This window comes from Culex pipiens, chromosome 3 (assembly GCF_016801865.2).
Source record: "Culex pipiens pallens isolate TS chromosome 3, TS_CPP_V2, whole genome shotgun sequence".
NCBI lineage: Eukaryota > Metazoa > Arthropoda > Insecta > Diptera > Culicidae > Culex > Culex pipiens.
Genome location: NC_068939.1, coordinates 48058923 through 48130550, shown reverse-complemented (window position 1 = coordinate 48130550; position 71628 = coordinate 48058923). Strand labels below are relative to the sequence as shown.

The following is a 71628-nucleotide window of genomic DNA, read 5'->3' as shown; positions in this document are numbered from 1 at the left end:
TCGGTTCTGGATTCTTCGGAGTGGACTGCTTCTGTAAGCGGAGGCACGTCGTCCGTGCCGGTGTCGTCGTTGCTGGGATTCACGAACGCTCGCAGGTCCGTCTGGTCGTTCGGTTCGGGTATTGCCGGGATCGGTTCTCGGCTCTTGTTTGTAGTGTTTGGTTCGATGGTTGAGAAGAGGTCACGCATGACCACTTCGGATTCCAAGACATCGCTCGCGGATGTAGGCTTGGATCGGCGACATGGGCCGTTCGTTGGCGGGAAGAGGTCACGCATGACCACTTCGGATTCCAAGACATCGCTCGTGGATGTAGGCTTGGATCGGCGACGTGGGCCGTTCGTTGGCAGGATGCGACTTCGCAAAGCCGTATCCGCTTCCAGGTTTTGGGGCCTGGACCGGTTGTCGGTTCGCCCGGAGAGCTCCTTTCGGACGGACTCCCAGGACGCCATCGGAGTTGACCAGCTGCTGATCCTGTAAACCGTCGGCACTGAACTTTTCCAAGGGTGCTTTTCCGGCTGGTGCTCAATGTTGTCTGCTGTGCTTGGTTCCGCTGCTGTGTTGCTCCTCAGAGCAATCAGCTTCTCCTCCAACGGCACGCCAGCTTCGTTGAAGAGTTGGTCGAACGATTCGCACTCAGTGTACTGTTCAGCGAGCGCCTCTTCCGGAACGCTTCCGATGATGAAACCGTGAAATTTGTTGTACTCACCGTACAGCTTCCAGAGGCTCGCCTTGAGCGATGTCAGCCGCTGCAGTGTCGGTTGTTGGAGGTTGAGCACCGTGTCTCGGAGCAGGCAAACCTTCTGTTTGGTGTTCTCACGCAATCGGGAGGCTTCCTCCAGCTCGCTCGTGGTGATCGGTTCCATTTTGAGCGGAAGTTCCGTTACAGGCTTGGCTGCAACGAAACTCTGCTGTTCGGTCCCAGCAGTCGGTCGGGTTGTTTTCGGTGCTTCCTTGGGCGGAAGATGTTCACCGTCACTTTTTTCTAGCACTGTTCTGCCGCAGCAGGGATCTTCTTCTCTTCCGGGGTCATGTTTGCACTTTCGGAACTTGTTTCCGGTTCACTTTTTTCACTGGGGTTCGGTATTGGCACTTTCTCTGTAGGGACACCGGTGCTCCGGTTCCCTCTCCGGATTTTGGTAATCCAAAGTCACTTGTTCCGCGGTCGGAACTGGGTTGTCACTTTTTAGCGCTCGTGACGCACAAACACACACGCGTCGATTGTCGCACTTTTCGCACGCGGTGCACCGAAATCGAACGTGTTTCCACACGTTTACGCGAGCAGCAGCAAGAAGAACACACACACTTTGATCCGGTTCGGTTGGACCATGTTCGGGGTGTGGGGAGGATTTGGCCGCGGCTGGCCAATCCTATTTAACGGACTGTATTGGGGAGGGAAATTTCCACAGAAAGAAGAACACCGGCGGAGTTAAACTAAAACTAAACTGTATTTAACTTCTACACCTTTTCTCTCTTCTGTTTCTTCTTGTGTTTCTTCTCTGCTGCTGCTGGGATCGCACACGACCGTCTCGTTTGGTGGTCGAGAAACTTCTTGCTGGTGCTGGCCGCGTCGCTCGTCGAACGCGTTGTTTTCCTTCCTTTTCTGCTGTCAAACGGTTGCGCCGTTGTTGAGCAAGGGCGGCGTGATCTTTGGTTGCGCGGGAGGGGCAATTCTTCGTCGTAAGACCGAACACAAATACTATAACGATTTATTTAATACTAATTAACAAAGAAACCCAAGGGTTGTAGAAAATTTACATGTATATCATGTGAAGTTTTAATGGCACCTGTCAACTCAATTTGAAAAAAATATGGTAATGGTACCCTCTCACCCAGTCGGCCTGGGTTTGATCCCAGAAGGTCCCGGTGGCAAATTTTGAGACGAGATTTGTCTGATCACGCTTTCCGTCGGACAGGGAAGTAAATGTTGGCCCCGGTCTAACCTAGAGGATAGGTCGTTAGCTCAGTCCAGGTGTAGGAGTCGTCTCCCTGGGTCCTGCCTCGGTGGAGTCGCTGGTAGGCAGTTGGACTCTCAATCCAAAGGTCGTCAGTTCGAATCCCGGGGTGGATGGAAGCTTAGGTGTAAAAAGAGGTTTGCAATTGCCTCAACAATCAAGCCTTCGGACACCTAGTTTCGAGTAGGAATCTCGCAATCGAGAACGCCAAGGCAATGCTGTAGAGCGAATAATTTGATTTTTTGATTTTTTGATGGTAATGGTACATCTTGGAATGGTAACTCTTTTATATAAGAAAAATGTGTAATTTTACCTCTAAATTTTGTAAATTTACATTTACTTTTTAAAATGTGCGTTTTGAACATTATCCATTCACTTCATTTCACAAAATTTACAAAAAACTAAAAACAAAAAAACTATCTACATTACACGGTAGAAAAGTATAATTTTGGAATATTTCAAAAATTGATGGTTGAAATTACGACTTTTTCGATGTAAATTTGTTGCAATTAACGTGGAATGTGTGAAATTTCAATATTTTAAGAGGTTATTATTACACTTTTTTCAGACACATTCCTGGCGACATTCCCGGATATTTTTTATACTGATATTTTTACTATGTAATACAGTAATACTACTGTATTTTCTATGTAAAATATCAATGAATTCATTAAAATAAGCACAAAAAATCTGTGTTTTCGTAATTTAAATGAAAATATATATTTTTAGCAATTAAAACCATCCATAAGATATACCCCAGGCCGTTTCAAATTACCTTGTCCAACATGGAAGAACCTCCTCAAAAAAAGAGGAAGGAAGGTCACTTGTTGCATCCACAATTTTGCAATATCTTGTATGGCCCGTTACCGCCCTCTACAACGAGAAAACGGTCGCAATCACTGCTACTGCTATTACTAGTCTTACCGCCAGCACTGAGGACGGAGGTGATGATGTCGGTATTTCACCAGCACACCTCCGCGCGATAAAGTGCTGCCCCAGACATCGGATATTGGTGCCAAGCCCTTCCGGAGTTGGCAACCAGACAAAGCCGGTGTGGGTTGTGGATCCTAGAACTATATGGCTGCAAGTCACTGCACTATGTGGCTAGGTGGACGTTGAGAGTTTCTAGTCTAGAGTGATCGTTGAAGCACAGCTGAAATGTTTGGTTTTACATGTAATTTTACGTAGATATTTTTCACAGTAATTTCACGTTGAATTGCATGTGACTGTCGTACATCACAATTTTCGTCCGAATCACAGTCATCTCTCTGTCTTGACAGGATCAGGCTGACAACTATACGGTGAGGACACACACACACATGATAAAAGACTTCACAAAGGGCGTGTCTCGATGGTGCTGTTTTGCTCCTTCCAAAGATGTTGGATCGAAAGAAGGACTCACACGTGTGATTTATTGCTGTCGGTAGGATGTGCTGTGGAAATTTCTCAACTTCGTACAATTTTAGACAAGGGCTGTAGGTGAAGTTTGCATTTTATAAAATCATAAATAGCAGACACAACATTGAATATGATTGACTGTAAAATTACATATTCCTTTCTTAAAAAAGTTACATACATTTCGTGTAAAATTTTGAAGTGCCTTTACATCGATACAAAAAGGTTAAGCATTACAAATTCTCCGCAATCCATAGCAATTTATAGCGAAACCGTTCTCCAACAACCACGCCCTCAAGTGGCAGCTGAACATAAACAAACCCGCATCAAGTATCGTTGCCCCCGTTAAGTTGTCGAAGTTACTGGTATCAGTTTCCGCGTAATTCGCACGCGCCCCCTCTCCGCTCTTCCTCCGAACTTGATCAAATATCGCGCCACGCAAAAGTTGAGTGCCACGTGCCGCACATGATTGAGTGAACCATGATGGTAACTCGAGGCACGGAGCAAACTTTTGGACGGCGATTTACTTAACTGCTTTTGGGGAAGTTTTCAGTTTGGAGCAAGAATAAAAGTTTAACGAAAATCGATTCACAAGAGCTCCAAATTTAGCAGGGTACGACTTCTGGTTGCATCAAATGTCCCAGAAAAACCATCGCATAAAAAGGTATGTAAATTTGCAGATCATTTTAAATTCAATATATCTAGATTTATACAATCTATCAATCTCTAACTTTATAAATTTGCCGAAATTGGTCTCATTCTTCACTATTTGCATACATTTTCGACTCAGCTTTCTTAAATCTAGCCCTTTTCAACTTCCACATAAAGAAAACCAAAAAAACGTCGTACCCTTATCCCAGATAGCAAAGGGATGATTCAGGAGCTTTCCTCACCTTGGTAAATTATGCTAATGCACCAGCAGCAGCAGCACCAGATTATAAAAAGCACTGAACTGGGTACTCGCTCTCTCTTTCTGTACTCTGCCCTCGCTGGATCAACCTAGTAAATATTTGATTCGCAGCCTTGAAGCAGCATCAGCAGGTTTGAATGAAGATATCCCGGTGAAAAATACCAGAAACCTTCTCCGTAAAAGCGCGTTTGATGATGAGAAGGCGCTTTTCATTTTGTAGGTCAGTAGTGCGGGATAAAAAGGATCACATCTGATATGTTTTTTATCTGGAGCAATCAGTACATTCAACTTATGAAAATATTCAATCGTATTGATGTGCACAAATATCAGAAAATAAACACAACAAACATTTGCATACTGGTGGACTGTTCAGTTTCTTGTAATTTTGTCAATTTTCTGTTGAAAACCTGGAATTACACCAAAAAACTGGTAAATTTACACATGATTTAAGATGCAATTCTTCTGCACAGTAGAATGTGTCGGTCCATAAAGTAGAAAAAAAGATTGGTAAATTTTTGTGTGATGCATGTAATTTTACATGAATTAACGTGTAAAATGTAATAACGCCAAAAATAAGATAAATTCACATTTTTTTGTGTTCTGTAATAGAAAAAATAAAATACATGAATGATGAATAATAAATTAATAATTTGTGTTATGTACGTAATTTTACATTCAATAACGTGTCAAAATGTAATTACACGTGAAGTAAAGTGAATTTAGACTGTTTTGAGCAAAAAATAACTCATATCTGAGCGAGTTTCACGTAGAAATTTTCAAACGACGATTTTTTCTACTGTGTGGATTGACATGAACTAAAATTAGTAAGTCACACTGGATGTCAGATGGCCTTAGTTTGGGTGTACGTATGTGGTGAAATTGCATGTTTTGCTCTAAAAGCTGTAAATTAACCATTTTTTATTTTTTATTTTTTTGTAGAAATTAAACATTTGGCATAAGTTGAGGTAAAAATGTATAAAACAAATGTTTCAATACCATTATTTTACCTAAATGAACTATATATTTACTAAAATTAGCCAATCCGTTATCTAACATCTCACAGAAGTGTCCCACATTGGCCAAACTGAGTTCCAATCTGCCCATTCGGAGCAATTAGCTTAGCGTACAGCTACGACAATTATCCATCACTGTCAACCGCGGAGATACCATATTTTGATACAGAGTCATCATTTCCGCCGCTGGGGAACATTATCACAAGTGAAGGCCCCGGAGCGTTTGGTTTAAATCAATGACCGACCGATTGACGGTCGAATGACGTCTGTTTTTGCATGCTAAGGGGGATTTGGCACAATTTCGGAATGATTAATTGCTTGTTCTGGGTAGAGGTTGAAACTTCAAATTCAGTTTAATTTGCTGAACATTCTGAAATTCTGCTCCCCTGAATAATTGATAACTCAAACCAGCAAGATGTCAGATCCATACCTCGTCGGTTATTTGAAAGTCATTCCTTTGTGCAAGAATTGTGAATGAATGATAAGACTAAAATAATCATGTAATGAAGACCAGTAGAGCACAGTAAAACAAACCGATGTAATTTTACATGCAATTCCATGTAACTTTGTAATTTTAAGCTTCCGTAGAATTTAATCAGTTCCCACAGCGCGCAAATATCAATTTTTCATCACCCACAAACAACAGCCGGAATATTTTCCTCGAATCAAGAACCATATTCTCTTCGTCAGGGTAAAGTTCACTTCCCACAAAGTGAAGCTTTTCTGGCATCCCTCCTTCAAAGGCAAACATTGCTGCTGGTTTGTGCGTGCTGGCATGGTTGGTGGAATGTTTACGTTGGAAATGTTCATAAAGGAAAAGTGCGTGCAATTGATGAAAACAGTACTCCCACTCTCACAAAGCTGGTGGCTAACGAAAGGAAAAACATATTTTTGAAAAAGGGTTCTTTGAGTTTGAGTGAGAATTTGCGGAAATTAATCGCATTCAGAAACATTTTTTTCTCAGATGCAATAACATTAACTTGATTACTAACGCCGAACTGGGGAGGCAGGGAAATCATAGAAATCGGATTTTCTAATGCATTTGCTGCATGAACCCTTTCGTCATGCATTTGTTTAACTTTCTACACGATAAAAAACAAAGTTTTCCTCTTTTTGATGTAATTTTGCATGAATTTACACAAAAAAGAATTCCCTGATGTAATTTGTAATTTTACATCAGAAAATAGCAGAATGACGAGAATTTTCTTCTACACAGAAAAAAAGTGTAAATTTGGAAGGGTTATGATGTAATTTTACCTCAATTTAGATTGAAAAAGCGACATTACACCAAAAAAGTGGTAAAATTACACATTTTCATAGGTAAAATTACACATTTTTTCTGACATAAAAAAACTTGTAAATTTAAGAACTTGCAAATTAAATTCAATTTTAATTTTTTGAACTTTCGATCACCTTTGCTACAACAAAAAAAAAGTTGACAAACGAAACACGAACAGACAAATTCCACAGAAGAAAAAACACTTTGATTTGTGTGATTGAATTTCAAAATCGACGAGCCTTTGAGTGCTGCTTTCCAGGGCGTTCCGAAGCGATTCCCAGATCAAAGTACTCGAATCAACGTAGAACGAGGATGATGGATTACCGTGCTACCGGCGGAGAGGTGAGTGCTTCTCCAGGTTGAGGCACTTCTGCCGAAAATGGATCGCTCTCTCGTTGTTGGTTGTTGTTGTTGATAAATTGGATCCACTGTCCGTTAAATGGCTTTCTAAACGTTGAGCTTGATCCAGTTTCGCTCTTGCGGGTTCGGATTAGAGTCGTGCACGGAGGAAAATTTTGGATTTTTAAAGAGAAAATCAAATTTTAATCATTTTTAACTAAATTTAAAAAAGCAAGATTTTTTAGTGCTTCCAAAAAGTTGTGCACCAGGTGAAAATCCATTTTGCGGTTCACGGGGGCGCCAATCCCCGGGAAAAACCCGCCCGATGACCGTCATCAAGTTGGGCCGAGTCTGGTGCGTGTGAAAAGGTCCCATAAAATGGAACGAGGCCAGGGGACGAGAAGGGTGGTGTTGTTGATAAGTCGCTGCTTAGGGAGCCCGTTGTGGGATGACGCGTAGCCTGACTAATTGAATGGCCGATAAGCCTCTCTTCCTGGGCCAGGCGGGGGTGATAATCCGAGGTGTGTGCTTCCGGTGTGACGGGATTAGCGAGACGGCCTCGGAGTAGAATATTAGAAATTTAATGGTTGGCACTGAAAATATCCTTTTTTGTTCAGGATTTTGTGAACTTAATTGAATTCGATGATCCATTTAAAAAAAAAAAACAAGAAATTGGTGAAAATTATGACATATTTTGTGTCAAACAAGTGTGTGATTTAACATCAAAATAGGTGAAATTATCATGACTTTATGACTTAATTTCCATTTATTTCCAGCCTTGTACATTTCTGTAAAGAGCAGTGCTCTACGAAATCGACCTTTTTTTAATTTTAATTTTTGTATTTTTTAATCCGGTTGAAACTTTTATGGTACTTTCGATATGCCCAAAGATGCCATTTTGCATCATTAGTTTGCCCATATAATTTTCCAAACAAATTTGGCAGCTGTCCATACAAAAATGATATGTGACAATTAAAAAATCTGTATCTTTTGAACGAATTTTTTGATCGATTTGGTGTCTTCGGCAAAGTTGTACGTATAGATATGGACTACACTGAAAAAAATGATACACGGTAAAAAAATGGTGATTTTTAATTTCAGTGTTTGTCACTAAACCTGATTTTCAAAAAAAAACACTATTTTTATTTTTTTTTATTTTCTGATATGTTTTAGAGGACATAAAATGCCAACTTTTCAGAAATTTCCAGGTTGTGCAAAAAAATCATTGACCAAGTTAAGAATTTTTTAATCAATACTAATTATTTCCAAAAATCGAAATATTTGTCGCAAAATTTTTCAACTTCATTTTTCGATGTAAAATCAAATTTGCAATCAAAAAGTACTCTAGTGAAATTCTGATAAAGTGTACCGTTTTCAAGTTAAATCCATTTTCAGGTGACTTTATTGAAAATAGTCGCAAATTTTTAATTTTTAAAATTAGTGCACATGTTTGCCCACTTTAAAAAAAAATATTTTTGAAAAGCTGAGAAAATTCTCTATATTTTGCTTTTTTGAACATTGTTGATACGACCCTTAGTTGCTGAGATAATGCCATGCAAAGGTTTAAAAACAGGAAAATGGATGTTTTCTAAGTCTCACCAAACAACCCATCATTTTCTAACGTCGATATCTCAGCAACTAATGGTCCGATTTGCAATGTTAAAATGTGAAACATTCGTGAAATTTTCCGATTTTTTCGAAAACAATATTTTCAAAATTTTGAAATCAAGACTAACATTTTAAAAGGGCGTAATATTGATTTTTTTTTTACTTTTTGATTGCAAATTTGATTTTACATCGTAAAATGAAGTTAAAAAAATTTGGCGACGATATTACGATTTTTTGAAAAAATCAGTATTGATTCAAAAATTCATAACTCGTTGCACAACCTGCATATTTTTGAAAAGTTGGCATTTGATGTCCCCTAAAACATATAAAAAATAAAAATAAATAAAAATAGCGTTTTTTTGCAAATCAAGTATTATTTTTTTCAGTGTAGTCCTTATCCATATCTACAACTTTGCCGAAGACACCAAATCGATCAAAAAATACCTTCAAAAGATACAGATTTTTGAATTTTCATACATCGTTTTTGTATGGACAGCTGCCAAATTTGTATGGAAAATTATATGGACAAACTAATGATGCAAAATGGCATCTTTGGGCATACCGAAAGTACCATAAAAGTTTCAACCGGATTACTACAAGTAATGGTCCGATTTACAATATTAAAATATGAAACATTCGTGAAATTTTCCGATCTCTTTAATAATTATTTTTTCAAGTTTTTAAATCAAGACTAACATTTTAAGAGGGCCAAACATTCAATATTACGCCCTTTAAAATGTTAGTCTTGGTTTAATAATTTTGAAAATATTTTTTTCGAAAAGATCGGAAAATTTCACATATGTTTCACATTTTAACATTGAAATTCGGATCAATAGTTGCTGAGATATTGACATTAGAAAATTGTGGGTTGTTAGGGTGAGACTTGGAAAACATTAATTTTCATGTTTTTAAACCTTTGCATGGCAATATCTCAGCAAGTAAGGGTCTTATCAACAAAGTTCAAAAAAGTAAAATATAGATAATTTCCTCAGCTCTTCAAAAATATTTTTTCCAAAGTGGTGCACTAGTTTAAAAAAATTAAAAACTGCGTCTATTTTCAAAAAAGTCACCTGAAAATGGATTTAACTTGAAAACGATGCACTATATCGAAATTTCACTAAGGTACTTTTTGATTGCAAATTTGATTTTATATCGCAAAATGAAGTTGAAATTTTTTTTCGACCAATAATTCGATTTTTTGAAAAAATCAGTATTGATTCAAAAATGTATATATAATTTTCTGAAAAGTTGGCATTGGATGTCTCCTAAAACAAATCAGAAAATGAAAAAAATAATAAAAAATAGTGTTTTTTTGCAAATCAAGTTTTAGTGACAAAAAGTTAAATAAAAAATAAAAAAAAATTACCGTGTATCATTTTTTTTTCAGTGTAGTCCGTATCCATACCTACAACTTTGCCGAAGAAACCAAAACGATCAAAAAATTCCTTCAAAAGATACAAATTTTTGAATTTTCACGTATCATTTTTGTATGGACAGCTGCCAAATTTGTATGGAAAATTATGTAGACAAACTAATAATGCAACATGGCTTCTTTGGGCAAACCGAAGGCATTAAAAAAGTTTCAGCCTGATAAAAAAAAATAAAAAAATCGAATGACCGAAATCTGAGAGAATTGCTCAAAAGTACTCATAACACAAGGAAGGGTTGCCAGATCTTCGAAATGTTTGATGTTTTCCCCAAAGTTGTATCCACTAGTCCCAAAACGTGCGAAATACAGGTTCTCCACTTCATCTCTTTCGAATCCCTCAAAAACCCCCACGACGCAGCATTCGTTTCAAGAAGAGCCACAAGGTTACGGAAAAGCTCAGCCGCAGACCAGCAGGCCTGATTGCTGATGATGAGATGCTTCCGACACACGAACTCAGACTCCGAGATGAGCCGCCCCTCGCTCGGTTGGAAAGACAAAGCCTCGTTGAGATGGCTCTTTTGTGATTCTGCTGCAGCAAAACAATCACACACACACAGAGTTGAAAAGAAGAGGAGACGAGCCCCAAAAATGTCAGCTTTTGTACCATCAACAGCAGCAGTGGAACCAGAGAGCAGAGGAATGAGGAAGGTCAATGTGAGAATGTATTTGTGGTGGGGTACGTGTACGCACATTTTGAATTTACGCATACGCACGCACGCACCAGGGGACCTCTGACTGGGGACATTCAGTGGACACTGGGCAGGGTTGGTCCGGACAGTGCCGAGTTTGACCTGGAATTGATTTTATCGATAAAGTTTGATCAACGACGTCCAGAATTTCATTTAAATGATCTCTCTTGATGCTTGCTGCGTCCAGATATTTAAGAATTCGTGTTGAGAAAGCACTCGAAACTTTTCATAAACAACGAGATTTGAACTCAGGCTACAAAGCTATCATATATTTTGATTATGAAATTAAAGGTAGCAGCCACCTCTGCAAGTGATAAGCTTATACAACTAGCTTATCTAATCAAAGGTCGTCACCGTATTAGTCACTACAAACGGCTACTTTTCCGAGGTGTTGACAACTACCCAACACACAACACAAAGTCCAATTTTATTCCACAGAGTCCACTTCCAACTGGAGCTATAAAAGGCTCGCGTCCATTAACGCGAGGTACCACTTTAATTGCCCCGACAGGAATGTCGTTTGTTTGCAAATGTGCTGGACGTTCTACCAGCAGCAGCAGCAATCACAAACCTAATTATTAGCTAATCAGAATCATATTTTGGACGCACCACCATCCGATTCATATTTAATAGCTGGCCCACATGCAATCAAAGCGCCGAATAAATTTCGCCAAAATAAGGCAGCAAACAGGTGTGACGTGACGACAATCATGACAAACAAACGGCGGCGGTCGTAATAATTTGTTGTTGTTGCTTGTAAACAGCGTTGAGTGCGGGTTTTGTTTTGGTTTGGGAGTTTTCCACCCACCCCCACTGGAACAAAGTCTACGAGGAAGACGGCAAATAGACGATGGTGAAGCTTATTGATATTTAATGTTTGATCGACCGATTGTGGAAACTCATTAAATATCCACGAGCAAGCGGAATCAGATTACTATTAAGTAAACCGGAAAACCGATTGTTAAAGCAGTTAAAGCAAAATTGTTCAAAATAGGCTGTTACTTAAGCGTGAAAATGACCAAACACTGAGGTGTATTTAAGCTGTTATTGGTGCTCGACTATTTACTTATCATAAATTTTCTTAAACATTTTCTTGAAAATTTCCAAGCATAACGATTTTCTTCACTGATTTTTTGTGGTAAAAAATAGTCCTTGCTTTAGCTCTTTAAAAAAATGATTTCAAAACATCAAAGAATTGGTCCTCCTACATTCCGTTAAAAAAACAGGGGGCAAAAAATAGATTGTAAACTATCACAAATATATGAAAAAGACAAAAGTATTCAATTTCGTTTGCATCAACCGAAGCTACCATGAAAATTTGAGCATATTTGGTTAAGGTTTAGTTGCTCCAGTTTGGATCTGTAGTTAGAATAGAATTTCAATAAATCAGCAATTCCCCACGAAAACAGCAAGATTCGAAAAAAAAGTTCTCCGATCGAGCTCAATTTTTTTCTGGGGGATTCTTGACCGAAATAATTAGACCCGTATTTTTTTGTTTGGCCATTAGGGTGACCTACGCCGTGTTAGGGTGGTTCAAAAAATGGCAATTTGCGTCGATTTTCGCAAAAACCACTTTTTTCAAAAAGTCATATCTCCGCGCCATTTCATCCGATTTTAGCTGTCCTAGACGCAAAAGAAAGGTGCTTAGTTTGGCTATTTGGGAAAAATAGTAAGAAGTTTCAAAAATCTAGCTTAACATTTGAAAAGGTCGTATGAAAACTTAATGAAAACTGGACGCGCCACGCGCAAAAATGGGAAAATGACAAAAACGGGGAAAAATCGACTTTTTTCACTAAAACTGCGATAACTTAAAAAAAATCAGCAATGACCTATAGATGTTATGTAATTTTAATTACAAAAATTTGGTACCCTAACATGTATAGGTCATCGCTGAAATTTTAAAGTTATCGCAGTTTTAGTGAAAAAAGTCGATTTTTCCCGTTTTCGTCATTTTCCCATTTTTGCGCGTGGCGCGTCGAAAAACCCAGTTTTTATTTTCAAAAAATCGTATCTCAGAGTATCGAAAACATAACTTCACCATTTTTTGATAGGGGTCGTGCATAAACCACGTGGCCTTTTTTTGGTGAATTTTTGACCCCCCCCCCTCCCCCCTCATGGTTTTTCGTGGTTTCACGCCAACCCCCCCCCCCCCCCCCCTATATGGCCACGTGGCTTTTTCCTCCCAGGTGAAAAATCTTAAAAAAAAAACAAAATAATTATCCACAAATGATGTACCGTCAGTGGTGGTGACTTTTGGTCAAAAAACGATATTACTGTTGTTATTTTAACACAATAAAAACATTTCAAATTATATCGAAATAAATATTGCTGGGGAATGCTCCTAAATTTACCAACATTTTCCCAGAATATGGCTAGTATAATCACACCGTTCATAAATGCCAATCGTTTTAAAATTAACTCAAACTCACCCTTTAGAGGGGGTGACATTGGGTCAAACAGAAAACATTTTAATTTGTGTAGGTGCTGTAACACCATTAAAACCAATTTAATAATATATATAAAAAAAACAGAAATTCACTTAAAAGTGTGAAAAAAGTATCATGTCACAAAGTTTAAGGTAAATAATAACAGTATAACAATTTTTTGAAATGGTACAGAAAGTAAAAAAATACTCTCAACAAAACAAGCAACTTAGTAAAACATATGTATTCAAAATTATGGAATTGCAGTGCAATTAATTGCATCCAGAATAAATATGCTTTAAGAATTAAAGCTATTTTGATATATAAACAGCATTCCTGATTTAATTTAAATGCGCTTTAAAATATTTTCTTAAAATCGAAATTAATTAAATAGAAAATTTTTGTTTCAGGAAAAAAATATTTTCATTTTATTTTAAGGAAAATATCTAGTTATGAAAGCTCCTAGTTAATATTTATTTTATTCCAAACATTCATAAAAATCCAAACTAAAGCAACTTTTCTTTTTAATTAAGCATGATTGATTCCAATGATTCAGTGTGTCCAAAAAAGTCGAGCTGTTTAATTTTTTTCTCCATACCAGAATCAGAGACAGGGACAAACATTCAATATTACGACCTTTTGAAATGTTAGTCTTATTTTTTTTTGAAAATATTGATTTCGAAAAGATTGGAAAATTTCACGAAAGTTTTATTTATAAACATTGAAAATCGCACCATTAGTTGCTGAGATATCGACATAAGAAAATTATCGGTTGTTTGGGTAGTAAAAATCCATTTTTCTGTTTTAAAATCTTTGCATGGCAATATCTTAGCAACAAAGCAACAAAGAATTTTCTCAGCATTTCAAAAATATTTTTTTTCAAAATTAGGCAAACATGGGCACTTATTTTTTAAATTAATAACTGCAACTAATTAAAAAAAAAAGTTACCTAAAAATAGCTTTAACTTGAAAACGGTGCACTTTGATTAGTGTGGTGCTTTTCGGGACGCGCAGTCCTGTTTTTTTCGTGTTATTTTCCGTCTCTTTTGTGTCGCTGTTCGAGTGAGTGCATAATTGGCAAAGGGAGCGCGTGGTCGTAAAAAAATATTCGGAGTGAAAAGTGATGTTTTGTGATTTTCAAAGCCCTTCCTATATCATCGTTGATCGGAAGGCACGGCGTCGGGTGGAATGTGTTTAAATTTTTCGAATAAGGTTTTATTTTTTGCGGTGAAAAAGCTATTTCTATATAATGATCGAAAGACGCACTGACAATTTGGATCGTCGAGTTAATAGTGGAGCAAAATAACTGTGTGATTTTGTGTGTTAACCAGAAAGACTTTCCCATAGCATCGTTGCTCGGAAGGCTCGCCGACGGGTCTGTTATGAAAGTCCTTCCCATAGCGTCGTAGCTCGGGAGGCATCGAAAAGCCAATACCTTATCCTACTAACCCAAAAAAAATAATCACGTGATGCTTGAAGGAGATGCTGTGGATTCAACGGTCTCAAGCGGTATCAACAAGTATATAGCGAAAAACTATGTGCTTGATGAGTCTGCAACTTCAACTATCGGACTAACATTCCTCCCTTTTGTTGAACTGCAGGCTTCTTGGGAGGGCGCCGGTATTGACTTATAAAGTAGGGATCTTCAGAGGTTAAACAGTGAACGGATGGTTGGCTCCCACTGATCATTTTTGATTCATTGCTTAACTTCAGCTGATCCGTCAATAAAGGAGTAGCAGCTCAATGGCAGCCAACCATGCTCATGCTCATGCTCATGCTCAACTTGAAAACGGTGCACTTTATGAAAATTTCACTAATGTACTTTTAGATTGCAAATTCGATTTTACATCGAAAAATAAAATTGAAATTAAGTTGCGGTCAATACTTCGATTTTTTTTTAATCAGTATTGATTCAAACATTCATAACTCAAACAACGATTTTTTGCCCATTCTGAAAATTTCTGAAAAATTGGCAAAATTTAAAAAAAATAAAAATAGTGTTTTTTTGCAAATCATTTTTAAGTGACAAAAAGTGAAATTAAAAATAAGCAAAGTAAATTACCATTTATCATTTTTTTCAGTGTAGTCCTTATCCATACCTACAACTTTGCCGAAGACACCAAATCGACCAAAAATTTCTTCAAAAGATACAGATTTTTTTAATTTTCATTGCTGCCAAATTTGTATGGAAAACTATATGGACAAACTAATGATGCAAAATGGCTTGGGCACCAAAAAAGGTTTCAGACGGATTAAAAAAATCAAAAAATAAATTTAAGAATAAAGACCGATTTTGTATAGAATTGCTCGAAAATCGATTTCGTATCTTTGGAAAAGTTGTAGACAACGCTTTTAGTCATGGACATCCAAATTGTTTACGTCTTACTCTTACTTTAAATTGATTTTGCTATCGACTACGTGTTTTGATAAATTTAAAAAAGATTAAGCTAAAATTTTGAATTTATTTTACATTTTTTTTCAGTTGTTTAAATAGGCAATTATCTACGATTTAAGATTTTTGATCCAACTTTTGGTTGGAGATATTACCTCAAAATAAAAACAAAAAAAAATTAAATAAGTTAATTTTTCAATCTTTTCAAAATCTTTGAAATTATTAACACTGGGACGCCCAACGCATGTCCCACGGATGCCAAAGCCTCCCTAAAACGTTGGAACGGTAACTTCAACTCACAGGTTTTCGGGCTTGTCTCCGCGGATTTTCGAGCGATTTTTTTTTTACTAGAGCAAACAAAAGTTGGAACGACGTTTTTGATCGCATAAATTACAGATTTGATCATATCGAGTTCTGCAAAGTTTAAGGATCATCTAGACATCCTTATAATTCACTCAAAAAAAAATGTCCCGGTTGGTTGAGTTATGCCCGAGAACCAGCGAGTTTAAAGTACCGTTCCATCTTTTTAATGAATTTTATTTATGTTGATCTTGACGGCATTGTATTGAAATTTATTTCACAAATTGATATCGGCATTTGAAAATTAAGTGACTCTTTCAAACTTAAATTATTTTAATGTGTCTATATATTTGAGTGGTTTTATCTCAAATATGAAGTTGAGGGTATAGTATATTTTCTCAGCTTAAAGAAAAACCAATATTTTCAGGAAAGGGCACCTTTGGTCCCTATTTATTTAATCTTCAAATTAATTGAGAAACAAAAACAATGTTTGCTTGAAGCTCTTTTTTTTCTCTAAAAATCTAAAATGTTTGCCCATGATTCTCTTTGGCTCAAGAGATGGTCCCTATTAACATAAAAAAATAACCTACAACTTTGACGATGGATAGTAAACGTGTATTTTATGAAATGTTATGTAATATAACAATCCGAATTGTGTAACCCATGAAATAAGGAATATATTTTAGATCAAAATATTCATCAAATTTTTTGGTAAATCTTAAAGTATGTATCGTTCGTTTTTTCGTTACTGGTTTCTTTTTAATGCAAGACGTTTCACTTGCAAATGAGGTAGTGAAACTGATATTTTGCGCAATAATCTTGAAATTGGGGTTTTTAGTTTCTTTGAACTTAAAAAAATATTGCATGAGATAGGAGATACAAGATATCTTGAGTTTGTTTTAAGTGTCAAAAGGAAATCTTTCGATTAAGATTCTTCGATCACTTATAGGACCAGCTACGGTAATTAGCTAAGATCTGAGATTTTGATTATTTTTTTTTGCAGAGAATCATTTTTAGACACTTAATTTATAATACATATTCAGTTTTTTGCCTTGTTACGAAAATCTTATAAAATTGTCAGCAATATTTATTTTTTAAGTTGTTCCAAAATAGAACTATCGAAGACTACATCTACTTTCAATGCAAATTTGCAAGCACATTTTTAGCTACTTGATACCATCAACAAAAAAATTAATTAGTGTTTGCATTTTGGTACGCATTTTTAGGGTATATTAACTTTGGATACTGTCACTTTATTTTTTAACAGCTTTTAAACTTTTGCAAAACGTAGTTACATGAGTACTAAAAAGTGTACATTCAATTACAGGCTCAAAGTATTGATATATATATAATTCAATATTGAATTTGAAAATATTATGACATTGAAATATAAGTAATAATTTTAAACACAATAATTGTATGGTTTTGAAGTGTAACAAAAAATGTATGCATATAAGTAAATTCAAAGCGCGTATTTTTTTGTTTTTTTTTTTTAAGAAAAGATTTTTTTAAAGGCCACGTGGTCAGCCGTCGACCCCCCCCTCCCCCCCATGGCTTTTCATGGTTTTTTTCGGTCGGATTTCGGACCCCCTCCCCCCCCCCCTAAGGAGACCACGTGGTTTATGCACGACCCCTTATGTGAAATTCTGAGGAATCCGATAAAAATATTTTCAGACGTAGGCTCTTTGGTCCCGAGACCTTCAAAACAGCATTTTGTTTTCATTCAACCTTTTCAATTGTTAAGCTAGATTTTTGAAACTTCTTACTATGTTTCCCAAATAGCCAAACTGATCACCTTTCTTTTGCGTCTAGGACAGCTAAAATCGGATGAAATGGCGCGGAGATATGACTTTTTGAAAAAAGTGGTTTTTGCGAAAATCGACGAAAATTGCCATTTTTCGAACCACCCTAACACGGCGTAGGTAACCCTAATAGCCAAACAAAAAAATACGGGTCTAATTATTTTGGCCAAGGATCCCCCAGAAAAATTTTGAGCCCGATCGGAGAACTTTTTTTCGAATCATGTTGCTTTCGTGGGGAATTGCTGAAATTTAATTGATTTATTTTTCACTTTTTTACTCTTCTTCTAGAAAGTTTTCCTCAACCCGATAAAATATTATCATCTAAGAAATTTCTTATAGGTTTTGATGCGGGGAACAACTTTGTACAACATCGCCAAGTGCTAGGAGTTGATCCCGACAAGGTACAGGTTAATTTTTGAGCATGTTTTGAATTTTTGCCAAAAACAAGTAAGCTCCAAAAAACATCCTGCATCTTTTCGGGATCAATTCCTAGCACTTTGCGATGTTCTACAAATTTGTTACCCGGATCAAACACTTTAAGAAACTTAAGAATAGGAAAATTTGAAAGGGTTTTGGGAAGTTTTCTATAGGAAGATGTAAAAAGTTACTATTCTCCATAGTAAATTGATTAATTTTCCATACTAACTTCAGAACAAAACTGGAGCAAATAAGTTCAAATTTTTAGGCTAGCTTCTGCACGGAGAAAAATGAGTTCCCAAAATCGTGAACAAGCGTTCATGAAAATGAGAACCACGAACAAAGTGTTCAAATTTCATGGTACGTTTTTCAAAATCGTATAAGCTAATTACATTGCTCATAACGTGAAACATAATATTTTTCATTGTAGTATAGTAACCTGGATAGTAAATAAGCTTATATCTGTAAGCCCACACAACCAATTGAAATGTGGTCAAAGACAAACTTATGGGAAATTGGATGAGCTTTTCGGTAAAAATATTTTCGAGACTGAAAAATCAAGTCGGTCATATAGAAATTGCCAAAAACCATCAAAAAACCTATTTTTTCAACATTTTTATTTTTAAAACCGCTGTAACTTCACAAGGATTGGACTTAGGACAATAGTCAATAAGGAGACTTTTATGTAAAATTGTCTGGAGAATCGACTCTCGAGTTCGGTTTTTGAAAATTTTGACGTTTAGAGCACTTGAAAAAAACAGTTTCAGTTAATGATTTTTATATTTTTTTAAATGAGTTGCTCCATCCTGCATTTTTCGTGAGTCTTTTTGTAACATCTTTGGCTATTTTTACAAAAATTTTGAACGAAAAAAAATCGTGGGCTCACCTTCAAATTTGACTTTTAAACTTAAAAATCAAAAAATCTTCTAAAAGTGGAGTGTATTTTTCTTTCAGTGTATTTTTTTCGGAAAGCCCGTCACATTTCCTACAAGTTTGTCTTTGATCACTTTTTAATACGATGCAACGGCTTCGAGATACAGCAATATTTAAATTACGAAACACAAAAATATTTAAAAAAAACTAACGCCCTTCTCAAATGTCATAATCGAGTGTAACTGGCTCCATATACACAAAAATGGCTTATATAGGCCTAGGATAACATGTCTACAAAGTTTCATTGAAATCGGAGAGGGTCGGGTACAACCGATTCCCTATTTGACATGGAATTGCTCTTAATAAGCAATCAACTATTCAAATTTGACTAAAATGGGGTCGAACGACGAACGAAAAAAAATGTTTTTGTTCGTGTTTCGATTATTCGAAGTCCCATACAAACCTTCGGATAATCGAACTTCGGAAAATCGAAACTTCGGATAAACGAGACTTCGGATAATCGAGTCAGGACTGTAACACGAATAATTAATTTTAAAAATTGAAATAATGATTTGGTAATAAAAAGGCAAATATTCAAATTAGGCAATTTTAGGTTTTTTTCAATATTTTGAATTTTGGACCAAATAAAAAAATATTTGCATGAATTCATTGAAACATACACAGCAAAAAATCCGATGATAAAATCGCATGCAAAAGCATGCACGTCACCTTCGTCAAAATAAACACTTAATATTACACACTGCATGTACAATTTTTGTAAACACAAAAAAAAGTTGCAACCGACGGGATTCAAACCCAGCACCAACAGTAAGGACTGGCGCCTTAGCCCACTCAGCCAACAGACTGATAAATAGCTCTAAGGATAAACGCAAATATGAGCTTGACATTTCGGTCAAGTAGGTTTCCCATACTGATGGGTTACATATTTCAGGGTGTAAAATTACATAAAATTGAGTAACATAATGCAATATTTATTTTACACCCAGGCCTTTTAAACGCAGCTGGATTACTACTTTTTTAGCTGTGTAGAAAATAACTGTTATAGTGTGTAAAGCACTTTGTGATACTTTTTGTTTTAAAATATCGAAAGATATTATGTTATTTTACCACTTTTGTAAATACTGCCCAGCATTCAAAAAACGGCTAATATCCACTTTAAGCAAAAACGAGTTATTAGCACCAGGTGGTAAAGGATGTTTTTTTTTTTTACTAAAATAGTGTTTAGATTTGGCTGCCGATGCGAACAACCAAACGGCGAATATTGCACTCTTATGGGAAATTGCCTTGACGGAGATTTGGTGGCAAACACTAAAACACGTTTTTCTCGGAATACCTGATTTGGCATAATAGCCAAATTTTCAATTATGGCAGAATAGTGCTAAATGTCTTTTTTTCACATGAAAAAAATCTTTTTTTTTTCTTTGAATATTACGAGAACTCTTTTATTTAACGTAGATGACACCTTCAAATACCCTAAAAAAAGCCACGCAAACATGACGCTAAACGTCTGCGTCGTAGGACTCTATCAAACAGAAATTATTCAAGCAGAGGGAAGCAAAACCTGTTCCCTCCAACAAAAACAACATGCTCCAAACGAGAATCAACACACAAAAAAAACGTAAACCGCGCTGATAAAACTGCTATCGCAGCATCCATCCCAAAACCAGAAAAAGAGGATAGGAGTACAAACACACGCACAAAAACAGCGAGAAGAATTCTGGGGATAAAAACGAAAACAAGAGGAAGTGAAAGAAACAACAAACAAAAACTATTTTTCGGGACAAAAACTTGTTTTTTGACATTCTTCTACACTTTTTTCGTCTCTTTTTTCTTGTATTCAATTTTCCATGTTTTATTTACGATAAGTCTTGACGCGTGCTTGTGTTGGTATGTTTGTACTCTTTGCTTGCCTCTTTCGCCGTGTTTACGAGTTCGAGTTCGTCAAGCTTTTGCGTGGAGTCTCTTGTACAAAGGTATAAAAGAAAATCATGGCACTTACACATGCTTAACCAGCTTGGCTCGGTCGTCGGTGTCGCGCCTTCCACTCCTTTGCCCTCCTCCTCTGCGTTCACTCTTTCTTCCTTCCAGAGTTGTGTATATTTATCGAACTCGCCTCTATAATCGCTCTCTTGCTTCACCTTCTTGCTTCTTCCCCACGAGCACTTGCACGACCTCTCACGCATACGCCAAATTGGCCTTCTCCACTCTTCACACACAGCTTCCTTTTCTTCTCATTTAAAGCACCCGATTCTTTCTCTCTCTCTTATTCTTCTTGCGAGATCGGGTGACCAAACCTTGGGTGCCTCTTTAACACGACTTTGCGCTTCTTGTACCACTTCCTCACCACACCAAAGCCCCAAGTGTGTCGTACACTCGCGCGCGTGCTGCTATCCACCGTATTCGTATTCTACGCTACTGCTTGTCTGCTTGTCATCCACACCTCAGCTTCCTCAGCCAGCATTCCTCAGCCTCTTTACCACTTCATCCCTCTCTCTTCCAGAGTATTCACTCACAACTTGCAAATGCAGCGCTTTTCTCTCCCTCTGCTTCTTCTCACACAATCAGAATTTTCCCTTCATCCAGACTGCTGCTGCAGTCGCTGCCTTTTACTCTCTTCCTCAACACTCCTTCGTTTCACTCTCTTCCTTTTCTTCTACTGCACCTGTACCGTGTCGTGCTCCATTTCTCGCCGTTTGTCGGCTTCCACCTTCTTCCGTATATTCTCACTCAACAACACAAGCTTCTATTGCTTCAGCAATCTTCACACACACTTTCTTCCTATCCCCGTCAACCTTCGGCGGAATTCGGCACCACCAATCCCGCTGGACATTGCCAAATTGCAACAGCCTCGCCACCAACCAGCTCCCCAGCCTTTGTGCTAGTAGTTGTACCAGCAGTCAGCAACACTGTTGTTGTTGCTGTTGTAGCAACCTCCTCCGTTCTCCAGCGCACGAGCTGTGCTGGATAAAGAGGAAAACGGCTCTCCAGCTGAAACGACGCACCGTTTCGCGACGGATTCAGACGCCGCCGCGGTCCCCTTTTTGGGACACAACCTGGAACGAAAGGACCTGCCCCCTTTCCCACAGGTTTTCTCTGGACACCCGGATTAAACGCACGGTTACCCGCTGGAAACACAACGGTGTACTGCGCACCGTACACCACGTACGAACGACGGCTGACGACTGACTCTCGCTACTACACACTACTCGAATTGTCTGACGATGGCACTACTACAGAGACCTAAAGCTGCTTGCTGTTTGCGTGAAGTCGCTCTTTTTGAATGATTTTCTCCGAGAATGAATCGAACTGTCCCAGTGCTAAGGGGATGGCGAGGTGGGTTTGTTTTTTTGACAATGACAGACGGTTGGACAATGGATCAATGGGAATTTTGAATGAATATTTTAAGAAATACTGAATGAAAATTATGCTTTATTTTTATGAAGCACTGGGCGAGTTCGGACACTCCTTTCTACAAATATAAATTATAAACAATCCTTAAACATATATTTTATTCTTATGTGGGTTGGTTCATTGGGAAACCCAGTGGAAAAGCATTTATAGTGATGGCGATGTAATGTATTAAATTTTTACAACCATTTCCAGATTTTTTCTGTTTTTTTTTTTTTGTTTTTTTTTTGTTTTTTTTTTGTTTTTTTTTTGAAAAGGTCCTATAAGCTATAAGGCTTTCTAGGCCCAGTGGAAAAAATATAATTCAACCCAAAAATGACGAACTCCTCGTCAAAGTGTCCTGATGCAAACAATGATCGAGCTGTAGCTGTCACAGCCCTGCGAAGTATGTTGGCTGACATATCGGGCAGTCAGTCAAAAAAAGCAGCTAGAAGTCGCCTGACAAAATTTTTTTGCTAGAAAGAGATAGGAAACCTGATGCAAACAAACGTCCAGCTGTCATGTAAACATACTTTGAATGTGTTGGTAAATTTCTGACTAGAAAGCCTTATTGTCTTTTATGTGTTTATAGGACCTTAACAAAAAAAGTCGAAGTTTAACATTCAATTACAGCATCCTAAAGGTTCAACAATTAAAGAAAATATGGTTCATCACTTTTCTTTAATTTTTGTTCCTGATCTTTGATAAGGCTATTGCAAACATTATCAAAAAAAATATCTGAAAAAACAATGTTTAAAAACAAAACTCCAAATTAATAATGAAATTAGAATTACCTCTAGACCAATCGCATACAGCACTTACTACCAATTTTGAATTTTAAAAAGCATTGAAATGCATATCTCTAAAAAAAATTAGAACATCTTTACCTGTTTCAATGTTTAAAAACAAGTATTTTCTGAGATCAACTTTGGCCATGTTTAAATAATATACAAGCACAGTCCAGACTCGACTCGCCCACAATACAAAATGATACAAAGGTAAAAAAAACTCATGATTCGATTATCCGAAGTGGATTTTTCCAAGGCCTTCGGATAATCGAGTCTGGAATGTAATACTGTTCAAGATTGTTTTGATTTTTGGCAAAGTAAACTTTGTTTTCTATTTATCAAAATGTTTTATCAGCAAAAAAAATCCGAAAATGTCTTACAATTTAGGCCGATGCAAATATTTAAAAAAGTTTTTGTCCCTCGGCCCTGGCCGAGGTCAAGGGGGGGGCAAAAAAATAAAAAAATATAAAAAATTAAATAACAAGCCATAATCTTCACATTTAAATAAAAAAAAGTGTTTTAAAATGCATTTTACACTAGTTCAGTTGTTTTGCAATCATTAGTTTTCAAAAAATCTAAGATCTGACAAAAACAAAAATTGTATCGAAAAAAAAGATTTTGCATCGAAAATTTTCAAAAAATCTTAAGATTTTTTAATAAACCCAAACATGCTAAAAATGATTTTAAAAGCAGAAGAATGTATTTTAATTTGATTTCAGCTGGTTGCACTTAAATTTTCATTGAAATTTTGAAGTTTATTGTAAAAATATTTTTTTTTGCCCCCTGATTTTTCGGGCCAATTTTGAAGGGGGGGTGACAAAAACTTTTAAAAATATTTGTACCAGCCTTATTCATAACAAAAAAAAGTTATGTATTGTAAAATTCTTATCAAAGTATAAAATAATGGCAATATTACATCTGGAAATGTTGAAAGATATTGTGTCAGAAAAAAATATAACTAAAAATGTGTAAAGTACATCTCTCGGATTAGGTTTCAAAAAGACGGTAAACAAAACCTTTTTTGCATCGGTTTTCGACCTAATTACGAAAAACCAATTTCAAAAATGCTTAAGATTGTTCATCTACACGTCTCCAACTAAAAATAAATGAAATGTTGTTACAATTTGGAGAAAAACGAATATTAGTGTTGGAGGTCACGATGGCTCTTACGGCTTTTTGAAAACTCACTCGAGATCTGTTTGTGTGATTTCACTTATTCCACACAAAATTAGGTAAAATTACATTTAAAAAGAGGTAATATTCAACCGTCATATTTTTCAATATTCCATTTTATTTTATTTATTTTTTACAGTGTACACAATACAAAATTAGGATTTACATCTTTTTTTTATTCGTAATTTCACATAAATTGAGGTAAAGTAGCACCGAAAAAGCGATGATATTCTAAAATGTCGTCTAAAATGCGTTTTCTATTATTTATTTATTTATTTTTTTCAATCTAAAACGTATCAAAAATGCTTAATACATTATTTCAGTTGAGCAATGCTCTACGAAATCGTTTTTTTTTAATTTTAATTTTTGTATTTTTTTATCCGGCTGAAACTTTTTTGGTGCCTTCGGTATGCCCAAAGAAGCCATTTTGCATCATTAGTTTGTCCATATAATTTTCCATACAAATTTGGCAGCTGTCCATACAAAAATGATACATGAAAATTAAAAAATCTGTATCTTTTGAAGGAATTTTTGATCGATTTGGTGTCTTGGGTAAAGTAATGGGTATGGATAAGGACTACACTGAAAAAAAAAGACACAGTAAAAAAATTGATGATTTTTTATTTTACTTTTTGTCATTAAAAGTTGATTTGCAAAAAACACTATTTTTATATTTGATCATTTTCTGATATGTTTTAGGGGATATCAAATGCCAGAATGGGCAAAAAATCTTTGACCGAGTTCAAATCAATACTGATTTTTTCAAAAAGAATAAATAGGGTAGAGGACCCAGAAATCGCCCACTTTCCCGAGCATGGGTAAATAACAAGGGAAATGCGTAATAATACCTTTCTCTGGTATCAATACCAAATTTTGGTATTCTTGGACCCTTTAAAATTTGTCTTAAGGATTATGCAAGAGCAAAATGTGGTATCATACCAATTTAAGGTATTGTTTTGATATTGCAAAATTGCAGAATTTGTCAATGATCGAACACCACATTTTGGTATTCTTTTGGTATTAAAGTGTTTTATCAAATTCCTCTGAAACTATGGGAAAATTTTGACCAATTTTGACAAAATAATTAATTTTGCGCTAAAATGATGTCTCAAAGCGAATGCTTTCATTCAAAACCGGAAATTTCAAACTTGATTTTAAACATTTTTGATATACCCCCTATAGAAATGACTTGAAATTGTGGAAAATTTTCTAAGTCAGGATGGCACATTTTGGTATTCTTTTGGTATTTGAGTGTTTTATCAAATTCCTCTGAAACAATGGGAAAATGTTGACCAATTTTGACAAAATAATTAATTTTGCGCTAAAATGATGTCTCAAAGCGAATGCTTTCATTCAAAACCGGAAATTTCAAACTTGATTTTAAACATTTTTGATATACCCCCTATAGAAATGACTTGAAATTGTGGAAAATTTTCTAAGTCAGGATGGCACATTTTGGTATTATTTTGGCATTTAAGTGTTTTATCAAATTCCTCTGAAACTATGGGAAAATTTTGACCAATTTTGACAAAATAATTAATTTTGCGCTAAAATAATGTCTCAAAGCGAATGCTTTCATTCAAAACCGGAAATTTCAAACTTGATTTTAAACATTTTTGATATACCCCCTATAGAAATGACTTGAAATTGTGGAAAATTTTCTAAGTCAGGATGGCACATTTTGGTATTCTTTTGGTATTTGAGTGTTTTATCAAATTCCTCTGAAACAATGGGAAAATGTTGACCAATTTTGACAAAATAATTAATTTTGCGCTAAAATGATGTCTCAAAGCGAATGCTTTCATTCAAAACCGGAAATTTCAAACTTGATTTTAAACATTTTTGATATACCCCCTATAGAAATGACTTGAAATTGTGGAAAATTTTCTAAGTCAGGATGGCACATTTTGGTATTATTTTGGTATTTAAGTGTTTTATCAAATTCCTCTGAAACTATGGGAAAATTTTGACCAATTTTGACAAAATAATTAATTTTGCGCTAAAATAATGTCTCAAAGCAAATGCTTCCATTCAAAACCGGAAATTTCAAACTTGATTTTAAACATTTTTGATATACCCCCTACAGAAATGACTTGAAATTGTGGAAAATTTTCTAAGTCAGGATGGCACATTTTGGTATTATTTGAATATTGAAAGGTTTCATAAATTTTCTCTGAAACTATGGGAAATCTGTTAAAAAAATTTTACGAGTTAATTAATTTTGCGCTAAAATGACTTGAAACCCAAAAATGTTAGAGAAGATTTTAAAAATTAGTGTGATATACCCACTAAGGCCGATGCAAATATTTAAAAAAGTTTTTGTCCCTCGGCCCTGGCCGAGGTCGAGGGGGGGGGGGGGGGGCAAAAAAATAAAAAAATATAAAAATTTAAATAACAAGCCATAGTCTACACATTTAAATGAAAAATGTGTTTTAAAATGCATTTTACACTTGTTCAGTTGTTTTGCAATCATTAGTTTTCAAAAAATCTAAGATCTGACAAAAACAAAAATTGTATCAAAAAAAAAGATTTTGCATCGAAAATTTTCAAAAGATCTTAAGATTTTTTAATAAACCCAAACATGCTAAAAATGATTTAAAACGCAGAAGAATGTATTTTAATTTGATTTCAGCTGGTTGCACTTGAATTTTCATTGAAATTTTGAAGTTTATTGTAAAAATATTTTTTTTGCCCCCTGATTTTTCGGGCCAATTTTGACAAAAACTTTTAAAAATATTTGTACCAGCCTAATATTTTTTTCAAAAACGTTGAAATATCTCTAAGTCGGGATAACCAAATACTTTGAAAAACGAGTCAATCGACAGATTAATGAATTTTGGTGAATTTCAATTCAGTTTCATTTTAATAATACTTATTTTTCAATCTTGTTATTTTTCAGAAGCTTCAAGAACTTCAAGCACAGGCCGTTCATCAATGACAAATGCATTCGGTGTGGTGAAGAATATCACTAATAACAACATGGAATCATCAGGTGAGTAGATTTGGCTGTTGCATATGAATAATTTCCGTTTTTTCACTAACTGCAACTGCTGCACTAAAAATGGTATGAAAATACCAAATTTTGGTATTACTTGTTCAAATACCAGCGACCATAATGTGCTCTTGGTTGCCCAGTAATAGATGGTAAAATACCATGAAATCATACCAAAATCATGTATGTGAAAGACCACAGAAATACCAAAATATGATTTTCCAAGGGCGCGGGAATACCTAAAAATAAAACCATGGCAATACCAAGTTTTGGTATTCAAGCAATGTTCAAAAATCCAGAAGACCTCAACTTGGTATTGAAATGGTTTTATTTTGAGGTATTATTTTACCCTTGGAATAACATGGTTTGGTATTGTTGTGCCCTTACACATACAAGATTTTGGTATGATTTCATGGTATTTTACCATCTATTACTGGGCAACCAAGGGCACATTTTGGTTATTTACCCCTGCTCGGGTTATAGTACACACTTTAATGACAATTTATTATTGATAAATTATTTGATTTTAAGTTTCCACAAGGTTTTTATCATTTACATGTTCATTTTTGATAAAATTTTGCGTTTTAATAAATTTTGCGTTTAACATGTACCCGAAGCTCAATTTCATTGATGTGCACATATTTTGTCGTACATATTATAAATTGAGGTTCAAAAAATCCTACACCCAAAACTGGCAGCGCTAGTCCGAGAGAATGATGGTCTCGAGTCGAGAGAATAGTGGTACCATTCACGGACGCAGAGAACACAGCTCGAGATGGGCGATAGAACTATTCTCTCGAGGTTCATTTGCAAAAAAGTTCATCCGTCAAACAAAAAACCAAAAGTGTCGACAACGGGAATCGAACCAGAGACCTTTGATAAACCAATCCAATGACTTAGCTGCCTCGGCCACCACAGCTTGGTGACCAAGGATAAGTCAGAAGTCGATGTATGACACTTGTTGGAGATTTATTGATTCAACTAACGAATGAACTCATTTGTTATGATGGTGTGAGTTGGTACCATTATTCTATCGATTTTGGCACTGAGCCCTCAATAAATTTTGAGAGAACGATTATCTCGACTCTAAATTTTGGGTGTAGGAGTTTTTTTTTCAGATATCCTACTTATTTTGAGATTGACATGACAGACATGTTGTTGTTGATTGTGTTAGGAGAGCTTTAACCCTATGGGTCATTCGGTCCCAAATTGACTCAATATAAAACTTCGAGTACCTCCATATAAAAATATTAAAGCACATGTATAAGCACATTATATAACTACTTCTCCATACTCTGCTTAATTTGTTCTCCTTTGTACCAGTAAACTTTTACAACATTTGAACTAGGTGTCCCATATCTTAGCATAGGTTAATTTTTAAACTGATGTTTATACCAAAATTCCTTATGAATGAAAGTAATTAAAATGATTATTTAACCTTTAAAAATAATCTACAATTTTCCAAATATATTGTCAAGTACATTTCGCTGCGATTAGATAAGATTTTATGGTAAACGAAAACTGGTTCTAGATAAAATCTTAAAACATAATACTAGATTTCGCCCTGAAAATTGGATCGCATGTTTTTTCATGACCCCAGAAATCGCCCACTTTATTTTATTGAAATAACCTTTGGTAAACGTTTAAAACAGGCAAATCACTAGATTTTTATGAAATTCAGACATACAGTGAACTAATGAATTATTCATTTACATTATTTTCGGACAAAATGAGTTGTTTTCCCTCATTAACATTATTACCCGCTGTAGTCTAAATTGACAAAAATATGGCGGCTGCAGTAAGGCTTTTTTTGAAAAGCTTATAAAAACTTAATAAACAATAGAAACTCATTAGGAAAGTTTCAATTAGTACTAGAAATGAATGAATATGTAAAGCTGCATAATAAATTCAACCAAAAAATTGTATAAGTTTGCTAAATACAGATTAAATCCCCTAAATCCAGTAAATGGGCGAAAACTGGGTCCTCTACCCTACTGGTCGCAAAAAAAAATGTCAACTTCATTTTTCGATGTAATATTGAATTTGCAATCAAAAAGTACTTTAGTGAAACGATGATAAAGTGCACAGTTTTCAAGTTACAGCCATTTTTAGGTAACTTTTTTGAAAATAGTTGCAGTTATTCATTTTTATAATTATTGCCCGTGTTTGCTCACTCTCGAAAAAAAATATTTTTGAAAAGCTGAGAATATTTTCTATTTTTTGCTTTTTTGATCTTTGTTTACACGACCCTTAGTTCCTGAGATATTGCCATGCAAAGATTTAAAAACAGGAAAATTGATGTTTTCTAAGTCTCACCCAACCAATGGCAATGTCGATATATCAGCAACGAATGTTCCGATTTTCAATGTTAAAATTTGAAACATTCGTGAAATTTTCTGATCTTTTCGAACAACTATACGAGTTTACGATCCGAGTTTTGGTTTTTGGCAACTATTCGTTGGGAGCACGGGACCTTCAGAGAAGGGACATTGTATTTCCACAGATGCGACAAAAATGAGATATCGTGACTAAAGTGGACTAAAGTGGAAGGCTCATTATCGCAATGCAAGATTTTGTTGATTGAGTTTATTATTTGTTTTTTTTTTTTACTTTGTTCAATATATCATATTTCTGATCTAATGAAGTCTAATTTAACCGTAGCGCAGCCAGTCCGTCGAAGACATCCTGCCATCCAATGCTTTAGCTTAATTAAATATTTTTAACATTTTGGTATTGCATTACATTGCATCCAAACATCACACACATAGAGATATCCACGCGCGAGAGTGTGTTAGTTTGTAACAAGATTACACACATACATAGGCAAATCGAGTAGAATAATTCGTCTGTCAAAATCAGCTGTGGCCTTTGTTATACAACGAGCACGTGGTAAACAGCTGGTTTTTACAAGCCAGTTTGGCTACTCGATTTGCCTATGTCTCCGTAGTGTAAACAAAATCAGCTGCTCGGAATTCAGCCAATCACAATCGATCAAAACCAAAACAATAGAGCTATCTACGTGCGCATGTATTGCGTATACGTACATGAAAAAGATTGAGGTTAAAATTTGTACCAGCCAGCAAAACAAATCATGTACTAGTGTGCGTGAGAGCGGGCTTAGATAACTCTATACTTTAAATACAAATACTAACACAGAATCATGGTGTGCGTGAGAGAAACCGTGGAGATCTCTATTAAATTGGCCAGGCCTACTGCGTAAAATTAACCGCAAGATGATTCTTTGAAGTGGATTGAGTTTGAGCACGAATTTTCCAAAAATAATAAATTTTAGAATCTGCAATGGGATATTGTTTTCCCGTAAATGCTTTAGATACTACTTTCCATGATATAACGCGACTACTCGCTCTGTAAAACTGGTATTCATATTTGGGATAAGAACATGAAAAAAAAATTTCAACTCATTTTCCACTGGATTTTCCTCAATGATCAACTTTTTCTCAAAAGGTACCCTCCCTCCCGTACTTACCACCCTCACTGTCCCGGCGCAGCGTAAGCGGGCTATTGTTCTCGCTCAAGCTGATCCCGTGCATCAGGGGCACCAGAATGCCCTCGTGGGGCGATTTACCCTGATGTTGGAGTAACGAGCCATCTTCCCCGGAAGAGTTTGCAGTCTGTGTAGCTCTGGACGAAGAAGACGTGTCGTGCTCTGTCGGAAGACCGTGACGAAAAGGGTTTTGCGAATTTTAAGGGTTGTTTTAGGTTGGTCTTACGACTATTTTAAGCCACCGTAACCAGGAAAGCAATATTTACAGGAGCAAAGCACGCTTGAAAGAACCCAACCAAGCAATTCGTATTTACAAAGACAGTTCTTTCCTTTCCATTCCAGGGAAAAGCAGCTCTACGGTTCAAATACCTTTTATTTCAATATCACCACCACTAGTCTAAGCAACTTCCCAAGCTTCTACCTTCCCTCCGGCCGATACATCTTCACCAGCTCCCTCAACCGGCCACAAGTGGCCCCCAACCGAGCCCGATCCTTCCTGCCGAGATACCTCCGCACCAGCAGCGCCACAACCTCATCCGGCAGTCCGTATAGCGACGGATACAGCGCGGCATCCGCGTCCTGGCACAGATCGTCACGAACCGGCGTAAAGAGTCCGTTTTTCAGTTTGTGGGACAGTTCTAGGAGATTCTGACAGGAAAGCGGGAGTTTGTGGAAGTTTAGCAGTGGGACGAAGCGAGAAACCGGGAGGAACACACTCCGTCCGGGGAGGTCCGTTCGGTTGAGGATTGTTAAGGTTAGGCAGAGGAAGTCTCCACTTTTTATGCCGACCAGGGAGCAGCGCTGCTGGTCGTCGGAGTTTAGGGTAATATCTAGCCGGTAGCTTCGACTTTCGCGGTTGTAGAAGTTTGAGGGGATGATTTTCGAAAAGATTATGAGGATTCTGCGGTCAAAGGACGCGTATCGGGAGAGGGGCTGGTTGGAGGTCAGTTTGTGGCCGACGGGGACGTAGCCAGCTTCGAGGCCCACGCAATACGCGATTGTGAAGAGTACATCGAATGTGGTTAGCTCTCGTTGCGGTTGGACCTGGCGGTCCAGCTGTTGAAGCAACCGTGTTAGTGGCCAACTCAGCTGGGATTTGGTGCTATCTTCCACGAGCAGGGGCCACTCTTTGAAGTTATCTGCAAAGAAACGGAACAGATATCAGGGCATTGCTCGTGTTGTGGAAGTTAGCACCAAATCGCAGCTGCTAGAAGAGTACCAAAGCCCTTAAAGATATGGTTAGTAAGCGTTTTCACCCAAAAAGCCCAAACGAAAAGTGGTTCAAACCTTCCTCCTCGGTGACAGTCTCCAGGTTGTGAATCTGGTACGAGTGTTCAGCAGCTTCGGCCACACCCTGACCGCTGGAGCCAGGCTCCATGCTTCAAGTTTCCAGCTGATAAGAATTTCTTCCTTTAAAACTCATTAATCATCGCGAACTGGCAGCTGCAGCGAAGTCAAAACAGCCAAGTCAACAACTCCCTCTTCGTCTGCACAGGAAATCAATAATCCGCACTTTGGAGCAACAAGTTGTGACTGGTTCCGAGCGCGAACCGCTATTTCACGAAAAAACTTAAATATTTACGGTTACCGGAGGTCTTTCAACACAAAAACATTGCAGAACAAGAACGTCAGCGGAAAGAGCTGGAGCAAAAATTAGCAATAACTCGCGACGCTAATCAACCAATATCGCATTTGAGAGAAGCGAAATCGTATTTTTAGTGTTCTCTTTTTAAAGACACTGAAAAACCGCGAAAATCACGAAAAGAAAATCAAGTTTCGCGTCGATTTTGCAAAATTTGCACCTGCGCCGACCGATTAGAACCTGAGGAAAATGACTCAAACAACAAAGTTGACGTTTGGATTTTGACATTCTCCAAACAGGGTGACCGCACTCGGGTCGGCTGTCAGCAAGGAAAGCGTCGATGTCGAACTGATGTGGAGCCTAAAATGGACAATCGACTGCCCGACAACGGGTTTAGATGCCAATTTCTGGTGTTTTAAAATTAACGTGTAAAATAATTCTGTTTTTGTTATTTTTAAATTAAATCAACAGTTTGTATTTAAAACATAACATTCAAAAAATCATGAAAAAGTTTTCCCTGATCGTGGCCGTTTGCTCGAACGGTGGAATCGGCATCAAGGGTGATCTGCCCTGGCGGTTGAAGTAATTCTACCAACCAACTTAAAAATACTCAAAATTTAACAAAAAATATTCCCCCAGATCCGAGCTGCGGCACTTTGCCCGAATGACCAAACGGGTCGCAGACCCCGGCAAGTGCAACGCCATCATCATGGGCCGCAAGACGTACTTTGGCATCCCGGAAGGCAGACGTCCCCTGCCGGACCGTCTGAACGTCGTGCTAACGCGTGACCCCGCCTCCAACACCTATCCGGAAGGGGTTTTGGTTTGCACCAGCTTGGAGGACGCTCTGGCGAAAATCCAGGACCAGGTGGAAAACATCTGGATTATTGGAGGAAGCGCGGTCTACAAGGAGGCCATGGAGTCGCGGCACTGCCATCGGATTTACTTGACCGAGATATTGGCCCCGTTCGAGTGTGATGCGTTCTTTCCGGAGATTGGGAAGGAGTTCCGGCAGGTGGGGAACGATGCCGATGTGGCAGAGGAGGTGCAGGAGGAGAATGGGGTGCGGTTTCAGTATAAGATTTACGAAAAGAAGGCCATTGATTAATAAGAAGTTGCCAAAGAATAAAGTATAATTTACATTTTAAACACAGAGCAATTCCAGCCCAAAACAGGAATTTTTCAGGTACTTTTTTCTCGACCCTTTCCGATTTCAATGAAACTTTGTAGACATGTTATCCTTCGCTTATATAAGCCATTTTTGTGTATATGGAGCCAGTTCCACTCGATAATGACATTTGAGAAGGGCGTAAGTGTTTTAAATATTTTTGTAATTCGGAATTTAAATATTTCTGTATCTCGAAGCCGTTGCATCGTATCAAAAAGTGGTCAAAGACAAACTTGTAGGAAATTTGACGGGCTTTTCGATAAAAATACACTGAAAGAAAAAAACACTCCACTTTTATGAGATTTTTTGATTTTTAAGTTTAAAAGTCAAATTTGAGGGGGAGCCCACGATTTTTTTTCGTTCAAAATTTTTGTGAAGATAGCCTAAGATGTTACAAAAAGACTCACGAAAAATGCAGGATGGAGCATCTCACCTAAAAAAATACAAAAATCTTTTACTGAAACTGTTTTTTTGAAAAGTGCTCTAAACGTCAAAATTTTCAAAAACCGAATACGGGAATCGATTCTCCAGACAATTTTACATAAAAGTCTCCATATCGACTACTATCCTAAGTCCAATCCTTGTGAAGTTACAGCGGTTTTAAAAATAAAAATGTTGAAAAAATAGGTTTTTTGATGGTTTTTGGCAATTTCTATATGACAGACTTGATTTTTCAGTCTCGTAAATATTTTTACCGGAAAGCTCGTCCAATTTCCCATAAGTTTGTCGTTAACCACATTTCAATTGGATGTATGAGCTTACAGATATAAGCTAATTACATTGCTCATAGCTGAAAACATCATATTTTTTCAGTGTAGTATAGTAACCTGGATAGTAAATTAGCTTATATCTGTAAGCCCATACATCCAATTGAAATGTGGTCAAAGACAAACTTATGGGAAATTGGACGAGCTTTCCGGTAAAAATATTTACGAGACTGAAAAATCAAGTCTGTCATATAGAAATTGCCAAAAACCATCAAAAAACCTATTTTTTCGACATTTTTATTTTTAAAACCGCTGTAACTTCACAAGGATAGGACTTAGGACAGTAGTCGATATGAAGACTTTTATGTAAAATTGTCTGGAAAATCGATTCCCATATTCGGCTTTTGAAAATTTTGACGTTTAGAGCACTTTTCAAAAAAACAGTTTCAGTAAATGATTTTTGTATTTTTTTAGGTGAGATGCTCCATCCTGCATTTTTCGTGAGTATTTTTGTAACATCTTAGGCTATCTTCACAAAAATTTTGAACGAAAAAAAATCGTGGGCTCCCCCTCAAATTTGACTTTTAAACTTAAAAATCAAAAAATCTCATAAAAGTGGAGTGTTTTTTTCTTTCAGTGTATTTTTATCGAAAAGCCCGTCAAATTTCCTACAAGTTTGTCTTTGACCACTTTTTGATACGATGCAACGGCTTCAAAATACAGAAATATTTAAATTCCGAATTACAAAAATATTTAAAACACTTACGCCCTTCTCAAATGTCATTATCGAGTGGAACTGGCTCCATATACACAAAAATGGCTTATATCCAGGTTTTTAAGCAAAGATGGCGTTCGAATGTTGAACGTCCGAAATGTCAAAATCGCGCAGTAGCACCAACATTAGAAAAAAAATGTGGCTGTCATGCCATAGCACACTTTTTTCGTAATGTTGGGACCATTGCGTGATTTTGACATTTCGGGCGTTCACCTTTCGAACGCCATTTTCGCTTAAAAACCTGGATAAGCGAAGGATAACATGTCTACAAAGTTACATTGAAATCGGAGAGGGTCGGGTACAACCGATTCCCTATTTGGCATGGAATTGCTCCACAACAATTTTTAGTTTTTATGTACAAATAATTTAGGTTACATTGATCTAAATTCAGGTAAAACTAAGGTAGCAAGATTTCCTTACAAATTAGCTAAACCGTTTGAGCGTGTAACCATTCCGATTATATAATAATATACTGGGATGTAATTTGAGTTGAAAAAATAAAAATAAAACGAATTTAAATCAATTTCACAAATAATTGTAAATTGCATTAATAGATTGAATAAAATATTTTCAATTGAAAGGCATTTATTTCTATCGTACACCGAATGTTGACTTATCAGCATTTTCATTTTAAAAAACAATACATTTCATGAAACGACTATTCTTTTGCCCATTTAAAACTCTTGTTATTTTTTTTTTTGCGCGTTACATAGAAATGTCATCTAAATTGAACAATATTAAACCTGTGTTTCCCATGAAATTAAAATGTGGCGTGAAGAAACAACATTGTAGAACTGGATTTAAAAAGCAAACAAAAATAATGGCCACAGTTTAGCCTATTTGATTTTTTTTTGCACTTTTTTATTTCAACACATTGCCACAAATTGAAAAACAAACTTTTATGCTCTTTGAAGTGAATGAATTGGTACAAATCAAGGGGCAGGAAACTCCGTTGAACTTTACTTATTATATTAATAAGTATACTAACGTTCGTTATTATATTAATACTTTCCCACCCTGAATATATACACCTTTAATAGAAATGTCATAGCTGACGTAAAGAAAAGTCAGATTTTTGTTGTTGTTTTTGTTTACCGTTGACCGTCGTCGGTCGACCGTTGCCGCTTGCAAGCGGCTTGTCTTACAAGCCAGGTTCCCATCCGATTTCCACCCAGGCTCTTCACGCCGAGAACGGGATGTGGCCAACTTTGAACTCTGTTCCAAGTATCTAACAGGAAATACTCACATATCGTTCAAACTCGCCAACTGGAAGCTGTAACTTTGCCATCTCCGGAGTACATGCGATTGCCGGAAGATGGATTCCGTTGTAGCTGGTTCTGTCCAGAACGGCATGACGGAATTTCTGCCAACCGTACCTCGAACGGCTATAATGTCAGTGCCAAAGGAACAGCCTCATGAGCGCAACAGTAGTATAGGAGGGTGACATTTTCTGAAGTGTTTTCATGCCAACGCAAGTGCCTGTCTGACGGTGGAAATTCGGTCAATCGAGCCTGGTCGGGCACGGCGGCTAGCTCTAGCCAAACAAAAGTGGCCAGCCAATGTGTCAAGAGTCCCTACCGAAGATGTTACACCAGACACGGTCAATTGGGTCCTAAAATGAAGCTTAGATTGCTGATATTATTGTTTACAGCGATAAAGCTTATTTTTCTGAGTACAATGAACCTTTGTACGACCACAAAGAGTTTAAAATGGATTTTTAAATCAATTTTGAAAAATTAACCTCGCGGTCCTTCTTGACAGAAAAGTTCCTACTTGACAGCTCGTTCCAAGGGGACCATAGTTGATCCATCGAAAAAATGTTGTCTAGTCAAAAAAAAATTTTGCATTAAATAGAAAAAAAGTGATCAGAAATTGTTTTTAATCGTGTTATTTACCGTTGTACATAAAAATTGACATAGGGCTTTAGTACCCAATTTGGAGACGGATAATGAAGCCAGTCAACGTCCCTGACATCTAAGGCAAATGAGCACGATAAAGTGTTGAGGTCAAGGTTGAGGTCCAAATCAGGTCCACAAATATCGCGGCGGAACGAAACATCTCCCAACCCGCCCCTCGAACGGCCTATGATTATAAATTTTTTTTTATTATTCAATTGTGCTTAAAAATAAATATTTCAATCATCTGATAAATGAAAACAAAACAACAACAATCCGCTTGCACTGTCAAAATCAAGGTGCTTCAAGCGTTGGTGAGAACTTATGGTTGACATTTCGTTAATATATTAAAAAGTATATTAAAACTTCGTTATTCTACCAAAATGTTCTTAATATTTTTTGAAGTTTCCTCCCCCTTGGTACAAATTTGAATTTTTGCCAGCCATTTCTTTCGATTCTGACACCTTAGGGCGTGCGACCTAAGGAATGTTAACTTTCTTTAAAGTTGAGTAAAAATCGCCGTTGAATTCGACGTGCTCCTCTTTGGGGAACTGGGAAAGATTAATTTACTTTCTTTGCGTAACGGGACAACGACAGGAGCAGATCAAAAAAAATCTCCCCTCCCATTTAATGACTTGCAGGCTCGCTTGCAGGCTTTTTAGGATTTTTTTAGATTGATGTAAGAAAACGCATTGAAATCGTATTGCATTTTTCACATCCAAATGAAAATGAAAAATCTTTCATATAAAAAACACATTGAAAATTGAAGAAATGAACATTTTTTGACTCATCTTTGATTTGCCAACCATTTCAAGTAATTTGTATCCGGCAGCTCCTTATGAACGGATCCACCGTAAAACGATGGAATATAAACTCAGGATTCTCCACCCACGTCCAACCGCAAATTTTAACAGCCAAATTCAAAAAAAAAAATCTGCGAGGAGAAACTAAACAACAAGTCATCCACATGCTTGAGCACTGAGTTGAAAAACATCATCAAGAAAATTTGAATTGTCAAGCTATCTGAATCACAGATTGCTTGATATTTGTTTAAGAACACGAATTTTCTTGCAAAAAACAGAAGAAGAATACAAACGTAAACACTCAATAAGAAGACTCTATCCAGCCGTCCCGTCCCAGAATATCCAGGTTTTTAAGCGAAGATGGCGCTCGAATGGTGAACGCCCGAAATGTCAAAATCGCGCAGTAGCACCAACATTAGAAAAAAAATATGGCTGTCATGCCATGGCACACTTGTTCCGTAATGTTGGTACCACTGCGTGATTTTGACATTTTGGGCGTTCACCCCTCGAACGCCATCTTCGCTTAAAAACCTCGATACCCAGATAATATCGAGCCAAACATTTCATTAGGGCACAAAACCAAAAACCGCGATTCGAGAAAATCGCTTGCAAAAAGTGGACAACTTGTTTCAATTCCTATTTAAAAAAGAAGCCTGACTGTTGGTATTTTTACTGATGATACTATAAAACACATCATTATCCTCAACTCTGCTTAAATGCTTCTTAATTTTTGTTGATTTTCGCAATAAAACTCATAAATTAAGAAAATTTCGTTATTAGGCCCTTTTAACTTTCCAACTGTTGTTCATAATGGGCCCTTTCTAAATGCAATTTCGAAGAGAGCTGAAAGGGCACTAAAGTGCTGTCACCGCATTGTTGTTTGGAATGATGTTTACGGGCCCTTTTGTTTAGTTAGAAATAATGAGGAATTCAGTAGAAATTTTGATAATTGGTGAAGTTTTGTGATTGAATAGTGTAAATGAGGTACGTGAAACATAAAAATTCTTCTAAAGTGTACTGAATAGCAGCCGCTGGACCGTATTAAATATTGTTTTTTGACGAAGTTTTTCTCTGCAGAAATCCTTGGTGAAAAGTAAACCAAACTTTTTTTTGAGGTGAATTAATGTTAAGAATGCATGAAAAGTTCACTTTATAACACACAAAGTTCCTTAAGTAAGAGAAACTAACGAAAAATAAAAGGGCACATTTGAACTTTTTTTTAGTTTGCAGTGAAAATGATTATGTGCCCTTTTGTGTTTTTGATTTTTTTCAATAGGAAATTGTTTGTTATCAATCTGATTCTTGGAGGGCATGTAGGGAGTGTACTATTGAATGGAATAGTGGAATAATCCCGAATGTTTACGTTTTGGTTTTGTGCCCTAATGAAATGTTTGGCTCGATATATAACGAACGATGCACGGTAAGCCAAAATAACTCATTTTAACTCATACGCGCATCAGGAAAGTTTTAATTTAATTTAATTTTTTTCAGATAAATTTAAATTTGAAAAAGGCTTGAATCCAAAAATATAAATAATTCAAAATTTTTTAAAAAAATCTGTTTTTTTCAATATTAAAAAAGCATATTTTTGCGATTTCGGCCATTTGATTTTTATTTGCATTTTTTGTTCTGATTAAACTTAAAAAAATTAAGCCATACAGAAAAAAAAACAAAAAAGGCTCATTTTGTAGAAATTGCTCTGTTTGTCTGGTCTGCTATAGCAAGAGGATATAGAGGATTGTTTTTGAAACCGCCTTGAGTCAGGGGTATTGGAAAACACCCCAAAAGCAAAAACTAGAAATTTGGTTTATTGGACCCTTCAAAAAAAAGTCCAGAATTATGCGTAGAAACACAAAAAACGATCGAAAAATTTCAATCGCGTTTTTCTCAGTTGGACTTTTTTGAACATGGGACAATTATGCGTAGAACGGCAGTATATTATTTTTTTTATGTTTTTGTACTTTTTCATTTCGAATTAAAAATTTTGTTTTTTTTTTTTTATTCGAGTTGGCGAAAAAACAACTTTTTAACTTCTTTTTAATTGTTAAAATTTAGTAAATTTTTTATTTAAAAATTTTAATTTCTGAACTGCCGAATTTTACTTAACGGTGCACATCAACCTGAGCTTTTTGCACCAAGATTATTGTTAAAAAAAACCGGAATTTATTGGACAAAATTTAACTTCGAATTGCTTTCTTTGAAAACTGTGCACCTAATAAAAAAAAATGTAAAGAGACTATCCACAAACCACGTGGAAACTTTTTTGGAACTCTCACACTTACAACTTTGGCGAAAATACCAAATCAATCAAAAAAATCCTTGAAATGTTACAGATTTTAGAATATGTAGGTGACATTTTTGTATGAACAGCTGCCAAAATTGTGTGAAGGTTAGTATGGGTGAACCAATGCCACAAAATGGCTTCTTTTGTTATAGGGAAGGCCCCCGAAAAGTTTGAGCCGAATTAAAAAACATAAATAAAATCCATTTCCGGGTTTGGTGGAGAATTACTCAAATATGTTTATTTCTAAATTTCAGATTATTTAAAATTTTTGAAGAATAAATTATTTTGAAAGAATATCTAGAGTTGCTTGTTTTTTAAGGGTCCTAAAGCTATTGTCTTTTATATGATTATAGGACCTTTTTTAAAAAATAACAGTAGATATACAATCTAGGGTGAAGGTGAAATTTTAACGAGGAGTTCGGATAATCGTACGAATTTACTGTATTAACAAAATTCAAATCCCTGTTTTTAAATAATATTTTTGTTTTTGATTTTTTAAATTTTAGTTTTTTTAATTTTTGAATGTTGATGTTTTTTTATTTTCGTATTTTGAAATCTATTTTTTTATTTAATTGTTAAAATTTCTTTTGATTTAATATTTCAGAATTGCCAAATTTTTATTTCATTTTATTTTAAAAAATCCAAAGTTAGTTTTTGGATTGTTGAATTATTCAATTTTCTGAATCAGATTTTTCAGATTCCTATCAATTTTTAATTCTTAATTTTTCGGATTTTTTTATTTCTGGAGTTTTATTTTTGTGCAGTTCTCTACGAAATCGGTCTTTTTTCTTCAATTTTAGTTTTTGTATTTTTTAATCCGACTGAAACTTTTTTGGTGCCTTCGGTATGCCTAAAGAAGCCACTTTGCATCATTAGTTTGTCCATAAAAATTTCCATACAAATTTGGCAGCTGTCCATACAAAAATGATGCATGAAAATTCAAAAATCTGTATCTTTTGAAGGAATTTTTTGATCGATTTGGTGTCTTCGGCAATGTTGTAGGTATGGATACAGACTACACTGAAAAAAAATGATACACTGTAAAAAAAAATTGGTGATTTTTTTATTTAACTTTTTATCACTAAAACTTGATTTGCAAAAAAACACTATTTTTATTTTTTTTTATTTTTTTGATATGTTTTAGAGGACATAAAATGCCAACTTTTCAGAAATTTCCAGGTTGTGCAAAAAATCTTTGACCGAGTAATGAATTTTTTAATCAATACTGATTTTTTCAAAAAATCGAAATATTGGTCGCAAAAAAATTTCAACTTCATTTTTCGATGTAAAATCAAATTTGCAATCAAAAAGTACTTCAGTGAAATTTTGATAAAATGCACCGTTTTCAAGTTATAGCCATTTTTAGGTAACTTTTTTGAAAATAGTCGCAGTTTTTCATTTTTCTAAATAGTGCACATGTTTGCACACCTTTGGAAAAAATATTTTTGAAAAGCTGAGAAAATTATATATTTTGCTTTTTCGGACTTTGTTGATACGACCTTTAGTTGCTGAGATATTGCAATGCAAAGGTTTAAAAACAGGAAAATTGATGTTTTCTAAGTCTCACCCAAACAACCCACCATTTTCTATCGTCGATATCTCAGCAAGTAATGGTCCGATTTTCAATGTTAATATATGAAACATTCGTGAAATTTTCCGATCTTTTCGAAAAAAATATTTTCAAAATTTTCAAACCAACATTTCAAAAAGACCAAACATTCAATATTATGCCCTTTTGATTTGTTAGTCTTAATTTAAAAATTTTGAAAACATTTTTTTCGAAAAGATCGGAAAATTTCACGAATGTTTCATATATTAACATTGAAAATCGGACCATTACTTGCTGAGATATCGACAATAAAAAATGGTGGGTTGTTTGGGTGAGACTTAGAAAACATCAATTTTCCTGTTTTTAAACCTTTGCATTGCAATATCTCAGCAACTAAAGGTCGTATCAACAAAGTCCAAAAAAGCAAAATATAGAAAATTTTCTCAGCTTTTCAAAAATATTTTTTCCAAAAGTGTGCAAACATGTGCACTATTTAAAAAAAAATGAAAAACTGCGACTATTTTCAAAAAAGTTACCTAAAAATGGCTATAACTTGAAAACGGTGCACTTTATCAAAATTTCACTAAAGTACTTTTTGATTGCAAATTTGATTTTACATAGAAAAATGAAGTTGAAATTTTTTTGCGACCAATATTTCGATTTTTTGAAAAAATCAGTATTGATTAAAAAATTCATTACTCGGTCAAAGATTTTTTGCACAACCTGGAAATTTCTGAAAAGTTGGCATTTTATGTCCTCTAAAACATATCAAAAAATAAAAAAAATTAAAAATAGTGTTTTTTTGCAAATCAAGTTTTAGTGATAAAAAGTTAAATAAAAAAATCACCAAATTTTTTTTACAGTGTATCATTTTTTTCAGTGTAGTCTGTATCCATACCTACAACTTTGCCGAAGACACCAAATCGATCAAAAAATTCCTTCAAAAGATACAGATTTTTGAATTTTCATACATCATTTTTGTATGGACAGCTGCCAAATTTGTATGGAAAATTTTATGGACAAACTAATGATGCAAAATGGCTTCTTTAGGCATACCGAAGGCACCAAAAAAGTTTCAGTCGGATTAAAAAATACAAAAAAACGAATGACCGAAATCCTAGAGAACTGCTCTTTAAAAAAAGGTCCAATAAACCAAATTTCCAGTTTTTGCCATTTGGATGTTTTTGAAACCGCCTTGAGTCAGGGGTATTAAAAAACACCAAAAAAGAAAAAACTGAAAATTTGGTTTATTGGACCTTTAAAAATTCTCCAAATTTTGCCATTTTTCAAAAATAAATTATTTTGAAAGAAAAAGGCGGGAATTTTTTTTCTCAGCAATTAAATATTAGCAGTCACAATTTCTGTAATACTATTGACATTTATTTTTTTGTAATCATTAGTTCCAGCATCACACTCTCCCCGGGATACACGCAACCGTTTTTTCTCTGAAAGTCAAAGTTGTTCAGTTTTATTTCGAGCTCCTAATCTCTACAGCTGATTTTTCTCCAGCTTCTTATCAAAATTAACTGTTTCCGGTCACTGTTTTTATGTGTGATTTTTAGGTTGTAAAACTATGGGTGTTTTTGAAGTGTCTTACTCATTTTCTCAACATTATTTTCCCAATTGGAAAAGAAAAACCCATCAACGACGCTTGTACAACTGAGGTTTTAAAACATAAACTTAGCCAGCTAATTCTAAACAATAGAGGAAGAAAAAACTCAATTTCTCGTGTGAATCTCTCTCTTTTTCTGTCTGTGTGTTTGTTTGTGTATTTGGAGAATTGTTTAAAAAGGATTTTTTCAAAAACATTCACGCCCTTCCGCTTCCGCTGCTCACTTCTTGGACTTTTTACTCTTGTGGTGGGACGAGCCGTCTCTGCTGTCGTCGCGGGACCGCTTGTGGCTACTGCTGCTGCTGCTGCTCTTGTGCTTATCCCCGCCGCTGCTGCTTCGATGTTTGTCCCCACCGCTGCTGCTGCGGTGCTTATCCTTGTGCCGGTCGCCGCTGCTGCTGCCGTGTTTGTCCTTGTGGTGGTGCTTGTCGCGACTGCTGCTCTTCGAGGAGCTGGGCGGGGGTGAGGAAATGTTGAGTTAGAAATTGATAGCAGATCTTTACGGGAATGAGATTTGAAGCGTGCAAGCTGGACAGAAAAAAGAGTGTGAAACCGAACCTTCCGTGTCCTTCGGACGACCGCTTTTTTGCGGACTCTACTCCGCGATCACGTCTGCGCAGCAGTGAATGAGAAATGTGAATTTGGATTTTTGATGTGGGGTTTGGCGTTTGTACTAGCATAGCTGAAAAGGGGGACTCTTGAACTCACCTGTGGTGGGAACGCTTCTTGGTTCTGGGTTCTTCGGCGTAGCCGTCCTTATCCCGGTTGCGATCCTCTTCGGCGGCTTCACGCTCAAGATCGGACCAGTCCTTGCCCGATTCCTCTTCCGAGCCCAGATCTGAAAGAAAAGCTCTCTAATACCAACTGTCTTCAATGATCAAAACCAACTCAATCCCACCTTCATCGCTGGCCGAGTCGTCTTCGGACGCCTCCGAGTAGTCCTCCGAATCGTCCGACTCTTCCGGGTCGTCGTCGTCCGTCGGTTCGTACGCGTCGTCCTCCTCGTCTTCGGTTTCGCTGTTGGCGGCGCCCTCGCCGTCCGACTCCGGATCCAGGAACGTCCAGCCGCCGTTGTCGAAGAAGCCCTCCGGGTCGTCCACGATGGTTTTCATGATTTTGGCCCAGTTGAGCGACTGGATGCCCTCCGAGTAGCGGATGTCGCACGAGCTGGAAGGAATTGGCGAGTTTAGTTACGGTTGCAGCTTAGTACGGAGCTCGGAAAGTACGCATTTGAGAAAAGGTGTGCAATCCTAAATTCTAAAATCCCAAATTTTAAAAATTGATAATTTGTATTTTCAAATGCAAAAATTCTTAAATTTTCATACTCTTAAAATCTTAACTTCTAAAACTTTTTTTTTCAATTCTACAATTCTTAAATTTTTCACTTCTTAAATTCTTGAATTCTTAAATTTTTAAATTCCTTAATTCTTAAATTCAGAAATTCCTAAATTCTTTAATTTTAAAATTCTAACATTCTGAAATTCAAAAATTCTGAAATTCAAAAATTCAAAAATTCAAAAATTTAAAAATACAAGAAATCAAAAATGCTAAAATTCTAATGTTCTATAATTCTAAAATTCCTAAATTCAAAAATTCCAAAAATTTAAAAATTCCAAAATTTACAAATTTTTCAATTCTTAATTTTTTAAATTTTTAATTTCTTAAATTTTAAGTTTTAAATTTTTTTAATTCTTAAATTCCTCAATTCTAAAATTCTTAAATTCTAAAATTCTAAAATTCTAAAATCCAAAATTCTAAAATTTTAAATTCTAAAATTCTAAAATAATAAAATTATAAAATTCTAAAATTCTAAAGTTCTAAAAATCTATAGTTCTAAAATTCTATAGTTCTAAAATTCTTAAATTGTTAAATTGTTAAATTGTTAAAATTTTAAATTATTAAATTCTTAAATTCTTTAATTCTTTAATTCTTTAATTCTTTAATTCTTTAATTCTTTAATTCTTTAATTCTTTAATTCTTTAATTCTTTAATTCTTTAATTCTTTAATTCTTATTTCTTTAATTCTTTAATTCTTTAATTCTTTAATTCTTAAATTCTTAAATTCTTAAATTCTTAAATTCTTAAATTCTTAAATTCTTAAATTCTTAAATTCTTAAATTCTTAAATTCTTAAATTCTTAAATTCTTAAATTCTTAAATTCTTAAATTCTTAAATTCTTAAATTCTTAAATTCTTAAATTCTTAAATTCTTAAATTCTTAAATTCTTAAATTCTTAAATGCTTAAATTCTTAAATTCTAAAATTCTTAAATTCTTAAATTCTTAATTCTTAAATTCTTAAATTCTTAAATTCTAAAATTCTTAAATTCTTAAATTCTTAAATCCTATAATTTTAAAAATCCTAAATTCTAATATTCTAGAAAATCTATAAATTATATGTTCAATATTCTAAAACTTCTGAAATTCGAAAAATTCTTAAATTTGGAATTTTTAAAATTCCATAATTGTTAAATTGTCAATTTTTTAAATTGTTGAATGGTTAAATTGTCAAATTGTTAAACTGTTAAATTGTTAAATTATTAAATTGTTAAATTGTTTAATTCCGAAATTCTGAAATTAAAAAAACAAGTAATTTAATTCAGCAATCAATTTTTTTAATGAATGAATTTTGAAGTTCTGGAATTTTTTAATGTTTGCTTTTTAAAGTTTTTTAATTAAAAAATTAGAATTCCCTAGAGTATTTTTAATTTATTGTTATATTACATTTGTTTTTAATATATAGTATTTTTTGTTATTTCAAATGTTAGTTTTATTTTTTTGTAATTTTCTGTTGTTGTTCTTTGTTATTTTTTTTTTTTTTGAATTCTAAAATTTTGTAATTTCTGAATTTGAGCATTTAAATTTTTTACTAAGTATTTTTGATACGAAATTTAAAATTTTTAAAAAATTTCGTAATTTATTATTAGCCGAATGTGAAAATAGAATTCTGCAAGTGCCCTGCTAATCAGATCGACGATGATACTCACTTGAGCCACTCCTTGACGTGGTCCAGCATGTTCATCGGGATCGCGTTCACCATGCCAATCTTCTGGTTGTAGTTCTTAAACACAAACACCATGTCGAAGTTCCGCAGGTGGAACTGAACGCGCTCAAAGTGTACCAACTCGACGTCCTCCAGCGTGATCACAAACGGAGGCCACTCGGTAAGGTTGACCAGCGAACCAGAAGTGGGTTGCAACAGCACCGTACTGCGGAACGGAGCCCCCGGGAAGCCCAGATCTCGGAACGGCGTATCGAACTCGATCTGCTGCTTCGTCATGGCTTCGACCTTCTCGCAGAAGCTCTTGAAGGCCGTCTTCAGCTTGTGGCGCAACTCCCGCTCGGCCTGCTCCGCCGCCAGATCGTCCCGATCGTGCATGTGCTGGTGCTTGCCCAAATCCGTCGTGATCTCACCGACCTCCGTGTAGAACTGCACGTCCAGGTGCTTCTTCTTGCCGAACAGGATCGCGTGCCGCAGGTGGAAGTGCAGCAAGATGATCATCTCGCCGTCGCACGGTTGGAAGTACGAGTTCTTGATGTTGTTGTACAGGATGTCCACCTTGTCGCCGCGCACCGACGTGTACCGGTAGCCGTTGACGTGCGCCTCCAGCGAACCCGTCATACGCTTGCTCACGATGTTCGGCCGGATGTACAGATCCTTCAGCTTCGGGTTACCCTTGTTCTGGGACAGCACCAGCGTGTCCTGCTTGACCAGATCTTCCTTTTCACGCTCCTCGGCCTCGCGCGTCTTGAACCGCTTCTGCACCTCCTTGATCAACCGGAACGCGGTGTTCAGATTCGACGACGGCGGCGCAATCTCGCCCGGCTCCTTCATGTTGGTCGAGCGGTAGGTCCTGCAATCATCAACAGTCAGTAACACTATAAAAGGCTAACTTTACCATTACTCACACTTCTTTAACAAACGTTGCGTCCGGTGATGGGTACATGCCGGTTTCGGTCTTGCCCATCGTCGCACCCGGGTGGAAAAAGTTGATACGCAGATACGTGTAGTCGCCCTCGACCGACTGCGAGATGTTCTTGATGGTGGAGATGTGGAACGGTACCGGAACGCCAAAAATCGGCATGATTACCGTTTCGTACTTGCGATCTGCCAAAAAAAAAGTCCAATTAGTATGAATTCAACAAGCCAGACACCCCCAAACAGCCAACTCACCCACAAACAGCTTCAGATCCTTGACCTCCGCCTCCCGCGGCATCTGATTAACTCCCTTGTACGACACCGTCGACTTGCGCACCTTCTCCACCTCCTTTCCGTCACCCTGCTTCGCCAGCCGCTCCTTGGCCTTCTCGTTCAGCGCAATCGCCAGCTCCTTCTGGTGCAGCTTTCGCTTCTCCTCCGAGTTCTGCTCGTTACGAAGTTTGCTCTCCAGCACCGTCGAGCGCTTTCCGCTCCGTCCCAGAATCTCCGGCCCCTTCTTCGTTTTGACCTCCTCCTCTTCCTCCTCGTCGTCATCGTCGTCCTTCAAAAAGATGCCAATGTTCTTGATCTTCTTCTTGGACTGCGTCAGCACGCTGGCCGGCGATTCGTCGTTCACCAGCACCGTGTCGCCCACAAACAGCGCGTACACCTTCGACTCCTTGTCCGACGCTTCCTTGTTCTCCAGCCCGGACAAGCCCACGTTCACGCTGAACGCCATGCCCTTCTTCAGCACTGCCGCACACTTTGGCCCGATGATCATCGAGTTCTCGCGAAACTCCAGCCCCACCGCGAACCCAAACGTCTTGGTCAGCTTATCGACCAGCTTTGGTTCCTCCTTCTTCGCGTACTCCAGCCCAAACTCGTAAACGTCCGAAAGTTTCTTCCCCGGGACCATCACCTTCAGCAGCTCCTCCTCCAAATTCAGCAAGAACGTGTAGTGCTTCTGAATCGTGTCCGTCGGGTTGACCAGCAACGTCCGGACAATGTTCGAGCAGTACGACTTGTACCGCGCGCCCAGCGCACAAATGATCGATCCAAAGTGCAGATAGTTCTTGTCGCTGAACGCGCTAAACTTTAAGCTGTAATTCCCCCCGCTCTGGATGATCGCCGGGTAGCACATGTCCAGCTGATTCACGTCCACCCCGCTCACGTACTTCTTGTCCGTGAGCGCCTGCTCCACGCCCTCCGACAGCTTCACGTGCTTCACCTTCTTGTCCGCGTCGATGATCTCCATGATGTGGTCCTTCAGATACTTGTTGAACACGTCCACCGTCACCAGGCACGCCTTCTTGATCGTGATGATCTCCGAGTCCTCCTTGGCGCACATGATGTACCCCATCGGCACGCTAATGTCCACCGACTCGAACGACTGCTCCTTCAGGAACTTCTTCCACGTCTCGCAGAACTCGCCCGGGAAGTTGTCCTTGCTGAACACGCCCAGCGTTTTGCCCCCCTTCGAGCCCTTGATCGCCTCCAGCAGCTTCTCGAAGTTGGCCTTGTCCTTGTCGTTCTGTGGAAATTTAGAGCGTTAAAACAACTCGATCTTAATTTAGGTCACGGCATAAAAATGCGCTCAAGAATAGTTGCGAATTTTTGTCTTGACTCTCTTCATGAAAAGTAGATAGTTTAATTTTAACAATTTTAAATGCCTAAATTAAAAAAATAAAATACAAATTTCAAAATTAATGAATACAAAAATTCGAGACTAGATTCCTTTTTTTTCAAAACAACCAATGAATTATGGGTTTCCTACAGCCCGGGAGCATGTTGACAGCTCCCATACAAACTGAGCGTACCCCGTTTTGTGGGCCTAGTGGGCCTAAAATGGCGGCATTCGATATTATCTAGCAAAACTTTTGAAAATGGCGAATAGTTTAAATAAATATAGTTTTTGCCTCGTTTTGGTTTAAAAAGTAAATCTTTCCCAGTTCCTGAGGGGAACACCCTTGAAGAGTATCGGGGCCGGCATTTACAAAGCGGATTCAGTGGCGGTTTCATTCTCAACTTAATGTTAACATGTTAAGGTTAATGTTAACATTCCATAGGTCGCCTCCCTAAGGTGTCGTGATAAGGTCCAGTTTGTGACGATGCACTACCTTCCCTTTACTAAGCAATCGATTCCAGAAGGGAAAAGATCACCAGTTGTGTTGATCCCAGCCGGGATTTGAACCCCGATCTACCGCTTACGAGGCGGAAGCGTTACCACTGGGCTACGTGGCTCGGTTTGGTTTAAAACGACCAAATAAGTAATCTAGAATCATTTTCTTTAAAAACTTGTTTAGTGATACGCCACTTCCAAATATTAGTCTAGAACAGTTGAAGTGAGCGTGCCGCAAAAGCCGAAAAAAAAGTTTCCTATGCCAACTTTGAGTTGCGTACTTGATGGGCGGGCTCCGACGTGGCCTACTTGCCATTTGTCGGCGAATACGCGCAACTCACGAAAACTGTCATCTTCGGGCTGTTCGGTAACTGGGCTGAGAACGTAGCCCAATCACCGAATGTTGCTCGTTAACTAGGCTGAGCAAAAAATAACGAGGGGACCACCGATGCATAATACTTTCCAGATGAAATATAAAAACAAAAGTTACTCAAATTTATTAACAACGCTTACTTTTCATATTTCTTTAATTGTGACTTGAAATAAAACGAAAGTTTGAAAAAAGTTTTTTTTATTTATTGAATATGATTTTTGCATCCATTAACCCCTCGGTCATTTTAGTTTGTTTTGGTTTTTTGACGTTTGTCTGCTTTTTAACTGGGCTACGGCCCAGTTAAACAACGCCCAGTTACCGAACAACTACTGTATTCCTAAATTGTTGAATTCAGATATTCTTAATTTCTAAAATTCTGCAATTAATAAATTTCCTGGTTTTTAATAATATTCGGTAAAAAAAGCTTACATTTCTTAATTATTTTTTTTTTAAATTCCGGAATTCTTAAAACCAATTTAAGCCACGATATAAATTTCTAAATTCAGAAATTTTCAAATATCGTAATACTAAAATTATCTAAATTTTTTAATAAATAAATTCCTTAAGTACAGTCATCCCACATATTCGGAACACCCACAAATTCGGAACACTTTGATGGTAATTTGTCAATAGGATGCCAAATGCAACTTTTCTGTCGACCCTGCTATTTTTAGGACCTTTATTTGTACATTATCTTGCTATTCCACTAGTAAAAGTAGTACTTTTTGAACAAAAACCCTAATTTCAAGACTATTTTATCCAGAGCAGAAAAAATCTGCCTCCAAATTGCCTGTTCCATGATTGTGGAATGTTATTGTGCCTCCCACAATTGTGGAACACCTGAATTGAACTGATATTTTTTACAAAAAAGTTATCAGACCATTCATAAAACATAACTAAGCTTGAGTTTCGTTGGTTTCAGTGCGTGAAGTCATTATTTTGTAAAAAATGTGTACTCCTGGAGAGAACCAAAGTTTGTTTACATCCGTAAGAAAAAAGTGTTCCGAATTTGTGGATTTCAAGGGTCAATGTTTTTCTTTAAAAACTTGATATAAAACGTAAAAATGTACAGCCGGTCTATACATCAATCGAAAGATCGCAAGAAAAGCTTTCACATGAAGGTAAAAGCAAATCATTATGTTCAATTAACGATTTTCTATGATTTGTTGAACATTGGCCGATCTGTAAACCGTTCCGAATATGTGGGATGACTGTATTAAATTCCTTAATTCTTCAGATCTGAATTTTTTAAATGAATTCCTCAATTTCTAAAATCTTAAATTCTTAAGGGGTTACATACATGTAGAAAATCACAAAATTTCATATAACAGAAAACTTATTGAATCCACTATAAAGATGATTTTCAATCACCCCTGAAACTTTCATGAAGATATTTCATGATTAAACTGAGTTACAGACGATTTAAGCTCAACAAAATATTGCCATGCGCAAAGCGAACTATCAAACTTTCTGAGCGTTTTTCTCGAAACACCGGGTTGGTTTACGGGTGCCACGATATCTCGAGATGGAATGGACCATGACGAAGCACGATTTTGATATTTTGCTTTTTTTTTTTAATACAAAAATCAAGAACTGATGATTTTTTATATGAAAAACACAAAAATATTTTAAGTTTTTTGAAAATCGGTCTTCGTCATGCACACAGGACCGGTTTAACGAGTCTTCACCAAAATTTTGAGCCGATTTGGTCAAGACAGTGTTGAGATATCGTGGCACCCGTTTTTGAAACTGTTAAATTCAAATAGCTATATCTCGGCAATACTGAGCAATTCTCTACGAAATCGGTCTTTTTTCTTCAATTTTAATATTTGTATTTTTTAATCCGACTGAAACTTTTTTGGTGCCTTCGGTATGCCCAAAGAAGCCATTTTGCATCATTAGTTTGTCCATATAATTTTCCATACAAATTTGGCAGCTGTCCATACAAAAATGTTGTATGAAAATTCAAAAATCTGTATCTTTTGAAGGAATTTTTTGATCGATTTGGTGTCTTCGGCAAAGTTGTAGGTATGGATACGGACTACACTGGAAAAAAATAATACACGGTAAAAAAAATTTGGTGATTTTTTTATTTAACTTTTTAACACTAAAACTTGATTTGCAAAAAAACACTATTTTTAATTTTTATTTTTTTTTGATATGTTTTATAGGACATAAAATGCCAACTTCTCAGAAATTTCCAGGTTGTGCAAAAAATCATTGACCGAGTTATGAATTTTTTAATCAATACTGATTTTTTCAAAAAATCGAAATTTTGGTCGCAAAAATTTTTCAACTTCATTTTTCGATGTAAAATTGAATTTGCAATCAAAATGTAGGGGAACTATACCCTTTCTCAGCCTATTTCTATTTTCGGCCTACTAGCACTTTGATCATGAATTACAGCTTTCATAAAGTGTTTTTGACTGTTCCAAAGAAATAAATAGCTCAAATAAAAGTGAGCAAGCAACTCTCGATTGTTGATACATCTGAAAATATTGATTTAATAGCGGAAAACGGCAAAAGTGATGAGAATTGGTCGAACGGCTTAGAGTGATTAAAATGGGTATATTTCCCCTACTTTAGTGAAATTTTGATAAAGTGCACCGTTTTCAAGTTATAGCCATTTTTATGTAACTTTTTTCGAAATAGTCGCAGTTTTTCATTTTTTAAAATTAGTGCACATGTTTGTCTACTTTTGAAAAAAATATTTTAGAAAAGCTGAGAAAATTCTCTATATTTTGCTTCATCGGACTTTGTTGATACGACCTTAAGTTGCTGAGATATTGCCATGCAAAGGTTTAAAAACAGGAAAATTGATGTTTTCTAAGTCTCACCCAAACAGCCCACCATTTTTTAATGTCGATATCTCAGCAACTAATGGTCCGATATTCAATGTTAAAATATGAAACATTTGTGAAATTTTCCGATCTTTTCAAAAAAATTTTTTTCGAAATTTTCAAATCAAGACTAACATTTTAAAAGAGCGTAATATTGAATGTTTGGCCTTTTTGAAATGTTAGTCTTGATTTGAAAATTTTGAAAATATTGTTTTCGAAAAGATCGGAAAATTTCACAAATGTTTCATATTTTAACATTGAAAATCGGACCATAAATTGCTGAGATATCGACATTAAAAAATGGTGGGCTGTTTGGGTGAGACTTAGAAAACATCAATTTTCCTGTTTTTAAACCTTTGCATGGCAATATCTCAGCAACTAAAGGTCGTATCAACAAAGTCCGATGAAGCAAAATATAGAGAATTTTCTCAGCTTTTCAAAAATATATTTTTTTAAAATGGGCAAACATGTGCACTAATTTAAAAAAAATGAAAAACTGCGACTATTTTGAAAAAAGATACATAAAAATGGCTATAACTTGAAAACGGTGCACTTTATCAAAATTTCACTAAAGTACTTTTTGATTGCAAATTTGATTTTACATCTAAAAATGAAGTTGAAAAATTTTTGCGACCAAAATTTCGATTTTTTGAAAAAATCAGTATTGATTAAAAAATTCATAACTCGGTCAATGATTTTTTGCACAACCTGAAAATTTCTGAAAAGTTGGCATTTTATGTCCTCTAAAACATATCAAAAAATAAAAAAAATTAAAAATAGTGTTTTTTTGCAAATCAAGTTTTAGTGTTAAAAAGTTAAATAAAAAATCACCAAATTTTTTTTACCGTGTATTATTTTTTTTCCAGTGTAGTCCGTATCCATACCTACAACTTTGCCGAAGACACCAAATCGATCAAAAAATTCCTTCAAAAGATACAGATTTTTGAATTGTTTTACATCATTTTTGTATGGACAGCTGCCAAATTTGTATGGAAAATTATATGGACAAACTAATGATGCAAAATGGCTTCTTTGGGCATACCGAAGGCACCAAAAAAGTTTCAGTTGGATTAAAAAATACAAAAAAAATCGAATGACCGAAATCCTAGAGAACTGCTCTACTACAACCAAATGTCTTCAAATTTGTATTGATAATAGATGAAAATCTCGGATTAGTTTTCAAAAAGCCGTAAGAGCTATTGGTAAACAAAGTCCTTTTTACATCGGTATTCGACCTACTTATTGAAAATTAATATCAAAAACGCTCGAGATTGTTCATATACACGTCCTTCAAGTGCCCCAAACTAAAAATAAATGAAATTTTGTCTCATTTTCGAGAAAAACGAAAATTCGTGTAAGAGGTCACGGTGGCTCTTACGACTTTTTGAAAACTTACTTATACATTTAATGTATGTTTTAATGCCCTGAAAACAGATTTTGAATAAAATTAAATGTGTGCTCACACCAACCACTGACTTTTTTTTGTTGATTTACATGTAAGTAACCCCCCCTTAAATACCTTAATAAATACTTAAATCCTAAAATTCTAAATTTCTTGAAATAAAAAAAAATCAATTCTAAAATTTTCTAAATTCCAAAATGCTATAAATATAAATATTATAAATTTTAAAATTGGAGCAACATTTGAAAAAGGCGCAATCAAAGAATTCTACACTTGGAAAAACTATCTTATATTCTTAAATTTTAAAATTTATAATTTCTTAAATGACATTTTTTTGTTCTTTAACTTTTTTTGTTTATTTTTTGAGTATTTGAATTTTTGAATATTCATATTTCTGATTTTAAAATTTCTATTTGGGATCCATGCAAAAAAAAAATATTTTTTTTTTATGGAAGTTGTCCGTGAAGGGAGGAAGGGGGAATCTGAGATTTAAAAAAAGTGTCCACGTGGTTTATGCAGGAAGGTGCTGTGTCCTATCCCTCGCCTAGGCCAGACCAAAATCCATGATAAAGCTGACAGACCAAATCTGTCAGACCAAGACTGTCAGACCAAAGAGCAAAAAGTAAACAATCTTGGTCTTCGACGTAGGTGCACACAAATCAACAAAAGAAAATTTGAAAAAGATTTTATTTTTCCAATTCAATGACTGGGTTTGGACTGCAAAATTGAATGGACGTCAGAAAATGATTAAACAGTGCGGCGTCCTGTACACCGACAATTAAATAAGCAGTTAAAAACCATATTCTTCCACTTTAATTTTTGATCGCGTTTTCGATTTACACCTGAAAAATCTTGAAATTATTTATACGGATTTGTGATTCCTCTCTTTCCACCATTCCCTTGGGTTTATGGATGGTCCCTATATGAATGTTTAAATCGACGCCAACATTTCAAAAAGCATCATGTACAAACCATGCGTTTTGAGAAAAACGCATTTGAATGTTGAGCATCCATTTTTAATTCCCATTTTAATATAAAAGCAAAATAAGATGTTCTAATGATAACAAACGATGAAAAACGTTACTTTTATTGATACTTGATCATCCAAATTCAATAAAACATCAGTTCCGTAATTTTATTTGAGAAAAACAAACATAATTTCTTTTGAAATCACCAACGTCTATATCACCCTGCTGTCATTGAGGGGGGCGCTTTGTTATGATTCGTTTTTCTTCGCCGAATGTACATGGCGCTTTGTTCATGTTGCTTTTTTTTTTTCGTCACGAGGTTCATGTAGTCTTTTGTTTGACAGGTTGACAGGGCTATATAAACAGGGACTGTTGATGGCAGAGATTTTGTTTATGTTACTTTATTTAAAATCATGATTATACGGACTTTACTGAAGTAACTTTTGCTCATTTTTGGTGAAGAGGTAGCTTATTAGGAGTACTTTCAGAATATGCAATAACCCAGAAAGTGTCAAAATGTACATGATGCCTTTTGAAATGTTACCGTCGAAATAAGCGATTTTACATTTTTTGAGAATTTAAATCTCCTAATGTTTTATTTTTTTTTTCTTTATTTCTAAATTTCCTGTTAATCAAAATTCAGTTTTTTATTTCTAGAGTTTTTTTTTCTTTTGAAAGGGTCCTATAAACCAAATTTTGATTTTTTGCTTTTTGGGCGTTTTAGGAACCGCCTTGAGTCAGGGGTATTCAAAAAAAACCCAAAAAGCGAAAATTGAAAATTTGGTTTATTGGACCGTTTAAAAAAAACTTTGGATTTGTATTTTAGAATTTCTAAATATTTTTGAATTCATGATTTTTTTTTCTGCCAGAAAAATCAATGATTAATTTAGGCTCTTTGGTTTATTGATTGGTGCGCTGGAAGTGGGGATGCGAAATCGTGATTATTGAGGTTAATTTTTTTGTGTGCTTTTGGGTCGCTGTTAGTATGGGGTGAGTGCATAATTTTTAAAGAAAGCGCGAGGTCGTTAAACATATTCGGAGTGAAAAGTGTTTTTTTGTGTGTGCCTTTTGTCGTGTTTTTATGTGTGCTAATTCTTGCTAGCAAAGATAATATCAGTCCTTCCTTTATCATCGTTTAACGGAGGGCACGCCGCCGGTTGAGTTTGTCGTAGTAATTGTGTTCCAAAGTAACAGGGTGTTAATTGTGTTTCATACTTCAGTCGAATGCGGGCGGCGAGGCCACGCCCTTGCCTTACTGAATTATTTGTGTCTATAGCGTCATTTTCGTTGAGTAATTGATGTGTTGTTTTGTGATTTTCAAAGCCCTTCCTATATCATCGTTGATCGGAGGGCACGGCGTCGGGTAAATTGTGTATATTTTTTTTCGAATAAGGTTTTATTTTTTATGGTGAAAAAGCCATTTCTATATAATGATCGAAAGACGCACTGACATTTTGGATCGTCGAGTTAATAGTGGAGCAAAATAATTTTGTGTGAGTGATTTTGTATGTTAACCAGAAAGACCTTCCCATAGCTTCGTTGCTCGGAAGGCTCGCCGACGGGTCTGTTATGAAAGTCCTCCCCATAGCGTCGGGAGGCATCGAAAATACCAATACCTTATCCTACTAACCCAAAAAAAAAAATTAATCACGTGATGCTTGAAGGAGATGCTGTGGATTCAACGGTCTCAAGCGGTATCAACAAGTATATAGCGAAAAACTATGTGCTTGATGAGTCTGCAACTTCAACTATCGGACTAACATTCCTCCCTTTCGTTGAACTGCAGGCTTCTTGGGAGGGCGCCGGTATTGACTAATAAAGTAGGGATCTTCAGAGGTTAAACAGTGAACGGATGGTTGGCTCCCACTGATCATTTTTGATTCATTGTTTAACTTCAGCTGATCTGTCAATAACGGAGTAGCAGCTCATTTCGAGCTAATACAAAAATAAATCCGGATTTTTTAAATCTAGATTTTGGTATTTAAGATTCGGCATTATGCAGTAATTATGATTAAATCGAATAAGGCTTTCTAGTCAGAAATTTACTAACACATTCAAAATATGTTTACATGACAGCTGGACGTTTGTTTACATCAGAACAAACTAGCAAAAGTTTTTTGTCAGGCGACTTCTAGCTGGATTTTTTGACTGACCGCTCGATATGTCAGCCAACATATTCCGCAGGGCCGTGACAGCTCGAGCTCGATCATTGTTTTCATCAGGACACTGTGACGAGAAGTTCGTCATTTTTGGGTTAAATGATTTTTTTTTCATTGGGCCTAGAAAGCTTATACAAAATAACATTTGTAATTTTCAATCGCATTCAAATAAAGAAGGTATTAGACTACGACAAACAAACTCGCAGTTTTTCCTGTTTGACAGTTTGCCAAACTCGCAAACGAAGCAAAATGTATGCGGTTTGACGTTTCTGCAAACAAATGCATGAAAACAAACAAGGCAGAAAAACTGTCAAAAAGTGCGAGTTTGTTCGTCATAATCTAATACCTTCTTAAGCGGATTCAAATTATCAAGCGCTGCTTTACGACTGCGTACTGCTTAAGAAACATCTTTTCGTGATCCTTTTCTTGACCGTTCCTTGAGCGTGTTCTCATATCCCGTTCCTTCCGAGCTCCATACTAGCCTTGAAAGGACAGCATACTGGAATTTATGTTTCCAGATAACTTTGAAGCATGATTCGTGAAAAGAAATTCTTGCTAGGTCTTTGGAACGTTTTCCTGTTGGTTCCTTTTATTTAGGAAGGAGAGTTAGTCCGCAAAACTGCCAATTCAAAGTAAGTAAATTATTAAATTAATCAAGTCTGAATTGAAAACAGTAATAAATTTAATTAGATTTCGGGGAACTTTGCTTTCCGTGTGTCAATTTACTTTTGGTGCATGCCGGCCTGTTTTCCCAAAAGAAAAGCGCAGTAAGCTTTGCTGGCAACACTGTCAAATCCGATGCATCACTATTTTGGAAATGTATTTTCTTTGTCAAATTAGCATAATTTTCATACTTTGATTTGGCAGTTTTGTTGACTATACCTCCTTCCTAGAAAACAGGAACCAACAGGAAAACGTTCCGTCCTAACATCACCCTCCTCCTCCTTCCCTTCCCTACCCCCTCACCAGCCCCACTCACCTTATCCCGCACGAGCAGCTTCACCGTCGGAACGTTCTCCTCCGCTTCGCGCTCGATCTGCTTCAGGAAGTCGATCTTCTTCTTGCTCGTCAGGAAGTAGATGGCCTTCTCGCACAGCACCGTGATGGTGTCGGTCAGCTCGTACCCGAGCAGCCAGGTCTGGAGCGAGGTCGATTTGCTGTAGATCGTTTCCTCGTCCACTCCGACCGCCGTCACGATGCAGTCCACCTTGGAGAGCGAGTCATCGTGGCTAAACTCCGGCTCCTACGCAGGAAGCGAGAAAAACAGATGACTTAGAAGCTGGAACCGGTTCCCGGGCGGCAGCTTGCTTACCTTCCAGTTGGCGTAAAGCCGCTTTATCCGGCGATAAAACGAATCCTTGTCCAGCACAATGTTCGACATGGCGACGACGGCGCACCGTTATTTGCCTAGCGCGTCCACAAGAGAACCGACCAAAGGGGGGACACTCTTTCTCCAGCGGAATTCCACCACTCTTTTCACACCGGTGAGATGAAGATCCGCGGAACGCGTTTTTTGCACACAACAAAATGACAATATGGCGGCGACGGCGGCACAAACAGAACTGACAGACGGCAGCCAGTGCCAAAAGCAACGCCAGAAAAGCCCTCTCGCGCTGAACACCGGGCTAGTGGGGAGCGTCCTTTAGCTGCGCCCCGGGTTAGTTTGGTACGATTTGGAGTGGTTTTGGAGCGTAATCGCTGGTGGAAGCCCGATTGACGCGCGAAAACAACAAACAGGGCCAAACTCGCGGGGAGAGTGTTTTGACAGCCGAAGGAAGTGAAACACTAGCCGGTGTCAGAAGGCCCAGGTGGTGAATCTTAGCGAAATGTCATTTTTGCACTTTCCACACGCACATTCAAAATCATTCAACTTTGTCAAAACCGAACCTACACGGAGGATAGGCATTACACGAAATCGAGTTCGATTACACGAAATTCAGTTCAGGTACGATTACATACTTTCGTGTAACAGGGGTCGAACTGGATTTCGTGTAAAATTGAATTTGAAACATTTCACCAGGTTTCATCGGTTGTAAAATTGCATACATACGGGCGTATCTGTGTTTTTTCGGATATTTCTGTTATAAATAATAAGTTAAACAAAAAGTCTTAGTTGATACGAAATTTTATTACTAAAAAGAAGATATTTTCACCAAATATTAGTACAATTAGCAAAATGTTCCGACCTAACCGGGAACAAGCTGTCGGTTTTACCTATTAGCGGGTGTTTTCTATTTATTCTGTGTATGGATGTTGAAGTATGGCTTTCCTGCGCTTTGGGAGTTTGTCCTTGGCCATCTGGGTACGGATCTCGCCGTAGTGGTCTTAATGCACCGTTCCGGAGTACTCAACGTTGCTGTACAGAAAGTATAGCACAGTCGAGCGGCTAGAAGCAGACTTTCTCGCAAGGATGAGGCGATGTTGAAGGGAAAGGTGATTGTTTTGGTCATCTCGCGGAACATCCCGTGAGGCTTGGGAGGTGGGCGTCCTGCAAGGAAATATAATTAATTGATCCCTTAAATGTTGGATAAAGACGAACTCACCTGTCAGTGAACGAGATCAAAAAGTGATTGCGTTCATGATCTGTTGCTGTTGGGTGATTGTTCCTTGGGTTTCGTTCCGTTGAGGTTGAGCGCCATGTTACTGCCGGGGCGTGCGAGTCCAACACGCAAAGATGAGAGATGCTTCGAGCGAATTCATCTGCGAGTTTATTGGTTGAGCTGGAGTGCCCGCCACCACCACTGTTTCCGGGGACCGGTCCTGGATCTCCTGGAGAAGGATTTTCCATTATGATCTGTGAATGAATTCCACCAGAGTGTTCTCCAGACTCACGGCCACCTCCTGTGCAGCTATCTTCGAGCTTGTTCTGGGCCATCTAAATGGAGTCGGAAAATCACACGTGGACGACGCCCGGTGGTACCGTGGCCATTCCGCAGGATGAGTATGAAGCTAAAGATTGTCATCTTTTGGTACATGCCGCAGAGAACTGATCTGGATGGCGTAGTAAGTCCAATCGAAGGCCGATGTTCTTGGCACCCGGATCCGGACCTGGACCGCTCTGATGCAATACGCGCTCGGGGCAAACCACTACGATATGTCAATTTAATTCGACACTGCCGTTGTTATCACCCGTCACCACCCGTCCAGCCAGCATCCGGATTGAATTGACCGAGGTTTGTTGTCAAGGATTTGACCTGGAAAGGATTAACATAATCATAATCTGTTGATTGTCTAACTAACCTGCATGCTTGAGGTGGAGTGCAAACAAAATCAAGAACTATTGTAATGTCTGTTTATTGGCCTCCTTGCCGTTGATCCGTTAGGTGCACACATCACCATTTATCAGCACAACGGCGCTTACGACCTGGACCGTCGGGTTTGCCAAGGGTTGTCCTGTGCCTCTGATCATCTTCTTTCTAGAGGAGCCCTGAGTTGGGCCGAGTGCCGTTTTATTTTCTGGCGGCACCTTTAGGTCGTGCGTGCGCGTTCGGTTCGGCTCCTCGCCTTACTTCGCAGAGTCCTAAAAGTCCCGTCTCCACCTGCAAATTGTCCTTGTCACTCGTGTCCAACAGCGGTGCTTCAAATGTGTTTCACCTCCGCCGGATGTAGTTCTGCAGAAAAAAACAAACAATAAATTATTCAACGTTCTCGGCGCTCACGATTGTTTCGGTGCCCAGATAAGAACTCAGGTGTCGGTCCGGGTCCCCTACCTCCGGCACCTTCGGGTTGACCAGCGCCGTTGCGGTCGTGTCTTCAAGTTGGTCGAGATCTTGTCAAAGTATTGGATAGGGTGCTCGTGTTTGGCGTGGACAAGTCGGTTGTTCTGCTCGGTGCAGGGCAAAATCTGAATAAAAAGCAAGCGGTCAGAAAAAAAAAGAATAGTTAATACAGATCAAAATCTCACGGTTTCAGTGACCAGGGCTCTTCGGCGTGTTTCATTCCGGGGGTTTGCCCTTGTCTGATCGCAGCAACGGGGTGTTCCGAAGCGCGTCCTTTTGTGGCCGGATTCGGTTAAGTTATTGGTTCCCCGGCTTGAGAGAAGCGAAATTGTACCTTCCGGCAAGAAATCGGCCATCAAGCAAGATTTCCTTTCCCTCAAACCGAATTCGTGGCCGGGGGACACTTTGGTGGCCGGATCGAGGGGTGGTTCACTTCCGCCTTGGTCGAGCGTTGATAATCCTTTTTTTTTAAAAATCGGCGTTCGCTCCTCTTTATTTCACCTTATCCAACCCTATCTGACCTTTTCTTGCTTTAACGCGCGTTAGCTCGCCTTTTCTGTTGCCTTTTCTTGCATTCGCAGCTCAGTCTGCTCGAATTTTTGACAACGAGAACTGTCAACAGCAAATGACAGATCTCGTTGTCAAATCATTCGAGCAGTTTGTTTTGATTTTTTCACCGCGTTCACCTTTGTTGATCAAAGGAACCTGTGCCGCAGAGAAAACGGTTTTACGCGGCTACCGGTGGCCAAACCGGAGAAGTACCTGTTAATATTCAAATCCAGTGGCAGGAGAGAAAATCAGCCTGAAGCATGAAGCGTGCTACGTCAAATCCCGACCGAATTGTCGCAAGCCATTCGCAACTTTGCCAAAAATCTCGAGAAAGGGCTCTCGTCGGCAATTAGCGGTTGCTCCTAAGAGATCGTCAAGATTAAGCTATCGGCGGTTTCCGCCTTCGGACAGACCCTCCGACGGTACACGTCGTCGAATCACCTGGCGCAAGCTGCTCGAGCCGTGCTCCAGAACAGCACCCAGATTGCGCAAATGCTGAACGGCCTGAACCGGGTGGACTTTCACCACCGCCTCAGGGCGGTCCCGGTGTACCGATGCACTAGCGGCCGATGCAGCCGGTCGAGATCCAGGGTGGACCGCCCGTTAATATGCCGATGCCGAGCAACGCCTCCGGGGGGACAAGCGTCCGGCAGACAATCGAAGTTGTCATCATCCGTCGAAGAGTGAATATCCAATCAAGATGAAGAAAAAGGTGCACGATCTGTTCCGGAATCGCAAGCCTACAGGGACTTGCTGGCGTTGGAGCGTAAGCTCGACGCAACCAATATGTGCAAGCGACTGGACAATGTCCAGTGGACATCCAGGAAGCCTTGAAGCGTTCAATGAAGCAAAAGCGCAAGTTGCAAATCTTCATTTAAAACACCTTTATTCCAAGCAATGAAACGGAAGTGGCCGGTTTAGCCGACCTTGGTGGTGAGAGTTCCGTTGCTTCGTGGGAACTCCAGGTCGAGGGACGTCTGCTGGAGGACAACAAGTCAGATTCGAACAAGATCAATCGCACATTTTCTAGGATTTGTTAGTACGGGCCAGACAATCATCTGGTCTAGTGGCACTCATCCACCCAGGAAACGGATGGGTTCCAGGTGAAACGCCCTGGAGATCGTAACCTATTTTTTTTACAAACAATTTGAAAAAATAAATAATGATACCGGTTTTGAATCTGATTTTTAACACAATGAATGGCAAAAATGAATGATCGCGCAAAAGGAAAAAAAAAAAAAACTAAGAAATCAGAAAAAAAAACAGCACCAGAAATATACTGGTCCGGTGGCGGATTGTCCGGGTTCGTGTCCACTGCAGCAAAACAACTTTCCGAGGTTAATTACGGAACTGATTGCATCAATGACGACCAGTGCCGCTCCTTAAATTCTTAGCCAACACCGGTATATTCATGGTCAACAATTCGAACCCAAGAACTGCAGCTTAAACTGCAACAGCGGGTGATGTCCAACGGAGATAATCTGCAGCTGGGAGGATTCTTGGAAAAGGGATTATTTCTTTAACGCCAGTGACCGTTAGTAGGTGATTAATTAAATGAACCAGCCCCTTCCACAACAGGTAGACTTTTTCGCTAAGGTGTTGATGGACTCGTCTCTTCTTTTTAAAAATGTAAATCTAATAAAACACTACCCAATAACCCCAACCCGTTAAATTTTTATTCCATTTTCTGCAAGATGATTGGAATCCCGAGTTAACAGTTTATGATTGTGTATAAGTGTTGCCTCCCAGCCAGAGAGGGTCGTACTGTAGTGGTGATTGGACATCTCGTCGATCGTTTGCTCATGTTCCTGCTGCTGACTGTCGGGCTCGCACCACCCCCAGCAAAATTTTACACCGATTCCCAAACTGCGAAACTCTTGTCGGAGGTTAGCTTCAACTCGATCACGACTTCAGCAAGCCCGTCATCTGGTCCTGCACGTGTGGGCTGGCGACGTCCTCAAAGGGTAGACCTTGGATATAACGGCACATGATGTCGTTGCAGCTGCTATTCGACTATTGTAGCACAGGGAGTAGAACAGGCCGTACGCGTTCTCGATAAGGCGTTCGTGGGCGACTTGCCTGTTTGCAGGTACGTCAACTGGAGTTCCTTGTCCAGCTCAGCTCGTTCAGCTCGTCCTCCTGCTGCTGGAACTCGCTAACCCGCTCACTCTCCAAACACTCCACGAATCCCTGCCGGATCTCGTTCGTAATCCGCTTGTTCTGAGTAAACAGTCCTAAGACCTGCTGGTTTAAGTTTGGCTGGCGCATGATCGCGGGTAGGTTTCCGAATCGCGTTCTCCGGCAGCCACGAGCTATAGGTGACACAGCGCGTTTTGTTGAGCATGTGGTCGGCCTTGCCGGAGCGTGGATTCAGCCCGAACAGCAGCTTGTTGGCGCCGCGTTTAAAAATTTGCAGCGCGGAACCTCTGGAACCCACTCTTCTTCCGCATTTCACAGCATCCACGACTTGGTCGCACTGGATAGGCATCGAGTAGAAACACGATCGTTTTGATCCTTCTTCTGCTGCTACTGGAACAAGTCAAGTCCAAGTAAAAATAATCGAACATTTCAATGTTTTTCTAGCGAGATTGTTATTTTCAGAATTTTGACAGCCAAACTGCTTGACAAAATCACAACAATCACCGTGTTGCCAAAACCGAGCAAAAACTGCTCGAACTGGCAAGGCAAAGTTGCAAGATCGATTTATCTCTGCTCACATTCGAGCAGAAGCAACACGCCTTAAGAGCCTTAACGCGCGTTAGCTTTCCTTTTGTTGCCTTCTCGTGGCGTTGTGAAAAAAATCGTCGCTTTTGTGAATTTCGAGCTACTTTTTGTGCTTTTTATTGTTCTAACGCGAAGTGAGCTACCCCTCGGGCCGGATTCGGTTAAATTCTAGGTTTTCGTGTTTGGGGGAAGAGGAATTTTACCTTCCGGCAAGGACGTCAAAAAATCTGCCGGATACGCAAGATTCCCATTCCCCAAAACCGGATTACGACACTTTTGTTACCGATGGACACTTTTGGCCGATGGACACTTTTGTTACCGGTTCCGGTTAAATTCTTGGTTCCCCGGTGTGACGAAAGTGGAATTGTACGTTACGGCAAAGATTCTTAGAAATCTGCCGGCCAAGATTGGGAAAAGCAAGATTCCCTTTCCCTCAAACCGGATTACGAAGAATTCATGGTCGGCAGACACTTTGGCGGCCGGATTTGGTTAAATTCTTGGTTCTCTGGTTTGCGGGATGCAGAATTATACCTTCCGGCAAGGGCTCCTAAAAATCTGTCGGTCAAGATCGGGAACCGCAAAATTCCGCTTCCCCAAACTGGATAACGAAGAATTGCGGGCCGGTGGACACTTTTTCCGGTCTTGGTTAAGCGAAATTGTACCTTCCAGCAATGATACTTCACAATCTGTCGACCAAAAACGCGATTTCTTCGAAGAACTTACCTCTTGCCACCAGCTCCAAATTTGCACTAAGTCCCGATTTGACAGCGGGCGAAAAACTCGAAATTATTCTAAGTCCAAAAGTTACACCTTTTTCAGTTCGGGCCCCTGAACTGGTAAAGGTGTAACTTTTACACTTTTTGCAGTTCGCCTTTTACACTTTTTTCAGTTCGAGGGTTGAAACTAGTCGGTGGTGTAAAATCGAACTGCAAAAAGTGTAATGCTGATTCTCCGTGTACTCAGAAATAAGCTCACTCAAAATAATCCACACGTAGGTGCTACGTGAAAAATCACGTAAACCCAAAATTCCCCTCCATAGGTCCATTTTACGTGACACACGTAAAAATAATGTGAAAGTGTACCGGCAAAAAAATATTTTCACGTTGAAACTACGTGAAAAACCTTATAGTATTTTTCCACTAGGGTTTTCCATGTAGCTTTTATGTGTTTTAAAATGTAACTCCAACGTGACTGGAGTGCACCATTCCGCAAAATTTCTACGTGATTATTTTAGTATGAAAATTGATGGTGTACGGTGAAGACCTGCTGTCGGTCTTGTGCCTGAAAATTGAAGTGAAAATAGAACGGTAAGTTAAATAAAGTTAAAATAATTTGATCAATAATTAATAATATTTTTCTCGCAGAAGCCGATTCTTTTTCAGCAGCATCCTTTTTCCTGGCGGCAAAAGAATTTCTAGGCCCGTTCTAACAGTAGTGGCCGATGCTACCGTGTTGATTGACATCACCGAAAATGTCACGGATATGGCCAGCGTTTGCCGGGTGTGTTCCGGAGGATTGCGAGTATGGATTGCGTTCTTGGTGGTCCGATCTTCAATGCCGGATGCTTTGCCGCCACTCTCTCGTCGGCCCTGGCCAGTTTAGTGTCCGCGTCGAAGGTGCTCCAAGCAACAAGCTGTATCCAAATAAAAGGATTGGTTTAGAACCAGCATCGGAAATAACAACCAAGGCGGACATCCACTGGCGTTCGACGATGTAAGCCGACCAACCCGACCATCTACGACAACGACTTCGAGACGGGTTCCCTTGCGGCCATGCAGGCCAGCGGAATAATTAAGCTTCGCTCGAACATCTTCCTGCTCGGCACATGCACGACTGGGCCTAGATCAGTTAATCTAGTTAATGAATAAAATGAATTTTTGCAAATTAAATTTAATTTCTTTTCATTTCTCTTCGAAAAACAAAAATTAATTATAGTTATCACCCACACCTGCAAAGTTCATATAATGTTTACTAAAACAAACATGTAGAATTTACCAATCGATTCATATAGCTTTTACGTGCGAAACACGTAGAAACAACGTGAAATGATCTGGCCAGCAAATTTCGTTTCTACTAGGGCCACATCGTAGAAGTTACGTGAAAACTCTAGTGGAAAAATACCACATAGCTTTTCACGTAACTTCAACGTGAATAATTTTTTGAGTGAGTAAATGGGACGTAAATCATAAGTGAATTACATTCAGAATTCAACAAAAACACAAAAGTTTACACACCAATTTCTCATTACTGAATTCAGTTGAATTTACTGAAATCTGCACTACAGAAATTTTCAGTAAATGAAAACTTGCTGAAATTTAAGCAAAGTTTGACAGCTCCATACAAATTTTAAATGAAGTCCAGCGAAAAACTAACAGAAAATTTCAGTAGTGCAGTTTTCAGTATATATTAACTGAAAACGAATACGGTGGTTGGTCACTTTTTCGTTTGACACTTTTTTAGTTTGTACCCCGTTGGTTGGTCAAAGTCAAACTAAAAAGTGACGAACTGTCACTTTTTACACGGCGCTCACGCACACTATCAAAACACACGTTTAGTAGTGTGTGTGAACTCCGTGTAAAAGGAGTGTCAAACTAAAACGTGACCCCGTTCGTTTGACAACAGTTGGTGTCAAACCATCGGGGTTTGAGTGTATCAGAATTTGCTGTGTATACACCGCAAATTTTGGATTACCACTTCAGTAAAGTGAAATGCTGTAGAGATAATGTAAAGTGAATGCTGTAGAGATGTCGGTGAGCATCTCTCTCTGCATTACCCAATATTTGTGTAACCTTTCATGAGAATGAGCTTGTACTGATATCCGTGTTACCGGATGATTGAGGGATCGGGAGAGAGAGGGACAGATCGGGAAACGTGTGTGACGTGTACGGAGCGGAGCGGATCTCGACTGAATCCGAACAGGGCAATCTGCAACCGGACCGTGGTCAGTGGGCGGTCGGGAGGATGGCTACTGCAGCCTTCGTGCTGCGTCCGGAAGCAGGACGTCCCTACAAATGCTATTCAGTAATCATATGTGATATCACTTTTGCTGAAATTCGGTAATGAACAAAAACATTGCTGAAAAATCTGTAACTGCATATCTGTCAAACTGAAATGTCACTTATGACTTTTTGTTTGGTTGCTGCCGAGAGAAAATCCCCTTCACGCAAAGGCGACATTAGTCTTTTAAGACTTAAAATTAGGCTTTATCGAACCTAACCGTGTTAAGTCTTTTTAAGCCTAATGATGGGTTAGTCTTTAAATGACTAGTTTCGTTTTAGTACGAAAAAGCCTAAATTTTAGGCTTTATGTTATCGTCAAAAAGCCTAAATTTTAGCCTTTTTCGAGAATGCGAGGGGATCAGAGCGGACATAATCCAAGATGGCGGAACTTGATTAAGACTTATTTATAGGCTTAAAAAGACTTATTTATAGGTTTAAAAGACTAATTTTAAGGCTTTTGCAGGAAATGGGAGCGGTCAAAGCGGACAAAATCCAAGATGGCGGAACTTGATTAAGACTTATTTTTAGGCTTAAAAAGACTTATTTATAGGTTTAAAAGACTAATTTTTAGGCTTTTGCAGGAAATGGGAGCGATCAAAGCGTACATAATCCAAGATGGCGGAACTTGATTAAGACTTATTTTTAGGCTTAAAAAGACTTATTTATAGGTTTAAAAGACTAATTTTTAGGCTTTTGCAGGAAATGGGAGCGGTCAAAGCGTACATAATCCAAGATGGCGGAACTTGATTAAGACTTATTTTTAGGCTTAAAAAGACTTATTTATAGGTTTAAAAGACTAATTTTTAGGCTTTTAAAGGAAATGGGAGTGGTCAAAGCGGACATAATCCAAGATGGCGGAACTTGATTAAGACTTATTTTTAGGCTTAAAAAGACTTATTTATAGGTTTAAAAGACTAATTTTTAGGCTTTTGCAGGAAATGGGAGCGGTCAAAGCGTACATAATCCAAGATGGCGGAACTTGATTAAGACTTATTTTTAGGCTTAAAAAGACTTATTTATAGGTTTAAAAGACTAATTTTCAGGCTTTTGCAGGAAATGGGAGGGGTCAAATAATCGGACATAATCCAAGATGACGGAATCCTTATTTTATGCCTGAAAAGGCTAGGGGATCAAATAGCGGGAATAAACAGTAGAAAATAAAATATTTATAAGAATGTTTTTATTCGGTAATTCGGTAGTTTCGGAATACGACAGATTCACGGATGCGTTCAGCTTTAACCTGAAAAAAAAATCAATATTTTGAAGATGAGTTGCGAGAATTTGAATTTAGGAATTTAAGAATTGAATTTAGGAATTTAAGAATTTAAGAATTTAAGAATTTAAGAATTTAAGAATTTAAGAATTTAAGAATTTAAGAATTTAAGAATTTAAGAATTTAAGAATTTAAGAATTTAAGAATTTAAGAATTTAAGAATTTAAGAATTTAAGAATTTAAGAATTTAAGAATTTAAGAATTTAAGAATTTAAGAATTTAAGAATTTAAGAATATAAGAATTTAAGAATTTAAGAATTTAAGAATTTAAGAATTTAAGAATTTAAGAATTTAAAAATTTAAGAATTTAAGAATTTAAGAATTTAAGAATTTAAGAATTTAAGAATTTAAGAATTAAAGAATTAAAGAATTTAAGAATTTAAGAATTTAAGAATTTAAGAATTTAAGAATTTAAGAATTTAAGAATTTAAGAATTTAAGAATTTAAGAATTTAAGAATTTAAGAATTAAGAATTTAAGAATTTAAGAATTTAAGAATTTAAGAATTTAAGAATTTAAGAATTTAAGAATTTAAGAATTTAAGAATTTAAGAATTTAAGAATTTAAGAATTTAAGAATTTAAGAATTTAAGAATTTAAGAATTTAAGAATTTAAGAATTTAAGAGTTTAAGAATTTAAGAATTGAAGAATTTCGAATTAGCTTTTTATTTTTAAATTTTCGATTTTTTAAGCTTTTTATTTTTAAATTTTTGTATTTTTAAATTTTTGATTTTTTTGCAATTTTGTATTTTTGTATATTTGAAGTTTTGTATTTTTGTATTTTTGTATTTTTGTATTTTTGTATTTTGTATTTTGTATTTTTGTATTTTTGTATTTTTGTATTTTTGTATTTTTGTAGTTTTGTATTTTTTTTTGTATTTTTGTATTTTTGTATTTTTGAATTTTTGAATTTTTGAATTTTTGAATTTTTGAATTTTTGAATTTTTGAATTTTTGAATTTTTGAATTTTTGAATTTTTGAATTTTTGAATTTTTGAATTTTTGAATTTTTGAATTTTTGAATTTTTGAATTTTTGAATTTTTGAATTTTTGAATGTTTGAATTTCTGAATTTTTAAATTTTTGAATTTCAGAATTTAAGAATTTTAGAATTTTAGAATTTAAGAATTTTAGAATTTTAGAATTTTAGAATTTGAGAATTTTAGAATTTTAGAATTTTAGAATTTTAGAATTTTAGAATTTTAGAATTTTAGAATTTTAGAATTTTAGAATTTTAGAATTTTAGAATTTTAGAATTTTAGAATTTTAGAATTTTAGAATTTTAGAATTTTAGAATTTTAGAGAATTTTAGAATTTTAGAATTTTTTAATTTCTGAAATTTAAATTTTTGAATTTTAAAATTTTTGAATTTTTGAATTTTAAAATTTTGGATTTTTTAAATTGTTGAATTTCTGAATTTTTGGTTGAATTTTTAAATTATTACATTTTTGAACACACACACACACACACACCACTCTTACACACTCATTCACAAACACAACCACCACCACCATTATTTTCACCGCCACCATCGGTTGTCTACTCCCGCCTCGTTGTCCTTTTTCGCTTCCACTTTGGAATTCAATCCCCGGCGGATTGATTCCGAGATTTTCTGTCCTCTGTTGTCGCACTCAAAACTTCCTCCAGCACTCAGAAACACAACGCCGTCCACAAAAAAAAAGTTCCTGACCAAAATCCTTCCCCGTCCGACGAACAGCAACCACCACCGGCAACTTTCAACTTTTCCTGAATTGACATGTCAAATCGTGAACCAAAGTTTATAGTACAGAAAAGCCTAAAATTTAGTCTTTTTCTAAGTTTTGCACTAAGTTCTAAAAAAAGCCTAAAATTTAGGCCCAAAAAAAGCCTAATTTTAAGGCCTTTTTCTGACAATACTGACCGAACTTCAAAAAAGACTAAAAATAAGTCTTTAAAGACTAATGCCGGTTTTCCGTGTTTCAAAAATGTTGTGTGTGTTTTTTTTTTTAATTTTGTATTGTGATCTTTAGAAACCAAGGTAAGAATAATGTGAATAACAAATGCCTCGATGCTAAGCACTTTTTTTAGGTTAGGACGGTTGATGAAATAAATGTATAAATAACAGTACTGCAAACATTTTCAATTACAAGCAAAATCAAATTTTGATAACTGGAAAACCATCAACGATTGCTGAATCTTCAGCAAATTATCTGTCAAACTGCCACAAGAAAATTACTGAATTTTCAGCAAAATAATTTGACGTTTCTTTTGCTGAAACTTTAGTTGTTTTGACAACCATTTTAATGAAATTTCAGTGACAAATATCAGTTAAAGGCTAGTACGCAAATCGGAAGGAAATGGGTCAAGAAACAGCTTTACGAACAGCAGAACAAAGGAGAGGGAGCCTTTTTTTTTTGGGGCTTTTCTTCGCCCTATCTGGCTTGCTTTCGCTGCCGCTGCTGCCCATTTGAATTTTTTTCTTGACCGGTTCCTTCCGATGTGCATACACCGCTTAACTGAAAATTCTGTAAAATCTTAATTATTGAATCGTTTACTGAAATTTCAGTAGATGAAATTTCAGTAAAACTTTACTGAATTTCAGTAAAAAAAATTGGTGTGTAGATAGCTTAACTGTTAAGCTGTTGTTTTTCATATGTTTTGGGACCTATTAAAAAAAAACTCTAGGATCTTTAAAAAAAAACTCTAGATTTGGTTATTTCGACATGTTGCGATTTATCAACTATACACTCATCCCCCGGTGGTTGGTCACTTTTTCGTTTGACACTTTTTTAGTTTGTACCCCGTTGGTTGGTCAAAGTCAAACTAAAAAGTGATGAACTGTCACTTTTTACACGGCGCTCACGCATACACTATCAAAACAAACGTTTGGTAGTGTGTGTGAACTCAGTGTAAAAGGGGTGTCAAACTCAAACTTCGTTTGACAACAATTGGTGTCAAACCATCGAGGTTTGAGTGTAGTATACAGTGCTCTTGGAAAGAGCTGTCAACCAAGATACGCTTTTTGGTCACTTTTTCATTTGACACTTTTCACTTTTCAGTTTGATTATTTGACTAAAAAGGGACACTATATTAAAACGGGAAAATTGATGTTTTCTAAGTCTCACCCAAAAGACCCACCATTTTCTAATGTCGATATCTCAGCAACTAATGGTCCGATTTACAATACTAAAATATAAAACATTCGAGAAATTTTCTGATCTGTTAGAAAAAAATATTTTCGAAATTTTTAAAATAAGACAAACATTTAAAAAGAGCGTAATGCTGAATGTTTGGCCCTTTTGAAATGTTAGTCTTGATTTAATTTTTTAAATATTGTTTTCGAAAAGATTCGAAAATTTCACGAATGTTTTATATTTTAACATTGAAATCGGACCATTAGTTGCTGAGATATCGACATTAGAAAATGGTGGGTGGTTTGGGTGAGACTTAGAAAACATCAATTTTCCTGTTTTTAAACACTTGCTTGGCAATATCTCAGCAACTAAGGGTCGTATCAACAAAGTTCAAAAAAGCAAAATATAGAGCAT

General features: G+C 37.0%; 3 protein-coding genes and 1 long non-coding RNA gene across 8 annotated transcripts; 1 reads left to right on the top strand and 3 right to left on the bottom strand.

Moving 5' to 3' along the window:
• Window positions 1–31042: 31042 nt before the first annotated feature.
• Window positions 31043–32566, bottom strand: LOC120412568 (protein nutcracker). Its single transcript, XM_039573079.2, has 2 exons — window positions 31975–32566; window positions 31043–31826 (listed from the first exon to the last, which is right to left on the bottom strand). The coding sequence occupies exons 1-2, from the start codon at window positions 32063–32065 to the stop codon at window positions 31105–31107; spliced, it is 813 nt and encodes a 270-aa protein (XP_039429013.1). The 5' UTR covers window positions 32066–32566; the 3' UTR covers window positions 31043–31104.
• A 137-nt stretch (window positions 32567–32703) lies between these two features.
• On the top strand, window positions 32704–34063 carry LOC120412610 (dihydrofolate reductase). Its single transcript, XM_039573158.2, has 2 exons — window positions 32704–32851; window positions 32909–34063. Exons 1-2 carry the CDS (start codon window positions 32772–32774, stop codon window positions 33375–33377), a joined length of 549 nt encoding a protein of 182 aa, XP_039429092.1. The 5' UTR covers window positions 32704–32771; the 3' UTR covers window positions 33378–34063.
• Window positions 34064–42808: 8745 nt separating this feature from the next.
• On the bottom strand, window positions 42809–58412 carry LOC120412587 (FACT complex subunit spt16). Of its 2 annotated transcripts, XM_039573100.2 has the most exons (9): window positions 58153–58412; window positions 57820–58083; window positions 47235–48510; window positions 46970–47168; window positions 46048–46914; window positions 43961–44229; window positions 43771–43900; window positions 43621–43674; window positions 42809–43514 (listed from the first exon to the last, which is right to left on the bottom strand). In XM_039573100.2, the coding sequence occupies exons 1-9, from the start codon at window positions 58219–58221 to the stop codon at window positions 43283–43285; spliced, it is 3360 nt and encodes a 1119-aa protein (XP_039429034.1). In that variant the 5' UTR covers window positions 58222–58412; the 3' UTR covers window positions 42809–43282. The 2 variants fall into 2 exon arrangements, with proteins under 2 accessions (XP_039429034.1, XP_039429036.1); XM_039573102.2 differs by lacking the exon at window positions 43621–43674 and having other exon boundaries at window positions 58153–58408.
• A 614-nt stretch (window positions 58413–59026) lies between these two features.
• LOC120412640 (uncharacterized) lies at window positions 59027–63976 on the bottom strand. 4 transcript variants are annotated; one of them, XR_008212592.1, is made up of 6 exons: window positions 60745–63976; window positions 60500–60684; window positions 60081–60451; window positions 59673–60034; window positions 59384–59609; window positions 59027–59328 (listed from the first exon to the last, which is right to left on the bottom strand). It is a non-coding gene; the product is annotated as an uncharacterized LOC120412640 (long non-coding RNA). The 4 variants fall into 4 exon arrangements; XR_005604839.2 differs by having other exon boundaries at window positions 59384–60034; XR_008212593.1 differs by having other exon boundaries at window positions 59384–60034; window positions 60560–60684.
• Window positions 63977–71628: the final 7652 nt, after the last annotated feature.

Bases quoted from the DNA above. Each gene is read 5' to 3' on its own strand.
- LOC120412568 (XM_039573079.2), bottom strand. From the start codon at position 32,065: ATGGAGCCTGGCTCCAGCGGTCAGGGTGTGGCCGAAGCTGCTGAACAC. The intron at 31,827-31,974 runs GTTTGAACCACT...GTTTCTTTGCAG, and splicing joins GACTGTCACCGAGGAGGAAG to ATAACTTCAAAGAGTGGCCC.
- LOC120412610 (XM_039573158.2), top strand. From the start codon at position 32,772: ATGAAAAAGTTTTCCCTGATCGTGGCCGTTTGCTCGAACGGTGGAATC. The intron at 32,852-32,908 runs GTAATTCTACCA...ATATTCCCCCAG, and splicing joins GATCTGCCCTGGCGGTTGAA to ATCCGAGCTGCGGCACTTTG.
- LOC120412587 (XM_039573100.2), bottom strand. From the start codon at position 58,221: ATGTCGAACATTGTGCTGGACAAGGATTCGTTTTATCGCCGGATAAAG. The intron at 47,169-47,234 runs GTGAGTTGGCTG...TTTTTTTGGCAG, and splicing joins GGATCTGAAGCTGTTTGTGG to ATCGCAAGTACGAAACGGTA. The intron at 43,675-43,770 runs GTGAGTTCAAGA...ACTGCTGCGCAG, and splicing joins AAGAAGCGTTCCCACCACAG to ACGTGATCGCGGAGTAGAGT.